The 72,089-nt window shown below is 50.1% G+C and overlaps 1 protein-coding gene across 1 annotated transcript; it reads left to right on the top strand.

The window, feature by feature from the left end:
- Positions 1–16,727: 16,727 nt before the first annotated feature.
- bdkrb2 (bradykinin receptor B2) lies at positions 16,728–71,036 on the top strand. Its single transcript, XM_072494239.1, has 2 exons — positions 16,728–17,102; positions 69,793–71,036. The coding sequence occupies exon 2, from the start codon at positions 69,800–69,802 to the stop codon at positions 70,862–70,864; it is 1,065 nt and encodes a 354-aa protein (XP_072350340.1). The 5' UTR covers positions 16,728–17,102; positions 69,793–69,799; the 3' UTR covers positions 70,865–71,036.
- The last annotated feature ends 1,053 nt before the right edge of the window (positions 71,037–72,089 follow it).

Below are 72,089 nucleotides of genomic sequence, written 5' to 3'. Positions count from 1 at the left end.
AAAAAGATACATGCCATTGATGATTTTCATCTTACACCCAGAATCACAGAGTCTTTACAGTGCAGAAGGAGGCTGTGGTAGTCTGTATTAGGGGTATTACGGTACCTAGGTTGAGGCTGTAAGATCATTGGTGTGGGAGGTACCTGAGACCGGAAGATCATTGGTGAAGCCTGCCTGCTGGTTCCGCCCAGTAAGGCGGAGTATAAGAGTCTGTGTTTCCCTAGCAGCTGCATTCTGTACCTGCGCTGCTGGGGAAACATCTAGTCCAATAAAGCCTTCAATTGTCATCCAATCTCGCTTCTGGAGTTATTGATCGAGCATCAATTTATTGGACTAGATTTTAAAGAATGGAGCTCCGAATCAAGCCGGAGTGTCTGCAACTCAGCCCCCACACGGCAAACTCAGCGGCATCCTTCAAACACTGGCTGGCGTGCTTCAAAGGGTACCTCAGGACGGCCACGACTGCACCCACGGAGGACCTGAAACTGCAAGTCCTCCACTCGAGGGTGAGCCCAGAGATCTACTCCCTCATCGAGGATGCAGACGATTTCGAGGCCGCGACGGCCCTGTTGAAAGGACACTACATTCGCCCAGTAAACCAGGTTTATGCCCGACATTTGCGAGCGACAAGGCGACAAATCCCGGGGGAATCATTGGATGAATTCTACCGCGCGCTCCTGGTACTGGGTAGGAACTGTGACTGCCCGCAAGTTTCAGCCAGCGACCACACAGAACTTTTAATCCGGGACGCATTCGTTGCAGGTATGCTGTCCTCCCAAATCCGTCAGCGGTTGCTGGAGAAAGAGACACTAGGCCTCAAGGAGGCACGGGCCCTTGCTAGCTCCCTGGATGTGGCCTCCCGGAACGCCCGCCCGAACATCCCTGACTGCGCAGCAGCCCCTTGGACAGCGTGGAACCCCCCCCCGCGGCCGACCCCGATGCATCCCCCATCCCCCCACAAGCTTGTGCCGCGTGGCTACCAGGCAGCCCCGGGGGGCCCCGCTGTTATTTTTACGGGCAGCACTGCCCGGCCCACTCCTCCACCTGCAAAGGTTGTGGCAAAAAGGGCCATTTCGTGGTGGAATGCCAGGCCCGGGCAGTCACCGCTGTCTCGGGTGGCGAACCAGGGCCGCCACCACAACTCTCTCCACGGGCCACGTGCGGGCTGCGAGTGCCGCCACCTTCATTTTCCCCAGCCATGTGCGGGCCCCGGGCACCACCATCTTGTTCCCCAGGGACCACGTGCGATGCGTGGGCGCCGCCATCTTGCCCACCCTCAGTCGTGTGCGACCTGTGGGCGCCGCAATCTTGGCTGGAGTCTCAGGACCCCGATTCGGATGACCACACACCGCCCGAAGAAAATCTTCAACTTTTACCACGACTCGCCTCGGTGACCCTGGATGTTCTCGACCGCGACGACAACATGCTCATCAACGGGCGCAAAACATCCTGCCTGATCGACCCCGGGAGCACAGAGAGCTTCATACACCCCAACACGGTAAGACGCTGTTCTCATAGATCATAGAATTTACAATGCAGAAGGAGGCCATTCGGCCCATCGAGTCTGCACCGGCTCTTGGAAAGAGCACCCCACCCAAGGTCAACACCCCCACCCTATCCCCATAACCCAGTAACCCCACCCAACACTAAGGGCAATTTTGGACACTAAGGGCAATTTATCATGGCCAATCCACCTAACCTGCACATCTTTGGACTGTGGGAGGAAACCGGGGCACCTGGAGGAAACCCACGCACACACAGGGAGGATGTGCCGACTCCGCACAGACAGTGACCCAAGCCGGAATTGAACCTGGGACCCTGGAGCTGTGAAGCAATTGTGCTAACCACTGTGCTACCGCGCTGCCCTTCTCTTCCGATACACCCAGTTAACCAAAGAATCTCCCTGGCCTCCGGCTCTCACTCTGTTGAGATCAAGGGGTTCTACGCAGCGAACCTCACAGTCCAGGGAAGAGAATTTAAAAATTTCTGACTCCACGTCCTCCCTCACCTCTGCGCTGCCACGCTCCTGGGATTGGACTTCCAATGCAACCTCCAGAGCTTAACCTTTAAATTTGGCGGCCCTATACCCACCCTCACTGTCTGCAGCCTCGCGGCCCTCAAGGTCGACCCGCCTTCCCTTTTTGCAAACCTCACCCCAGATTGCAAACCCGTCGCCACCAGGAGCAGACGGTACAGTGCCCAGGACCGGACCTTCATTAGGTCGGAAATCCAGCGGCTACTGAAGGAAGGTATTATCGAGACTAGCAACAGCCCCTGGAGCGCTCAAGTAGTGGTTGTAAAGACCAGGGAGAAGCACAGGATGGTCATCGATTATAGTCAGACCATCAACAGGTATACGCAGCTCGACGCATACCCTCTCCCCCGCATATCTGATTTGGTCAATCAGATTGCACAATACAAGGTATTTTCCACGGTGGACCTCAAATCCGCCTACCACCAGCTCCCCATCCGCCCGGGCGACCGCAAGTACACTGCATTCGAAGCAGATGGGCGGCTCTACCACTTCCTAAGGGTTCCCTTCAGTGTCACAAATGGAGTCTCGGTTCCAACAGGAGATGGACCGAATGGTTGACCGGTACGGTTTGCGGGCCACCTTTCCGTACCTCGACAATGTCACCATCTGCGGCCACGACCAGCAGGACCACGACACCAAACTCCGCAAATTCCTCCATACCGCAAAAACCCTTAACTTAACCTATAACAAGGACAAATGCGTGTTCAGCACCGACCGTCTAGCCATCCTCGGCTACGTAGTGCATGATGGAGTCATAGGCCCAGATCCCGAACGCAGCCGCCCCCTCATGGAGTTTCCCCTCCCCCACTGCTCCAAGGCCCTGAAGCGCTGCCTGGGATTTTTTTCATATTACGCCCAGTGGGTCCCCAATTATGCAGACAAGGCCCGCCTACTAATCCAATCCTCGGTTTTCCCCCTGTCGGCAGAGGCCCGCCAGGCCTTCAGTCGCATAAAGGCAGACATCGCAAAGGCCACAATGCACACAATCGATGAATCCCTTCCCTTCCAAGTCGAGAGCGACGCATCCAACGTAGCTCTGGCGGCCACCTTCACCAAGCGGGCAGGCCCGTGGCCTTCTTCTCACGCACCCTCCATGCTTCAGACATCCGTCATTCCTCCGTTGAAAAGGAGGCCCAGGCCATAGTAGAAGCTGTGCGGTACTGGAGGCATTACCTGGCCGGCAGGAGATTCACGCTCCTAACTGACCAACGGTCGGTAGCTTTCATGTTCGATAATGCACAGCGGGGCAAGATAAAGAACGATAAGATCATACGGTGGAGGATCGAGCTTTCCACCTACAACTATGAGATCTTGTATCGTCCCGGGAAGCTAAACAAGCCTCCTAATGCCCTATCCCGCAGCACATGTGCCAACGCACAAGTGGACCGACTCCGAGCCCTCCATGAGGACCTCTGCCACCCGGAGGTCACTCGATTCTTCCATTTTATCAAGACCCGCAACCTGCCCTACTCCCTCGAAGAGGTCAGGACCGCCACCAGGAACTGCCAAACCTGCGCGGAGCGCAAGCTGCAGTTCTACAGGACAGAGAAAGTGCACCTGATAAAGGCTTCCCGTCCCTTTGAACGCCTCAGTATGGACTTCAAAGGCCCCCTCCCCTCCACCGACCGCAACACGTACTTCCTGAACGTGATTGACGAGTACTCCCGGTTCCCATTCGCCATCCCCTGCCCCAACATGACCGCAACCACCGTCATCAAGGCCCTCCACCGTATCTTTACCCTGTTCAGTTTCCCCGCCTACATACATAGTGATAGGGGGTCCTCCTTCATGAGCAACGAACTGCGTCAATTCCTGTTCAGCAAGGGCATCGCCTCGAGCAGGACGACCAGTTATAACCCCCAGGGAAACGGACAGGTAGAGAGGGAGAACGGAACGGTCTGGACGACCATCCTACTGGCCCTATGGTCCAGGAATCTCCCAGTCTCCCGCTGGCAGGAAGTCCTTCCCGATGCTCTCCACCCCATCCGGTCACTGCTGTGTACCACGACAAACGAAACACCTCATGAATGTCTCCTTGTCTTCCCTAGGAAGTCCTCCTCCGGGACCTCGCTCCCAACCTGGCTGGCAGCTCCTGGACCCATTCTGCTCCGCAAACACGTGCGTGCGCACAAGTCGGACCCATTGGTAGAGTGTCCAACTCCTTCACGCTAACCCTCAGTGACGTACCCCGACGGCCGGCAGGATACGGTCTCCCTACGGGACCTGGCGCCCGTTGGATCCCCCCCCCCCACACACCCCCCACCAACCCCCCCCTCCCTCCCACCGGCGCATCCCATGGCTGCCCCCTTCCCAGGTGGATCGATTCATCCACTGGTCCCATCCAGGGGTGATGAAGCTACCGAAGAAGCCAAAGTCACGCTCCCGGAGTCACGGATGCCCGAGCTGGCGCCTGCATCACCGCCAAAACTGCGACGATCGCAGAGGACAACCAGGGCCCCCGATCGACTAATTGCTTCATTCTGATATGTACATGTAAAATGAATACTGTGAATAGTTGTGACATGTAATAAGGCAAAACACTGTACCACCGATGGGTACCACCTCTACCATAGTATGACGCGAGACCACCACCCCCGGACTCTTTTTCTTAACAGGGGGTGAATGTGGTAGCCTGTATTAGGGGTATTACGGTACCTAGGTTGAGGCTGTAAGACCATTGGTGTGGGAGGTACCTGAGACAGGAAGATCATTGGTGAAGCCTGCCTGCTGGTTCCGCCCAGTGAGGCGGAGTATAAGAGCCTGTGTCTCCCTAGCAGCTGCATTCTGTACCTGTGCTGCTGGGGGAAACATCGAGTCCAATAAAGCCTTCAATCATCATCCAATCTCGCTTATGGAGTCATTGATCGAGCATCAGAGGCCATTCAGCCCAGCGAGTCTGCACTGACTGAAAGAGCATTCTACTTAGTCCCACTCCGCTGCCTTATCCCTGTAACCTTGCACATTCTCTCTTTTCAGATAGCAATCCAATTCCAATTTCTTTACCTTGATTGAACCTGTCTCCTTCACCCTCACAGGAAGCTCATTGCAGACTCCAAAGTAAAAGAAAACAGTCACAGAAATAAGCGCCCTTCATTAACAATATCCAAAAGTTTCTGTGAACGTGCCCCTCTTTTCGTAAAACAGTCTGACAGTTGATGGCTCCTGTCGACCCATTTAATTTTTGTTATTTCCCCTCCGTCCAACATCTGCTTCAAACTTGCGAAGTCTATCCGTAACCTCTTTTCATTGACACTTTTTGCAGAGTTCACATTTTCCCACAGGGATTTATTGTCAATGTGACAGTCAATAGGTATATTACCCAAATCCCTTAATCCCAAAATTTCTGTCAATATCATACTTATACAAAAAGCCATATGGCCTGTTCTAATTCACCAGAAGTGTTGTGTTCCTCCACAGAAACCCTGTCTATATCAGTTAATTGGTCCTCATAGTTCTGTAACACATGCGTACCAGATGACTCTGGTTCCTCGTCATGTCTGTCTGCTCTGTCTAAATTTGAAAATTTGTAATCTGTACCCATTATCCTTGATGAATGGACCCTAACAGTTTGATTACCATATTGTAAAATAATTGTTTTGCCATCTATGCCATGATCTTCCCTGGGCCTTTCCATTCATTAGAATTGTCTCTCTTATAGTATACCATGCCTCCTTGCTGAAAAACGGCATCTGGTGGCCGTACGTTATGTCTTAAAGCTCTGCGATTTCTTTCAGAGACTTCTGCTTCCAAAAAGGTTTTTCTACTGCTATGTAATGCATTTAAATGTTCAGCAAAAGCAGAGCTAATTGTAGTCCCCTCCCAAGCTGGAGGCTGGTCATCTAAGACGGATGGAATTTTAGTATTTCTACCAAACACTAATTGATAAGGACTATAGCCCCCACCCATCTGCAATGAATTATTTGCATGTACTGCCCATGCTGAAGCTGAATTTAGCCTGCAATTTGGTCGATCTGCCAAAATTTTCCGAAGCATGTCATCGATGACAGCATGATTTCTTTCACAGACACCATTACTAAATGGGCTTCCTGCAGCCGCATTCATAACTCTGATATTCATGTTTTCACACATATCCCTAAACTCATCATTAGCAAATTCTCCCCCATTGTCCGTAAGGAATTTTGCCAGTGGACCCATTCCTGTCCCTATCCATTTTTCCACAATTTGATCCCGAATTACTCTCTTTTCTTTACTTCGTACAATCATTGAATGACTAAATCTGGTTGCTAAATCTACAAAATGCAAAATAAATATATTATTTGCTTTATCCCAGATCTTAAGGTCCATGGCCACAATGTCGTTAAAATCTCTGGCCAAAGGTAGGGTTACTATCGGTCGTGCTGGTGTCCTTCTGTACTTCCTACAAACTTCACAACGGTCACTAACCTGTTCTATCAGTTTAGTATAGTTGTCATCCCTTACCCCTGCATCCGTTAATAATTTTTTTCAGCCTCCAAGGAGACGGATGTGCAAATTGCCTATGCAGTTTTAATACCACAAGCTTTTTATCAGCTAAAGTCCCATTTTCAACTGCCATTAACACACCCTTAACCACTCTACTTGAAATATTATTTGTCAGTAATGGAATACAATAGTGTCCCGACTGTATAAATTGTAAGTCCACAGTCTTTCCAAAAACTGTTGCCTTATCCTGTTCCATATCCAGTTTCATGTGAGCTTTCTTCATCGACGGTCTGCTCAGAAGCAAAGGTATCTCACTTGGTACAACATCCGTGCTAATGAAATGATTCACTCCAGCAATATTGCAAGGGATCACCACTCTTTTCAGCGACTTCAGAGTATTATCATCCCCAAACCTGAAACTTGTGGAACTTTCAAATTCCTTAACCTTGTTACGATTTTCAGCTTTCAAAGAGTCCAGGTAACATTTTAACCAGTCAATTCCACACACAGTAGATGCGCAGCCAATGTCCAATACAGCACAGTTGAAGGATTCTGCAACCAACACCCTCATTACCGGCGTAAAATTGCTTGTGAATAGGACAATGCCTTCTTTCTGGTCACTATCTTTTTCCTCTTCTGACTCTTCCGTGTCATGTGTCGCTTCAAACACTCTATCATAATGAGTTGGACAGTTGAAAGCATAATGGTATTGAGAGTCACATCGAAAACATCGATTTATCATGCCCCGTGCATTTCTGGGGTTCATCTTCCTATTGTCGGTTCTCACTGGGTTTCTGTCTTCATAATTTCCTTGTCTCGGTCTCCGTCTATAGTCTTGAGCCCTGTTCGTAGCCATACGATTTCGCCATCCTGTTACTAGTGTATCTTTCATATTCTGCCTTATTGCAGGCTGACCTATTTGGGTCATCAGAGCCATCGGAATCGAATCTTTCCCCAGAAACATTTGTAAAGCTTTTGTCATCTGTTTGAATAAGGTATCCTTATCAGTAAACTGAACTCCTGTCAAAACCAGGAGTCAAAACCATGTTGCTCACTCTAGCACAGTCAAGTAATTTAAAGGCCAACACAGACTGTGGAAATTCCAGGTTGTGTTTCTGCAGCCTTTTATATAGTCTGCCAAATTCCGTTATATAGTCTTCCATGGAGATATCCTCCATTTTCCGGAACTTATCAAAATCCAACCATGCTTCATACACACTTAACAAGTCATCTTTCTTATAAATCTTATCCATATAACGTAATAAAGTCTCCAGACCTTCTTCTGAGTCTAACTCTTCCAATTCCAGCTCAGAAAGCACTTTGTTTCGGATTTTATTGCCATATGGTAGAGAAAGAGCCAATGCCATACCTTGTTTTCTCTTTCCCAAAGCAGTTACTTTAGTCCACATAACTACTGCACTTCTCCATTGGTCGTACGATTCCCTTTCAGAAAATAAGGGAGGATAGTCATATCCAGCCATCTTTATCCTGGGTTCAGCCATGTATCTTTTTTTTTTTCCTTCTCACTCACTCCTTGGTTTGATCTGGAAAAGTTGTATCTTTCAAACCTTCACATTTGCACAGCAACCATCCTCTGCTACCAATTGTTATACGTTTTAGTTGCTGTGATATGAAGAGTCTAAATTTCTTGTTCCTTTTCACCAAACACCATTTATTTCACTTCCACAGCCTCTGCACAAAACTCTGAACAACACACCACCTGACAGAGGCCACCTGAAGCCCCTTTACATATCAGTGTCAATTAATGGATACTTAACATAAATGAGACAACTAATTGCAATGTCTCTTAACCCATTACTTAACAGTGTTGGTGAAAATTACAGAGATAGGGAGAGATCTGACGGCAAGGATGAGAATTTTAAATTCAACCCATTATTCTACCTGGAGCCAATGTAGATCAGCGAGGACAGGCCGGATCAGGAAACGGGATTTGGGGCAGGATTTTCCCGCCATTCATGCTGGCGGAATCTTACGGTCCCACCGACAGTTTCACTGCAGCAAGGGATGCGTTCAATGGGAAACCCGGTTGACAATGACGGGTCCACTGGCGAGTCACCCTCTGCCGCTGCAGAACAAGGCGCGGAGGGCGAGCAAAATCTCATCCTTGGTGTGAGTTAGGATAGGCAGCAGAGATTTGGATGGCCTCAAGCTTGTGGAGAGTAAAATGTGGAAAACTAGTGAGGAGCACAGAATAGTCAAGCAGAGATGTAACAAAGGCACTGATGAGGGTTTCAGCAGCATGCGAGCTAAGGCAGGCATGTTATCGAGGTGGAAATAAGCACTTAGTGATGGCACAGATGTGTGGTCAAAAGTTCATCTTGGGTCCAGATACAACAGAATTGTGAATAGTTGGGTTCAGAATCAAACTGTTGTCAGGTTGATGGACGGAGCCGTGGCTGAGGAGACCTATGTCAATGACTTTGTTCTTTCCTGCATTTAGATGGAGGAAAATTCTAGTCATCCATTACAGGTTATTGGACAAGCAATCTGACAATGTCGAGACAGTGAAGGGGTCGAGAGAGGCGGTGGTGAGGTAAAACCGGGCGTCATCAATGGACATGACGCGGTGCTTTCAGGTGATGTTGCCAAGGGGCAGCATATGGATGAGATATTGGATGATGGATACAGGGTGATGGCCAAGTATAGATTCTTATTAGAGTTAACAGTGCATGAGAGGAAAGTAAACCTTTTCAGGTGATTAGGCCACAAGTGGAATTATCCTGTCAGTATCCAATTAGCCCCCACGAAACCTTATATGTTTTGAGAAGATCAACTGCCATCTTCTAAACTTCAATGAGTCTATGCTCAAACTGCTCATCTTCTCTGCCTGAGGTAAAGCAGGGACTTGCAGAGGAATCAGCTGACTGAACCTTCTCTGAACTTCCTCCAATGCAAATATATCCCTCCTTGACCACAGTGTCACCAATGGCCCCTATAATGTAGCAAGACTTGCCTCATTTTATACTCCCCCACCATGCTGACTCTGAAACACCTTGCACCGTTCCAACATTGTCACTGAGCCAAAATCCTGCAGCTCCCTACTTGGACGCACTGTGGGAGCATCTTCACCACATAGACTGCAGGGTCTCAGGAAAGTAGCCCACTACCGGCTCCCCAAGGGCAATTCTGGATTGCAGTCCAAAGATGAACCGGTCAGGTGGATTGGCCATTCTAAATTGCCCCTTAGTGTCCAGGGATGTGCAGGTCAGGTGGGGTTAAGGGGTTACAAGGATAGGACGGAGGAATGGGCCAAGGTAGTGTGCTTTTTCAGAGGATCGGTGCCGACTCGGTGGTCCGAATGGCCTCCTTCTGCACTGTAGGGATTCACTGGATGGGAAATAAATGCTGGCCTTGACAGTGATAATATTCTATGAATGAATAAATAAAAATAGATGCATCTCTGCTCTTTGCGAGTATTTCAGTTTTCGAAACTCGAAAACAACCCCCACGTCAGACACCAGGGGCGAAATTCTCCGCTATCGGCGGAAACTCCGCCGATCGGCGCAAAAAACGACGCAAATCCCACTTGCGTCACGTCATAAAAATGGGCCGATAGTCTGCGGCCCGAAATGGGCTAGCAGCGACGTAACGGGATCCGCGCTTGCGCAGTGGTTCACGCCGTGCAGCGTCATACGCGCTGCACGGCGTGACGGCTCATAAGGCCGCGCAGCTCCCCCCCACCCGACCGGAACAGCCGACCGCAACACCCGACTTGATGGCTGGCCGTCGCTCAGCCCCGAGGTTCGAGTCACGCGATGTGGAGGCGCTCCTGGATGCAGTGGAGCAGAGGAGGGACGCCCTGTATCCCGGGCACGGCCACAGAGTTGCCCCACGCCACAGCCGGCGTCTGTGGAGGGAGGTGGCAGAGGCCGTCACCGCTGTGGCCCTAACACCACGGACAGGCACCCAGTGCCACAAGAAGGTGAACGACCTCGTCAGAGCAGGCAGGGTGAGCGTCCCCCATATCCCCCATATCCCCTCTCCCCCAAATCCCCCCTCCCCCATATCCCCCCCTCCCCCATATCCCCCCTCCCCCATATCCCCCCCTCCCCCATATCCCCCCCTCCCCCATATCCCCCTCCCCCATATCCCCCATATCCCCCCTCCCCCATATCCCCCCTCCCCCATATCCCCCTCCCCCATATCCCCCCCTCCCCCATATCCCACATATCCCCCATATCCCCCCTCCCCCATATTCCCCCCTCCCCCATATCCCCCCTCCCCCATATCCCCCATCCCCCATATCCCCCCTCCCCCATATCCCTCCTCCCCCATATCCCCCATATTCCCCCTCCCCCATATCCCCCATATTCCCCCTCCCCCATATCCCCCATCCCCCCTCCCCCATATCCCCCTCCCCCATATCCCCCATATCCCCCATATCCCCCCTCCCCCATATCCCCCATATTCCCCCTCCCCCATATCCCCCCTCCCCCATATCCCCCATATCCCCCCTCCCCCATATTCCCCATATCCCCCCCTCCCCCATATCCCCCCTCCCCCATATCCCCCCTCCCCCATATCCCCCATATCCCCCCTCCCCCATATCCCCCCCTCCCCCATATCCCCCATATCCCCCCTCCCCCATATCCCCCATATCCCCCCTCCACCATATCCCCCATATTCCCCCCTCCCCCATATCCCCCATATCCCCCCTCCCCCATATCCCCCATATCCCCCCCTCCCCCATATCCCCCCCTCCCCCATATCCCCCATATCCCCAAGTGAATCCAGCCCTAACCTTAACCTCTGCAATGCACGCGCAACCGATGGCGTGCATTCATATACCTGCCTAACACTGTTGCCTTTTACCCCTGCCACCCCCCCCCCCCAGGAGAAGCGCGCACACAACAATAGGGAGCATGTGAGGACTGGGGGAGGGCCCGCTGATGAGAGGCCACTGACCGTACACGAGGAAAGGGCCCTGGAACTGGCTGGCGGACCTGAGGACCGGGAGGTTGCTGATGCAGAGGTCGGGGCCCCACGAGCAAGTGAGCCACCAACAGCCCGTCCCCATATCCCCCCTCCCCTATATCCCCCTCTCCCGTATCACCTGATCACTGCCTGATGTCTAACCATGCATGCTTCATTGTGTATCGCAGGACCAAACGTCAGGCACCCATCCCCGCAGATGCAGACCGCCCGCAGGATGCCCCTCGGAGACCACGGGAGACGGAGAGACCCGCACCCTCCAGCATGCGACGCCCGCAGGATGCCCCTCGGAGACCACGGGAGACGGAGAGACCTGGAGCAACAGGGAGACGACACCCCCGTCACGTGCGGGAGCGACCACCCAGCGATGAGGGGGGCAGCCACAGGCCCCCGTCACATCCGAGCCAGGACACCACTACCCAGGACACCACTATCCAGGGCACCCCTACCCGGGACACCACTACCCAGGACACCCCTACCCGGGACAGCACTACCCGGGACACCCCTACCCGGGACACCACTACCCGGGACACCACTACCCAGGACACCCCTACCCGGGAAGACGAAATACCGGACAGTGACTCAGAGTGGATGGGTGGAGACGAACCCCCACCCCAAAGTGCCATGGACTCAGAGTGGGACGAAGAGCACGACACAACGCCACTGCTGTCACCAACACCCTCCACCATCGCAGAAACACTCACCACGGTTGGGCACTTTAGTGATGAGGCGTCTGGTACACTCACTGGTGCGCACAACACAGCCGTCCCGGTACAGCAGGTGGAGGTAGGAGCAGCAGAGGGACCGGGCAGTCGGAGGGCAGCCCAGGCCAAGCGAACATCTGCCGCCCAGATGGATCCCGGGTTCCTGCAGTTACCACACCCACACATAGATCCGATGCAACCACCGACACGGAGACGAGCGAATAGGGTGACGGGTGGCTTGCGGCGGCTGCGGTCGCAGGTGGAGGAGTCCACCCGCGTCCAGGAGCTGGGAGTGGTCCCGGTCATGCGTGCCACCCAGGCTGACACCGCACGGGTGGCGTCCGCGGTGGAGGCAATGGGTGCGACGGTGTCAGACATGGGGAACGGTTTGCGAGGCCTGGGGCCTTCCGTGCAGGCGGCGTCTGTGGCCCAGGAAATGGCTGCCCTCTCACAGGAGGCCATGAGCCAGTGCCAGCGCCAGATGGCAGAGGCGCTCAACGCCATAGCCCAGTCTCAGCAGGCCATGGCCCAGTCTCAGCAGGCCATAGCCCAGTCTCTGCAGGCCATGGCCCAGTCTCTGCAGGCCATGGCCCAGTCTCAGCAGGCCATCGCTGAGGGCATCGGCGCCAGTGGCCATGTGCGAGCCGGCGTCGCACTGTCGCAGACAGGGTTCGACAACCCCCTGGGCTCCATGGCTGCAAACCTGCAGACCCCTGTCGATACCAGCACGGGCCTCCAGGACTGGCAGCGCCAGATGTCGGGGGCGCGTCGGATGGCCAGTCCGTTCGCATCCCCCACCCATGTAGAGGCCTGGGGGCCATCGGGCACCCCGAGGGAGGAGGAGGTGGTGTGGTCCGTCCCGGCTCCCTCTGTAGGGGAGGTCCCGGTACACCGCGACACCTCGGACTCCCCCCCTTCCGTCCCAGGTGCATCGGGTGGGCAACGGGCAGGACAGGCTGGCAGCTCGCCATCCCAGTCGCCCGGGCCGCAGCCTGGCCCATCTAGGCCAGGACGCCCCAGGAAACGGCCGCCAAAGGGATCCAGTGTCAGAGGGCAGGAATCACAGGAGTCCACCTCCAGTTCTGCTGTACCGTCTGGGGAACCACGTAGACGTAGTCAAAGGGCCCGTAAGGCCAAACAATTAGACACTGAGTAAGTTGGCACGGGTGCAGGGCACAGATGAGTTTTAGGCGCTAGGGCACGTGCATGAACTCCTTTGGTTATTAAAGTCATTGTTACACCTACCGAAGCTGCCTTTGTGCTCTGTCCAAAGTGTGCGGGGGTGTCATGTACGTTGAGCGCAAGTGTGTGTGTGAGGGGTGGTCTTACCTCAGCCCCAGGTGAGTCTGCCCCCTTCCCCCTGGGCCGCCATCAACATCCCCCGGGCAGAGGACGGGACCGTGCGCTGCAGTGTCACAGCCGCATGCAGGGATGGTCCGGGTGGATGGTGGTACTGTGGCCATGGGTCAGACATAGTCCAACGATGTAGAGCCAGGAGCTCATCGGAGGCGGGTTGTCATCATTCTCCATGGCCTGCGATAGACACGCGTCCACCCGCAACTGGGTGAGCCCGGCCCGTTGTGCCGCCGGTGGATCGGCAATTGGGAGTGGGGGGGTGGTGTGCATGCGGGTGGGGTGTGTGGGGTTGGGGAGGGGGGTGAGGGTGCTGGGTGGGTGGATGGGTGGGGGGTGTGGGTGGTCGGCTGTTGTCATGGTGTGCGGTCTGTGGCCATACTACCCGATTCCCACGCCCATCTAGTCAGTGAAGCGGGCGTCTATCAGTCTGTCCCGTGCCCGCTGGGCCAGCCGGTAACGGTGGACAGCCACCCGTCTGTGTCTACCCCGTCTGCCCTGACCATTGCCCCCATCCCCCTCATCTGGGGAGGACTGGGCCTCTTCCTGCTGCTCCTCCACTCCGCACTCCTCTGCCTGCGCACATCGCCCCTCTGCTGGGCTATGTTGTGCAGGACGCGGCACACCACAATGATGCGGCCGACCCTATCTGACCGATACTGGAGGGCGCCCCCAGAGAGGTCCAGGCACCTGAAACGCATCTTCAGCACGCCAAAGCACCTCTCGATCACTCCCCTTGTCGCTACATGGGCATCATTGTAGCGGTTCTCCGCCTCATTGCGTGGCCTCCGTATAGGCGTCATCAGCCACGATCGCAATGGGTAGCCCCTGTCGCCCAGCAACCAGCCCCTCAGCCGGGGATGGCGTCCCTCGTACATGCCGGGGATGGATTACCGCGACAACACGAATGAGTCGTGTACACTGCCTGGGTGACGGGCGCAGACGTGCAGGATCATCATGCGGTGGTCGCAGACCACCTGTACGTTCATCGAATAGGTCCCCTTCCTATTAGTGAACACGGCCCTGTTATCTACAGGTGGCCGCACGGCGACGTGCATCCCATCGATCGCGCCCTGGACCATGGGGAACCCGGCAACGGCAGAGAAGCCCACGGCCCGGGCATCTTGGCTGGCCCGGTCCACGGGGAAGCGGATGTAGCGGTGTGCCATGGCATAAAGGGCATCTGTCACTGCCCGGATGCACCGATGCACCGATGTCTGCGATATGCCGGACAGGTCCCCACTCGGTGCCTGGAATGACCCCGTTGCATAAAAGTTCAGGGCCACCGTAACCTTGACGGACACGGGGAGAGGGTGTCCCCCGCCAGTGCCACGCGGTGACAGGTGTGCCAGCAGGTGGCAGATGTGTGCCACGGTTTCCCGGCTCATCCGGAGTCTCCTCCTGCATTCCCGGTCCGTGAGGTCCTGGTATGACTGCCGGGGCCGGTACACACGGGGCGCCCTCGGGTGCCTCCGTTGCCGTGGGGCCGCGACGTCCTCCTCCCCCTCCTCGTCCTGTCGGTCAGGTGTCCCTGCAGCCTGGGCGGCTGCCGCCTGCCCCTCTGCGGCAGCCTGCGCCGCCTCTCTGGCACGCTCCTCCTCCTCCTCCTCCTCATCCAGGGCAACATAGACATGAGCGGCTGCCACCACGGCGGCCAACATCGCTGGATGGTCTGAAAACATGACGGCCTGGTGGGGGGGAGGGGAACGACGACATGTCATCATTGCCCATATCCCCTCCTCCCCCCAGCCAGGTGGCATGGACCGCATGGGTCCAACTGTTGGAGGCTGGCACCTGGCCAGGTGGACCAACTCATTTGCCCTCCCATCACCCACCCCGGCACGGACCCCCCCCCCCCCAACCTCCACCCCGGCACGGACCCCCCCCCCAACCTCCACCCCGGCACGGACCCCCTCCACAACCCCCAACCTCCACCCCGGCACGGACCCCCCCCCCCAACCTCCACCCCAGCACGGACCCCCCCCCCCAACCTCCACCCCGGCACGGACCCCCTCCCCAACCTCCACCCCGGCACGGACCCCCTCCCCAACCTCCACCCCGGCACGGACCCCCTCCCCAACCTCCACCCCGGCACGGACCCCCTCCCCAACCTCCACCCCGGCACGGACCCCCTCCCCAACCTCCACCCCGGCACGGACCCCCTCCCCAACCTCCACCCCGGCACAGACCCCCTCCCCAACCTCCACCCCGGCACGGACCCCCTCCCCAACCCCCAACCTCCACCCCAGCACGGACCCCCCCCCCAACCTCCACCCCAGCACGGACCCCCCTCCCAACCTCCACCCCGGCACGGACCCCCTCCCCAACCCCCAACCTCCACCCCGGCACGGACCCCCTCCCCAACCCCCAACCTCCACCCCAGCACGGACCCCCCCCCAACCTCCACCCCAGCACGGACCCCCCCCCAACCTCCACCCCGGCACGGACCCCCTCCACAACCCCCAACCTCCACCCCGGCACGGACCCCCTCCCCAACCTCCACCCCGGCACGGACCCCCTCCCCAACCTCCACCCCGGCACGGACCCCCTCCCCAACCTCCACCCCGGCACGGACCCCCTCCCCAACCCCCAACCTCCACCCCGGCACGGACCCCCTCCCCAACCCCCAACCTCCACCACGGCATGGACCCCCTCCCGGCACTCCCCCGGAGCCCAGCCTACTCTAACCACCCCCCCCCCCCCCCGCCGCACACACACACAAGCCGAGACACACCTCTCCTCACGCAATCAGTCTGCGGCCACGCCATTTCCTGCCCAGAGCCAACCCCCCAGGCCGTCACTCACCTCCTCGCTGGTCGGCGTGAGCCTGGAGCACCGGGTCACGCCGATGAAAAGGTTTGATTGACGTCGACGTGAACGGTCATCACGTCGACGGGACTTCGGCCCATCCGGAAGGGAGAATATCGGCAGGCCGAAAATCGGCTGCCTTGCGCAGACCCGTGACATTCTCCGCGGCAGCGGCGCCATTAACGCCCCGCCGACTTTTCTCCCTTCGGAGACTTCGGCGGGGGCGGGATTCACGGCGGCCAACGGCCATTCTCCGACCCGGCGGGGAGTCGGAGAATGACGCCCCAGGACTGCTTCCTTCGAGCAGATAAATGGAATGTGTTTGTAATTGGGATCAAACATTTGTTTAAGATCCCATTAACGCTCCCAAGGTGTTTGCTGATATATTTTAAACTGATGTCAATTCAGACAGCAAGAAATGAGCAATTTCCCATCCAGTCAAATATCTGAAATCGCAGAGAAGGACTCGCGAACCCCAGGCGTGCATTTATCTGAAAGCACCGCTTGTCAGTCAGAACAGAAATGTCAACTGCCAATTTGCTGAACAAACAGACTAATTGATGTTTATATAGCCAACTGTCCTCAAGGAGAAATGAGGGGGAACTGATAGATGTCAGGCATGGTAAATCCAAGTCAGAAAGTGAACGGAATGTTTCCGCTCTGAGGATAGGGAAGTGGCTGTGTGGGTGAGCCACTTCCTCTGTTAAATATTTACGGCATGAAGCAGCACTTTGCTTGTGTAATACTTAAAGCGAGGAGAATAAAGGCAGCCGGCTCTGTCCTGGGATAAGAACTCAATCAAGTTGAATTATTTGGTTCTGCAGCAGGTAGGTTATCGACGATCTATTTTCACATGTATATATTTCACGTTGCCTTGTGATAGAGTTTGCTGTGACCAATAACTGTGAGTGGCAGCACCAGGTAAAAGAGGTTTTTCCTGAGTTGAAGAACCCTTGGGAGTCCTGTCTAACCAGGTTGTCTCTGTCAGTGTCCCCAGTGCCGACTACAAGGTCGGGAGATACCCTGGAGCTGTAGGGCATGGAAATCCACCTGTCAGAATTCTCCCTACAAGTTGGGACAATTGGAATAAGGAGAAAGAGAGGCGGGGAACGGAAGGCAGACAGCCTCTGAGATATAAATCAGGACAGGTTAACAACTTTGAATTGTGACGTGGGAATCTTACGCGAAATATGAAGCAGGCTTCTCTCTCTGAGGGATCGACACAACTCACTGTGAGAGAGTAATCTGCTGTCTGTGTTAAAGTGTACTCTGACAGACCTCACTGTGTGAGAGTAATCTGCAGTCTGTGTTAAAGTGTACCCTGACAGACCTCACTGTGTGAGAGTAATCTGCAGTCTCTGTTAAAGTGTACCCTGACAGACCTCACTGTGTGAGAGTAATCTGCACTCTGTGTTAAAGTGTACCCTGACAGACCTCACTGTGTGAGAGTAATCTGCAGTCTGTGTTAAAGTGTACCCTGACAGACCTCACTGTGTGAGAGTAATCTGCAGTCTGTGTTAAAGTGTACCCTGACAGACCTCACTGTGTGAGAGTAATCTGCAGTCTGTGTTAAAGTGTACCCTGACACACCTCACTGTGTGAGAGTAATCTGCAGTCTGTGTTAATGTGTACCCTGACAGACCTCACTGTGTGAGAGTAATCTGCAGTCTGTGTTAAAGTGTACCATGACAGACCTCACTGTGTGAGAGTAATCTGCACTGTGTGTTAAAGTGTACCCTGACAGACCTCACTGTGTAAGAGTAATCTGCACTCTGTGTTAAAGTGTACCCTGACAGACCTCACTGTGTGAGAGTAATCTGCAGTCTGTGTAAAGTGTACCCTGACAGACCTCACTGTGTAAGAGTAATCTGCAGTCTGTGTAAAGTGTACCCTGACACACCTCACTGTGTGAGAGTAATCTGCAGTCTGCGTTAAAGTGTACCCTGACAGACCTCACTGTGTGGGAGTAATCTGCAGTCTGTGTAAAGTGTACCCTGACACACCTCACTGTGTGAGAGTAATCTGCAGTCTGTGTTAAAGTGTACCCTGACAGACCTCACTGTGTGAGAGTAATCTGCAGTCTGTGTTAAAGTGTACCCTGACAGACCTCACTGTGTGAGAGTAATCTGCAGTCTGTGTTAAAGTGTACACTGACAGACCTCACTGTGTGAGAGTAATCTGCAGTCTGTGTTAAAGTGTACCCTGACAGACCTCACTGTGTGAGAGTAATCTGCAGTCTGTGTTAAAGTGTACCCTGACAGACCTCACTGTGTGAGAGTAATCTGCAGTCTGTGTTAAAGTGTACACTGACAGACCGCACTGTGTGAGAGTAATCTGCAGTCTGTGTTAAAGTGTACCCTGACAGACCTCGCTGTGTGAGAGTAATCTGCAGTCTGTGTTAAAGTGTACCCTGACAGACCTCACTGTGTGAGAGTAATCTGCACTCTGTGTTAAAGTGTACCCTGACAGACCTCACTGTGTGAGAGTAATCTGCACTGTGTGTTAAAGTGTACCCTGACAGACCTCACTGTGTGAGAGTAAACTGCAGTCTGTGTTAAAGTGTACCCTGACAGACCTCACTGTGTGAGAGTAATCTGCAGTCTGTGTTAAAGTGTACCCTGACAGACCTCACTGTGTGAGAGTAATCTGCAGTCTGTGTTAAAGTGTACCCTGACAGACCTCACTGTGTGAGAGTAATCTGCAGTCTCTGTTAAAGTGTACCCTGACAGACCTCACTGTGTGAGAGTAATCTGCACTCTGTGTTAAAGTGTACCCTGACAGACCTCACTGTGTGAGAGTAATCTGCAGTCTGTGTTAAAGTGTACCCTGACAGACCTCACTGTGAGAGTAATCTGCAGTCTGTGTTAAAGTGTACCCTGACAGACCTCACTGTGTGAGAGTAATCTGCAGTCTGTGTTAAAGTGTACCCTGACAGACCTCACTGTGAGAGAGTAATCTGCACTCTGTATTAAAGTGTACCCTGACAGACCTCACTGTGTGAGAGTAATCTGCAGTCTGTGTTAATGTGTACCCTGACAGACCTCACTGTGTGAGAGTAATCTGCAGTCTGTGTTAAAGTGTACCATGACAGACCTCACTGTGTGAGAGTAATCTGCACTGTGTGTTAAAGTGTACCCTGACAGACCTCACTGTGTAAGAGTAATCTGCAGTCTGTGTAAAGTGTACCCTGACAGACCTCACTGTGTAAGAGTAATCTGCAGTCTGTGTAAAGTGTACCCTGACACACCTCACTGTGTGAGAGTAATCTGCAGTCTGCGTTAAAGTGTACCCTGACAGACCTCACTGTGTGGGAGTAATCTGCAGTCTGTGTAAAGTGTACCCTGACAGACCTCACTGTGTGAGAGTAATCTGCAGTCTGTGTTAAAGTGTACCCTGACAGACCTCACTGTGTGAGAGTAATCTGCAGTCTGTGTTAAAGTGTACCCTGACAGACCTCACTGTGTGAGAGTAATCTGCAGTGTGTGTTAAAGTGTACCCTGACAGACCTCGCTGTGTGAGAGTAATCTGCAGTCTGTGTTAAAGTGTACCCTGACAGACCTCACTGTGTGAGAGTAATCTGCACTGTGTGTTAAAGTGTACCCTGACAGACCTCACTGTGTGAGAGTAAACTGCAGTCTGTGTTAAAGTGTACCCTGACAGACCTCACTGTGTGAGAGTAATCTGCAGTCTGTGTTAAAGTGTACCCTGACAGACCTCACTGTGTGAGAGTAATCTGCAGTCTGTGTTAAAGTGTACCCTGACAGACCTCACTGTGTGAGAGTAATCTGCAGTCTGTGTTAAAGTGTACCCTGACAGACCTCACTGTGTGAGAGTAATCTGCAGTCTGTGTTAAAGTGTACACTGACAGACCTCACTGTGTGAGAGTAATCTGCACTCTGTGTTAAAGTGTACCCTGACAGACCTCACTGTGTGGGAGTAATCTGCAGTCTGTGTTAAAGTGTACCCTGACAGACCACACTGTGTGAGAGTAATCTGCAGTCTGTGTAAAGTGTACCCTGACAGACCTCACTGTGTGAGAGTAATCTGCAGTCTGTGTTAAAGTGTACCCTGACAGACCTCACTGTGTGAGAGTAATCTGCACTCTGTGTTAAAGTGTACCCTGACAGACCTCACTGTGAGAGAGTAATCTGCACTGTGTGTTAAAGTGTACCCTGACACACCTCACTGTGTAAGAGTAATCTGCAGTCTGTGTAAAGTGTACCCTGACACACCTCACTGTGTGAGAGTAATCTGCAGTCTGTGTTAAAGTGTACCCTGACAGACCTCACTGTGTGGGAGTAATCTGCAGTCTGTGTAAAGTGTACCCTGACACACCTCACTGTGTGAGAGTAATCTGCAGTCTGCGTTAAAGTGTACCCTGACAGACCTCACTGTGTGAGAGTAATCTGCAGTCTGTGTTAAAGTGTACCCTGACAGACCTCACTGTGTAAGAGTAATCTGCAGTCTGTGTAAAGTGTACCCTGACACACCTCACTGTGTGAGAGTAATCTGCAGTCTGTGTGTTAAAGTGTACCCTGACACACCTCACTGTGTGAGAGTAATCTGCAGTCTGTGTTAAAGTGTACCCTGACAGACCTCACTGTGTGAGAGTAATCTGCAGTCTGTGTTAAAGTGTACCCTGACAGACCTCGCTGTGTGAGAGTAATCTGCAGTCTGTGTTAAAGTGTACCCTGACAGACCTCACTGTGTGAGAGTAATCTGCACTCTGTGTTAAAGTGTACCCTGACAGACCTCACTGTGTGAGAGTAATCTGCACTCTGTGTTAAAGTGTACCCTGACAGACCTCACTGTGTGAGAGTAATCTGCAGTCTGTGTTAAAGTGTACCCTGACAGATCTCATTGTGTCAGAGTAATCTGCAGTCTGTGTTAAAGTGTACCCTGACAGACCTCGCTGTGTGAGAGTAATCTGCACTCTGTGTTAAAGTGTACCCTGACAGACCTCACTGTGAGAGAGTAATCTGCAGTCTGTGTTAAAGTGTACCCTGACAGACCTCACTGTGTGGGAGTAATCTGCAGTCTGTGTTAAAGTGTACACTGACAGACCTCACTGTGTGAGAGTAATCTGCAGTCTGTGTTAAAGTGTACCCTGACACACCTCACTGTGTGAGAGTAATCTGCAGTCTGTGTTAATGTGTACCATGACAGACCTCACTGTGTGAGAGTAATCTGCAGTCTGTGTTAAAGTGTACCCTGACACACCTCACTGTGTGAGAGTAATCTGCAGTCTGTGTTAAAGTGTACCCTGACAGACCTCACTGTGTGAGAGTAATCTGCACTGTGTGTGAAAGTGTACCCTGACACACCTCACTGTGTGAGAGTAATCTGCAGTCTGCGTTAAAGTGTACCCTGACAGACCTCACTGTGTGAGAGTAATCTGCAGTCTGTGTTAAAGTGTACCATGACAGACCTCACTGTGTGAGAGTAATCTGTAGTCTGTGTAAAGTGTACCCTGACAGACCTCACTGTGTGAGAGTAATCTGCAGTCTGTGTTAAAGTGTACCCTGACAGACCTCACTGCGTGGGAGTAATCTGCAGTCTGTGTTAAAGTGTACCCTGACAGACCTCACTGTGTGAGAGTAATCTGCACTCTGTGTTAAAGTGTACCCTGACAGACCTCACTGTGTGAGAGTAATCTGCACTGTGTGTTAAAGTGTACCCTGACAGACCTCACTGTGTGAGAGTAAACTGCAGTCTGTGTTAAAGTGTACCCTGACAGACCTCACTGTGTGAGAGTAATCTGCACTCTGTGTTAAAGTGTACCCTGACAGACCTCACTGTTTGAGAGTAATCTGCAGTCTGTGCTAAAGTGTACCCTGACAGACCTCACTGTGTGAGAGTAATCTGCAGTCTCTGTTAAAGTGTACCCTGACAGACCTCACTGTGTGAGAGTAATCTGCACTCTGTGTTAAAGTGTACCCTGACAGACCGCACTGTGTGAGAGTAATCTGCAGTCTGTGTTAAAGTGTACCCTGACAGACCTCACTGTGTGAGAGTAATCTGCACTCTGTGTTAAAGTGTACCCTGACAGACCGCACTGTGAGAGAGTAATCTGCAGTCTGTGTTAAAGTGTACCCTGACACACCTCACTGTGTGAGAGTAATCTGCAGTCTGTGTTAAAGTGTACCCTGACAGATCTCATTGTGTCAGAGTAATCTGCAGTCTGTGTTAAAGTGTACCCTGACAGACCTCATTGTGTCAGAGTAATCTGCACTCTGTGTTAAAGTGTACCCTGACAAATCTCGCTGTGTGGGAGTAATCTGCAGTCTGTGTAAAAGTGTACCCTGACACACCTCACTGTGTGAGAGTAATCTGCAGTCTGTGTTAAATTTTCCCCGGCAGACCTCACTGTGTGAGAGTAATCTGCACTGTGTGTTAAAGTGTACCCTGACAGACCTCACTGTGTGAGAGTAATCTGCACTGTGTGTTAAAGTGTACCCTGACAGATCTCGCTGTGTGAGAGTAATCTGCAGTCTGTGTAAAAGTGTACACTGACTGACCTCACTGTGTAAGAGTAATCTGCACTCTGTGTAAAGTGTACCCTGACAGACCTCACTGTGTGGGAGTAATCTGCAGTCTGTGTTAAAGTGTACCCTGACAGAACTCACTGTGTGAGAGTAATCTGCAGTCTGTGTTAAAGTGTACCCTGACAGACCTCACTGTGTGAGAGTAATCTGCAGTCTGTGTTAAAGTGTACCCTGACAGACCTCACTGTGTGAGAGTAATCTGCACTGTGTGTTAAAGTGTACCCTGACAGACCTCACTGTGTAAGAGTAATCTGCAGTCTGTGTTAATGTGTACCCTGACAGACCTCACTGCGTGAGAGTAATCTGCACTCTGTGTTAAAGTGTACCCTGACAGACCTCACTGTGTGGGAGTAATCTGCACTCTGTGTAAAGTGTACCCTGACAGACCTCACTGTGTGAGAGTAATCTGCACTCTGTGTTAAAGTGTACCCTGACAGACCTCATTGTGTGAGAGTAATCTGCACTGTGTGTTAAAGTGTGCCCTGACAGACCTCACTGTGTGAGAGTAATCTGCAGTCTGTGTTAAAGTGTACCCTGACAGACCTCACTGTGTGAGAGTAATCTGCAGTCTGTGTTAAAGTGTACCCAGACACACCTCACTGTGTGAGAGTAATCTGCAATCTGTGTTAATGTGTACCCTGACAGACCTCGCTGTGTGAGAGTAATCTGCAGTCTGTGTTAAAGTGTACCCTGACAGACCTCACTGTGTGAGAGTAATCTGCACTCTGTGTTAAAGTTTACCCTGACAGACCTCACTGTGTGAGAGTAATCTGCAGTCTGTGTTAAAGTGTACCCTGACAGACCTCACTGTGTGAGAGTAATCTGCACTGTGTGTTAAAGTGTACCCTGACAGACCTCACTGTGTGAGAGTAATCTGCAGTCTGTGTTAAAGTGTACCCTGGCAGAACTCACTGTGTGAGAGTAATCTGGAGTCTGTGTTAATGTGTACCCTGACAGACCTCACTGTGTGAGAGTAATCTGGATCCTGTGTTAAAGTGTACCCTGACACACCTCACTGTGTAAGAGTAATCTGCAGTCTGTGTTAAAGTGTACCCTGACAGACCTCACTGTGTGAGAGTAATCTGCGGTCTGTGTTAAAGTGTACCCTGACAGACCTCACTGTGTAAGAGTAATCTGCAGTCTGTGTTAAAGTGTACCCTGACAGACCTCACTGTGTGAGAGTAATCTGCAGTCTGTGTTAAAGTGTACCCTGACAGACCTCACTGTGTGAGAGTAATCTGGAGTCTGTGTTAAAGTGTACCCTGACAGACCTCACTGTGTGAGAGTAATCTGCACTGTGTGTTAAAGTGTACCCTGACAGACCTCACTGTGTGAGAGTAATCTGGAGTCTGTCTAAAGTGTACCCTGACACACCTCACTGTGTAAGAGTGATCTGCAGTCTGTGTTAAAGTGTACCCTGACAGACCTCACTGTGTGAGAGTAATCTGCACTCTGTGTTAAAGTGTACCCTGACAGACATCACTGTGTGAGAGTAATCTGCAGTCTGTGTTAAAGTGTACCCTGACAGACCTCACTGTGTGAGAGTAATCTGCACTCTGTGTTAAAGTGTACCCTGACAGACATCACTGTGTAAGAGTAATCTGCAGTCTGTGTTAAAGTGTACCCTGACAGACCTCACTGTGTGAGAGTAATCTGGAGTCTGTGTTAAAGTGTACCCTGACACACGTCACTGTGTAAGAGTAATCTGCAGTCTGTGTTAAAGTGTACCCTGACAGACCGCACTGTGTGAGAGTAATCTGCAGTCTGTGTTAAAGTGTACCCTGACACACCTCACTGTGAAAGAGTAATCTGCACTCTGTATTAAAGTGTACACTGACAGACCTCACTGTGTGAGAGTAATCTGCAGTCTGTGTTAAAGTGTACCCTGACAGACCTCACTGTGTGAGAGTAATCTGCAGTCTGTGTTAAAGTGTACCCTGACAGACCTCACTGTGTGAGAGTAATCTGCAGTCTGTGTTAAAGTGTACCATGACAGACCTCACTGTGTGAGAGTAATCTGCAGTCTGTGTAAAGTGTACCCTGACAGACCTCACTGAGTGAGAGTAATCTGCAGTCTGTGTTACAGTGTACCCTGACACACCTCACTGTGTGAGAGTAATCTGCAGTCTGCGTTAAAGTGTACCCTGACACACCTCACTGTGTGAGAGTAATCTGCACTCTGTGGTAAAGTGTACCCTGACAGACCTCACTGTGTGGGAGTAATCTGCAGTCTGTGTAAAGTGTACCCTGACAGACCTCACTGTGTGAGAGTAATCTGCAGTCTGTGTTAAAGTGTACCCTGACAGACCTCACTGTGTGAGAGTAATCTGCAGTCTGTGTTAAAGTGTACCCTGACAGACCTCGCTGTGTGAGAGTAATCTGCAGTCGGTGTTAAAGTGTACCCTGACACACCTCACTGTGAGAGTAAACTGCAGTCTGTGTTAAAGTGTCCCATGACAGACCTCACTGTGTGAGAGTAATCTGCACTCTGTGTTAAAGTGTACCCTGACAGACCTCACTGTGTGAGAGTAATCTGCACTGTGTGTTAAAGTGTACCCTGACAGACCTCGCTGTGTGGGAGTAATCTGCAGTCTGTGTTAAAGTGTACCCTGACACACCTCACTGTGTGAGAGTAATCTGCAGTCTGTGTTAAAGTGTACACTGACAGACCTCACTGTGTGAGAGTAATCTGCACTGTGTGTTAAAGTGTACCCTGACAGACCTCACTGTGTGAGAGTAATCTGCACTGTGTGTGAAAGTGTACAATGACATATCTCGCTGTGTGAGAGTAATCTGCAGTCTGTGTTAAAGTGTACCCTGACAGACCTCACTGTGTGAGAGTAATCTGCAGTCTGTGTTAAAGTGTACCCTGACAGACCTCACTGTGTGAGAGTAATCTGCAGTCTGTGTTAAAGTGTACCCTGACAGACCTCACTGTGTAAGAGTAAACTGCACTCTGTGTAAAGTGTACCCTGACAGACCTCACTGTTTGAGAGTAATCTGCACTCTGTGTTAAAGTGTACCCTGACAGACATCACTGTGTGAGAGTAATCTGCAGTCTGTGTTAAAGTGTACCCTGACAGACCTCACTGTGTGAGAGTAATCTGCACTCTGTGTTAAAGTGTACCCTGACAGACATCACTGTGTAAGAGTAATCTGCAGTCTGTGTTAAAGTGTACCCTGACAGACCTCACTGTGTGAGAGTAATCTGGAGTCTGTGTTAAAGTGTACCCTGACACACGTCACTGTGTAAGAGTAATCTGCAGTCTGTGTTAAAGTGTACCCTGACAGACCTCACTGTGTGAGAGTAATCTGGAGTCTGTGTTAAAGTGTACCCTGACACACCTCACTGTGAAAGAGTAATCTGCACTCTGTATTAAAGTGTACACTGACAGACCTCACTGTGTGAGAGTAATCTGCAGTCTGTGTTAAAGTGTACCCTGACAGACCTCACTGTGTGAGAGTAATCTGCAGTCTGTGTTAAAGTGTACCCTGACAGACCTCACTGTGTGAGAGTAATCTGCAGTCTGTGTTAAAGTGTACCATGACAGACCTCACTGTGTGAGAGTAATCTGCAGTCTGTGTAAAGTGTACCCTGACAGACCTCACTGAGTGAGAGTAATCTGCAGTCTGTGTTACAGTGTACCCTGACACACCTCACTGTGTGAGAGTAATCTGCAGTCTGCGTTAAAGTGTACCCTGACACACCTCACTGTGTGAGAGTAATCTGCACTCTGTGGTAAAGTGTACCCTGACAGACCTCACTGTGTGGGAGTAATCTGCAGTCTGTGTAAAGTGTACCCTGACAGACCTCACTGTGTGAGAGTAATCTGCAGTCTGTGTTAAAGTGTACCCTGACAGACCTCACTGTGTGAGAGTAATCTGCAGTCTGTGTTAAAGTGTACCCTGACAGACCTCGCTGTGTGAGAGTAATCTGCAGTCGGTGTTAAAGTGTACCCTGACACACCTCACTGTGTGAGAGTAATCTGCAGTCTGTGTTAAAGTGTACCCTGACAGACCTCACTGTGTGAGAGTAATCTGCAGTCTGTGTTAAAGTGTACCCTGACAGACCTCACTGTGTGAGAGTAATCTGCAGTCTGTGTTAAAGTGTACCCTGACAGACCTCACTGTGTAAGAGTAAACTGCACTCTGTGTAAAGTGTACCCTGACAGACCTCACTGTTTGAGAGTAATCTGCACTGTGTGTTAAAGTGTACCCTGACAGACCTCACTGTGTAAGAGTAATCTGCAGTCTGTGTTAATGTGTACCCTGACAGACCTCACTGTGTGAGAGTAATCTGCACTGTGTGTTAAAGTGTACCCTGACAGACCTCACTGTGTAAGAGTAATCTGCAGTCTGTGTTAATGTGTACCCTGACAGACCTCACTGCGTGAGAGTAATCTGCACTCTGTGTTAAAGTGTACCCTGACAGACCTCACTGTGTGGGAGTAATCTGCACTCTGTGTAAAGTGTACCCTGACAGACCTCACTGTGTGAGAGTAATCTGCACTGTGTGTTAAAGTGTACCCTGACAGACCTCACTGTGTGAGAGTAATCTGCAGTCTGTGTGAAAGTGTACCCTGACACACCTCACTGTGTAAGAGTAATCTGCAGTCTGTGTTAAAGTGTACCCTGACAGACCTCGCTGTGTGAGAGTAATCTGCACTCTGTGTTAAAGTGTACCCTGACAGACCTCACTGTGTGAGAGTAATCTGCACTGTGTGTTAAAGTGTACCCTGACAGACCTCGCTGTGTGGGAGTAATCTGCAGTCTGTGTTAAAGTGTACCCTGACACACCTCACTGTGTGAGAGTAATCTGCAGTCTGTGTTAAAGTGTACACTGACAGACCTCACTGTGTGAGAGTAATCTGCACTGTGTGTTAAAGTGTACCCTGACAGACCTCACTGTGTGAGAGTAATCTGCAGTCTGTGTTAAAGTGTACCCTGACAGACCTCACTGTGTGAGAGTAATCTGCACTGTGTGTGAAAGTGTACCCTGACATATCTCGCTGTGTGAGAGTAATCTGCAGTCTGTGTTAAAGTGTACACTGACTGACCTCACTGTGTAAGAGTAATCTGCACTCTGTGTAAAGTGTACCCTGACAGACTTCACTGTGTGAGAGTAATCTGCAGTCTGTGTTAAAGTGTACCCTGACAGACCTCACTGTGTGAGAGTAATCTGCAGTCTGTGTTAAAGTGTACCCTGACAGACCTCACTGTGTAAGAGTAATCTGCACTCTGTGTAAAGTGTACCCTGACAGACCTCACTGTGTGGGAGTAATCTGCAGTCTGTGTTAAAGTGTACCCTGACAGAACTCACTGTGTGAGAGTAATCTGCAGTCTGTGTTAAAGTGTACCCTGACAGACCTCACTGTGTGAGAGTAATCTGCAGTCTGTGTTAAAGTGTACCCTGACAGACCTCACTGTGTGAGAGTAATCTGCACTGTGTGTTAAAGTGTACCCTGACAGACCTCACTGTGTAAGAGTAATCTGCAGTCTGTGTTAATGTGTACCCTGACAGACCTCATTGCGTGAGAGTAATCTGCACTCTGTGTTAAAGTGTACCCTGACAGACCTCACTGTGTGGGAGTAATCTGCACTCTGTGTAAAGTGTACCCTGACAGACCTCACTGTGTGAGAGTAATCTGCACTCTGTGTTAAAGTGTACCCTGACAGACCTCATTGTGTGAGAGTAATCTGCACTGTGTGTTAAAGTGTACCCTGACAGACCTCACTGTGTGAGAGTAATCTGCAGTCTGTGTTAAAGTGTACCCTGACAGACCTCACTGTGTGAGAGTAATCTGCAGTCTGTGTTAAAGTGTACCCAGACACACCTCACTGTGTGAGAGTAATCTGCAATCTGTGTTAAAGTGTACCCTGACACACCTCACTGTGTGAGAGTAATCTGCAGTCTGTGTTAAAGTGTACCCTGACACACCTCACTGTGTAAGAGTAATCTGCAGTCTGTGTTAAAGTGTACCCTGACAGACCTCGCTGTGTGAGAGTAATCTGCAGTCTGTGTTAAAGTGTACCCTGACAGACCTCACTGTGTAAGAGTAATCTGCAGTCTGTGTTAAAGTGTACCCTGACAGACCTCGCTGTGTGAGAGTAATCTGCAGTCTGTGTTAAAGTGTACCCTGACAGACCTCACTGTGTGAGAGTAATCTGCACTCTGTGTTAAAGTTTACCCTGACAGACCTCACTGTGTGAGAGTAATCTGCAGTCTGTGTTAAAGTGTACCCTGACAGACCTCACTGTGTGAGAGTAATCTGCACTGTGTGTTAAAGTGTACCCTGACAGACCTCACTGTGTGAGAGTAATCTGCAGTCTGTGTTAAAGAGTACCCTGGCAGAACTCACTGTGTGAGAGTAATCTGGAGTCTGTGTTAATGTGTACCCTGACAGACCTCACTGTGTGAGAGTAATCTGGATCCTGTGTTAAAGTGTACCCTGACACACCTCACTGTGTAAGAGTAATCTGCAGTCTGTGTTAAAGTGTACCCTGACAGACCTCACTGTGTGAGAGTAATCTGCAGTCTGTGTTAAAGTGTACCCTGACAGACCTCACTGTGTGAGAGTAATCTGGAGTCTGTGTTAAAGTGTACCCTGACAGACCTCACTGTGTGAGAGTAATCTGGAGTCTGTCTAAAGTGTACCCTGACACACCTCACTGTGTAAGAGTGATCTGCAGTCTGTGTTAAAGTGTACCCTGACAGACCTCACTGTGTGAGAGTAATCTGCACTCTGTGTTAAAGTGTACCCTGACAGACCTCACTGTGTGAGAGTAATCTGCACTCTGTGTTAAAGTGTACCCTGACAGACATCACTGTGTAAGAGTAATCTGCAGTCTGTGTTAAAGTGTACCCTGACAGACCTCACTGTGTGAGAGTAATCTGGAGTCTGTGTTAAAGTGTACCCTGACACACGTCACTGTGTAAGAGTAATCTGCAGTCTGTGTTAAAGTGTACCCTGACAGACCTCACTGTGTGAGAGTAATCTGGAGTCTGTGTTAAAGTGTACCCTGACACACCTCACTGTGAAAGAGTAATCTGCACTCTGTATTAAAGTGTACACTGACAGACCTCACTGTGTGAGAGTAATCTGCAGTCTGTGTTAAAGTGTACCCTGACAGACCTCACTGTGTGACAGTAATCTGCAGTCTGTGTTAAAGTGTACCCTGACAGACCTCACTGTGTGAGAGTAATCTGCAGTCTGTGTTAAAGTGTACCATGACAGACCTCACTGTGTGAGAGTAATCTGCAGTCTGTGTAAAGTGTACCCTGACAGACCTCACTGAGTGAGAGTAATCTGCAGTCTGTGTTACAGTGTACCCTGACACACCTCACTGTGTGAGAGTAATCTGCAGTCTGCGTTAAAGTGTACCCTGACACACCTCACTGTGTGAGAGTAATCTGCACTCTGTGGTAAAGTGTACCCTGACAGACCTCACTGTGTGGGAGTAATCTGCAGTCTGTGTAAAGTGTACCCTGACAGACCTCACTGTGTGAGAGTAATCTGCAGTCTGTGTTAAAGTGTACCCTGACAGACCTCACTGTGTGAGAGTAATCTGCAGTCTGTGTTAAAGTGTACCCTGACAGACCTCGCTGTGTGAGAGTAATCTGCAGTCGGTGTTAAAGTGTACCCTGACACACCTCACTGTGTGAGAGTAAACTGCAGTCTGTGTTAAAGTGTCCCATGACAGACCTCACTGTGTGAGAGTAATCTGCACTCTGTGTTAAAGTGTACCCTGACAGACCTCACTGTGTGAGAGTAATCTGCACTGTGTGTTAAAGTGTACCCTGACAGACCTCGCTGTGTGGGAGTAATCTGCAGTCTGTGTTAAAGTGTACCCTGACACACCTCACTGTGTGAGAGTAATCTGCAGTCTGTGTGAAAGTGTACACTGACAGACCTCACTGTGTGAGAGTAATCTGCACTGTGTGTTAAAGTGTACCCTGACAGACCTCACTGTGTGAGAGTAATCTGCACTGTGTGTGAAAGTGTACCCTGACATATCTCGCTGTGTGAGAGTAATCTGCAGTCTGTGTTAATGTGTACCCTGACAGACCTCACTGTGTGAGAGTAATCTGCAGTCTGTGTTAAAGTGTACCCTGACAGACCTCACTGTGTCAGAGTAATCTGCAGTCTGTGTTAAAGTGTACCCTGACAGACCTCACTGTGTAAGAGTAAACTGCACTCTGTGTAAAGTGTACACTGACAGACCTCACTGTTTGAGAGTAATCTGGATCCTGTGTTAAAGTGTACCCTGACACACCTCACTGTGTAAGAGTAATCTGCAGTCTGTGTTAAAGTGTACCCTGACAGACCTCACTGTGTGAGAGTAATCTGCAGTCTGTGTTAAAGTGTACCCTGACAGACCTCACTGTGTAAGAGTAATCTGCAGTCTGTGTTAAAGTGTACCCTGACAGACCTCACTGTGTGAGAGTAATCTGCAGTCTGTGTTAAAGTGTACCCTGACAGACCTCACTGTGTGAGAGTAATCTGGAGTCTGTGTTAAAGTGTACCCTGACAGACCTCACTGTGTGAGAGTAATCTGGAGTCTGTCTAAAGTGTACCCTGACACACCTCACTGTGTAAGAGTGATCTGCAGTCTGTGTTAAAGTGTACCCTGACAGACCTCACTGTGTGAGAGTAATCTGCACTCTGTGTTAAAGTGTACCCTGACAGACATCACTGTGTGAGAGTAATCTGCAGTCTGTGTTAAAGTGTACCCTGACAGACCTCACTGTGTGAGAGTAATCTGCACTCTGTGTTAAAGTGTACCCTGACAGACATCACTGTGTAAGAGTAATCTGCAGTCTGTGTTAAAGTGTACCCTGACAGACCTCACTGTGTGAGAGTAATCTGGAGTCTGTGTTAAAGTGTACCCTGACACACGTCACTGTGTAAGAGTAATCTGCAGTCTGTGTTAAAGTGTACCCTGACAGACCTCACTGTGTGAGAGTAATCTGGAGTCTGTGTTAAAGTGTACCCTGACACACCTCACTGTGAAAGAGTAATCTGCACTCTGTATTAAAGTGTACACTGACAGACCTCACTGTGTGAGAGTAATCTGCAGTCTGTGTTAAAGTGTACCCTGACAGACCTCACTGTGTGACAGTAATCTGCAGTCTGTGTTAAAGTGTACCCTGACAGACCTCACTGTGTGAGAGTAATCTGCAGTCTGTGTTAAAGTGTACCATGACAGACCTCACTGTGTGAGAGTAATCTGCAGTCTGTGTAAAGTGTACCCTGACAGACCTCACTGAGTGAGAGTAATCTGCAGTCTGTGTTACAGTGTACCCGGACACACCTCACTGTGTGAGAGTAATCTGCAGTCTGCGTTAAAGTGTACCCTGACACACCTAACTGTGTGAGAGTAATCTGCACTCTGTGGTAAAGTGTACCCTGACAGACCTCACTGTGTGGGAGTAATCTGCAGTCTGTGTAAAGTGTACCCTGACAGACCTCACTGTGTGAGAGTAATCTGCAGTCTGTGTTAAAGTGTACCCTGACAGACCTCACTGTGTGAGAGTAATCTGCAGTCTGTGTTAAAGTGTACCCTGACAGACCTCGCTGTGTGAGAGTAATCTGCAGTCGGTGTTAAAGTGTACCCTGACACACCTCACTGTGTGAGAGTAAACTGCAGTCTGTGTTAAAGTGTCCCATGACAGACCTCACTGTGTGAGAGTAATCTGCACTCTGTGTTAAAGTGTACCCTGACAGACCTCACTGTGTGAGAGTAATCTGCACTGTGTGTTAAAGTGAAACCTGACAGACCTCGCTGTGTGGGAGTAATCTGCAGTCTGTGTTAAAGTGTACCCTGACACACCTCACTGTGTGAGAGTAATCTGCAGTCTGTGTTAAAGTGTACACTGACAGACCTCACTGTGTGAGAGTAATCTGCACTGTGTGTTAAAGTGTACCCTGACAGACCTCACTGTGTGAGAGTAATCTGCACTGTGTGTGAAAGTGTACCCTGACATATCTCGCTGTGTGAGAGTAATCTGCAGTCTGTGTTAAAGTGTACCCTGACAGACCTCACTGTGTGAGAGTAATCTGCAGTCTGTGTTAAAGTGTACCCTGACAGACCTCACTGTGTGAGAGTAATCTGCAGTCTGTGTTAAAGTGTACCCTGACAGACCTCACTGTGTAAGAGTAAACTGCACTCTGTGTAAAGTGTACCCTGACAGACCTCACTGTTTGAGAGTAATCTGCACTGTGTGTTAAAGTGTACCCTGACAGACCTCACTGTGTAAGAGTAATCTGCAGTCTGTGTTAATGTGTACCCTGACAGACCTCACTGTGTGAGAGTAATCTGCACTGTGTGTTAAAGTGTACCCTGACAGACCTCACTGTGTAAGAGTAATCTGCAGTCTGTGTTAATGTGTACCCTGACAGACCTCACTGCGTGAGAGTAATCTGCACTCTGTGTTAAAGTGTACCCTGACAGACCTCACTGTGTGGGAGTAATCTGCACTCTGTGTAAAGTGTACCCTGACAGACCTCACTGTGTGAGAGTAATCTGCACTCTGTGTTAAAGTGTACCCTGACAGACCTCATTGTGTGAGAGTAATCTGCACTGTGTGTTAAAGTGTACCCTGACAGACCTCACTGTGTGAGAGTAATCTGCAGTCTGTGTTAAAGTGTACCCTGACAGACCTCACTGTGTGAGAGTAATCTGCAGTCTGTGTTAAAGTGTACCCTGACACACCTCACTGTGTGAGAGTAATCTGCAGTCTGTGTTAAAGTGTACCCTGACACACCTCACTGTGTGAGAGTAATCTGCAGTCTGTGTTAAAGTGTACCCTGACACACCTCACTGTGTAAGAGTAATCTGCAGTCTGTGTTAAAGTGTACCCTGACAGACCTCGCTGTGTGAGAGTAATCTGCACTCTGTGTTAAAGTGTACCCTGACAGACCTCACTGTGTGAGAGTAATCTGCACTGTGTGTTAAAGTGTACCCTGACAGACCTCGCTGTGTGGGAGTAATCTGCAGTCTGTGTTAAAGTGTACCCTGACACACCTCACTGTGTGAGAGTAATCTGCAGTCTGTGTTAAAGTGTACACTGACAGACCTCACTGTGTGAGAGTAATCTGACTGTGTGTTAAAGTGTACCCTGACAGACCTCACTGTGTGAGAGAAATCTGCACTGTGTGTGAAAGTGTACCCTGACATATCTCGCTGTGTGAGAGTAATCTGCAGTCTGTGTTAAAGTGTACCCTGACACACCTCACTGTGTGAGAGTAATCTGCAGTCTGTGTTAAAGTGTACCCTGACAGACCTCACTGTGTGAGAGTAATCTGCAGTCTGTGTTAAAGTGTACCCTGACAGACCTCACTGTGTAAGAGTAAACTGCACTCTGTGTAAAGTGTACCCTGACAGACCTCACTGTTTGAGAGTAATCTGCACTGTGTGTTAAAGTGTACCCTGACAGACCTCACTGTGTAAGAGTAATCTGCAGTCTGTGTTAATGTGTACCCTGACAGACCTCACTGTGTGAGAGTAATCTGCACTGTGTGTTAAAGTGTACCCTGACAGACCTCACTGTGTAAGAGTAATCTGCAGTCTGTGTTAATGTGTACCCTGACAGACCTCACTGCGTGAGAGTAATCTGCACTCTGTGTTAAAGTGTACCCTGACAGACCTCACTGTGTGGGAGTAATCTGCACTCTGTGTAAAGTGTACCCTGACAGACCTCACTGTGTGAGAGTAATCTGCACTCTGTGTTAAAGTGTACCCTGACAGACCTCATTGTGTGAGAGTAATCTGCACTGTGTGTTAAAGTGTACCCTGACAGACCTCACTGTGTGAGAGTAATCTGCAGTCTGTGTTAAAGTGTACCCTGACAGACCTCACTGTGTGAGAGTAATCTGCAGTCTGTGTTAAAGTGTACCCTGACACACCTCACTGTGTGAGAGTAATCTGCAGTCTGTGTTAAAGTGTACCCTGACACACCTCACTGTGTGAGAGTAATCTGCAGTCTGTGTTAAAGTGTACCCTGACACACCTCACTGTGTAAGAGTAATCTGCAGTCTGTGTTAAAGTGTACCCTGACAGACCTCGCTGTGTGAGAGTAATCTGCAGTCTGTGTTAAAGTGTACCCTGACAGACCTCACTGTGTAAGAGTAATCTGCAGTCTGTGTTAAAGTGTACCCTGACAGACCTCGCTGTGTGAGAGTAATCTGCAGTCTGTGTTAAAGTGTACCCTGACAGACCTCGCTGTGTGAGAGTAATCTGCAGTCTGTGTTAAAGTGTACCCTGACACACCTCACTGTGTGAGAGTAAACTGCAGTCTGTGTTAAAGTGTACCATGACAGACCTCACTGTGTGAGAGTAATCTGCAGTCTGTGTTAAAGTGTACCCTGACAGACCTCACTGTGTGAGAGTAATCTGCAGTTTGTGTTAAAGTGTACCCTGACAGACCTCACTGTGTGAGAGTAATCTGCAGTCTGTGTTAAAGTGTACCCTGACAGACCTCGCTGTGTAAGAGTAATCTGCAGTCTGTGTTAAAGTGTACCCTGACAGACCTCACTGTGTGAGAGTAATCTGCAGTCTGTGTTAAAGTGTACCCTGACAGACCTCACTGTGTAAGAGTAATCTGCAGTCTGTGTTAAAGTGTACCCTGACAGACCTCACTGTGTGAGAGTAATCTGCAGTTTGTGTTAAAGTGTACCCTGACACACCTCACTGTGTAAGAGTAATCTGCAGTCTGTGTTAAAGTGTACCCTGACAGACCTCACTGTGTGAGAGTAATCTGCAGTCTGTGTTAAAGTGTACCCTGACAGACCTCATTGTGTAAGAGTAATCTGCAGTCTGTGTTAAAGTGTACCCTGACAGACCTCACTATGTAAGAGTAATCTGCAGTCTGTGTTAAAGTGTACCCTGACAGACCTCACTGTGTGAGAGTAATCTGGAGTCTGTGTTAAAGTGTACCCTGACAGACCTCACTGTGTGAGAGTAATCTGGAGTCTGTGTTAAAGTGTACCCTCACACACCTCACTGTGTAAAAGTAATCTGCAGTCTGTGTTAAAGTGTACCCTGACAGACCTCACTGTGTGAGAGTAATCTGCACTCTGTGTTAAAGTGTACCCTCACAGACATCACTGTGTGAGAGTAATCTGCAGTCTGTGTTCAAGTGTACCCTGACAGACCTCACTGTGTGAGAGTAATCTGCACTCTGTGTTAAAGTGTACCCTGACAGACATCACTGTGTAAGAGTAATCTGCAGTCTGTGTTAAAGTGTACCCTGACAGACCTCACTGTGTGAGAGTAATCTGGAGTCTGTGTTAAAGTGTACCCTGACACACGTCACTGTGTAAGAGTAATCTGCAGTCTGTGTTAAAGTGTACCCTGACAGACCTCACTGTGTGAGAGTAATCTGGAGTCTGTGTTAAAGTGTACCCTGACACACCTCACTGTGAAAGAGTAATCTGCACTCTGTATTAAAGTGTGCACTGACAGACCTCACTGTGTGAGAGTAATCTGCAGTCTGTGTTAAAGTGTACCCTGACAGACCTCACTGTGTGAGAGTGATCTGGAGTCTGTGTTAAAGTGTACCCTGACACACCTCACTGTGTAAGAGTAATCTGCAGTCTGTGTTAATGTGTACCCTGACAGACCTCACTGTGTGAGAGTAATCTGGAGTCTGTGTTAAAGTGTACCCTGACACACCTCACTGTGTAAGAGTAATCTGCAGTCTGTGTTAAAGTGTACACTGACAGACCTCACTGTGTGAGAGTAATCTGCAGTCTGTGTTAAAGTGTACCCTGACACACCTCACTGTGTAAGAGTAATCTGCAGTCTGTGTTAAAGTATACCCTGACAGACCTCACTGTGTAAGAGTAATCTGCAGTCTGTGTTAAAGTGTACCCTGACAGACCTCACTGTGTGAGAGTAATCTGCAGTCTGTGTTAAAGTGTAGCCTGACAGACCTCACTGTGTGAGAGTAATCTGGAGTCTGTGTTAAAGTGTACCCTGACAGACCTCACTGTGTGAGAGTAATCTGCAGTCTGTGTTAAAGTGTACCCTGACAGACCTCACTGTGTGAGAGTAATCTGCAGTCTGTGTTAAAGTGTACCCTGACAGACCTCACTGTGTGAGAGTAATCTGGAGTCTGTTTTAAAATGTAACCTGACAGACCTCACTGTGTGAGAGTAATCTGCACCCTGTGTTAAAGTGTACCCTGACAGACCTCACTGTGTGAGAGTAATCTGGAGTCTGTGTTAAAGTGTACCCTGACGCACCTCACTGTGTAAGAGTAATCTGCACTCTGTGTTAAAGTGTACCCTGACAGACCTCACTGTGTGAGAGTAATCTGCAGTCTGTGTTAAAGTGTACCCTGACAGACCTCACTGTGTGACAGTAATCTGCAGTCTGTGTTAAAGTGTACCCTGACAGACCTCACTGTGTGAGAGTAATCTGCAGTCTGTGTTAAAGTGTACCCTGACAGACCTCACTGTGTGAGAGTAATCTGCAGTCTGTGTTAAAGTGTACCCTGACAGACCTCACTGTGTGAGAGTAATCTGGAGTCTGTGTTAAAGTGTACCCTGACAGACCTCACTGGGAGTAATCTGCAGTCTGTGTTAAAGTGTACCCTGACACACCTCACTGTGTGAGAGTAATCTGCACTGTGTGTTAAAGTGTACCCTGACAGACCTCACTGTGTGAGAGTAATCTGGAGTCTGTGTTAAAGTGTACCCTGACAGACCTCACTGTGTGAGAGTAATCTGCAGTCTGTGTTAAAGTGTACCCTGACAGACCTCACTGTGTGAGAGTAATCTGCAGTCTGTGTTAAAGTGTACACTGACAGACCGCACTGTGTGAGAGTAATCTGCAGTCTGTGTTAAAGTGTACACTGACAGACCTCACTGTGTGAGAGTAATCTGCAGTCTGTGTTAAAGTGTACACTGACAGACCTCACCGTGTGAGATTAATCTGCAGTCTGTGTTAAAGTGTACCCTGACAGACCTCACTGTGTAAGAGTAATCTGCACTGTGTGTTAAAGTGTACCCTGACAGACCTCACTGTGAGAGTAATCTGCACTGTGTGTTAAAGTGTACCCTGACAGACCTCACTGTGTAAGAGTAATCTGCACTGTGTGTTAAAGTGTACCCTGACAGACCTCACTGTGAGAGTAATCTGCACTGTGTGTTAAAGTGTACCCTGACAGACCACACTGTGTGAGAGTAATCTGCAGTCTGTGTTAAAGTGTACCCTGACAGGCCTCACTGTGTGAGAGTAATCTGGAGTCTGTGTTAAAGTGTACCCTGACAGACCTCACTGTGTGAGAGTAATCTGCAGTCTGTGTTAAAGTGTACCCTGACAGACCTCACTGTGTGAGAGTAATCTGCAGTCTGTGTTAAAGTGTACCCTGACAGACCTCACTGTGTGGGAGTAATCTGCAGTCTGTGTTAAAGTGTACCCTGACAGACCTCACTGTGTGGGAGTAATCTGCAGTCTGTGTTAAAGTGTACCCTGACAGACCTCACTGTGTGAGAGTAAATTGGAGTCTGTGTTAAAGTGTACCCTGACAGACCTCACTGTGTGGGAGTAATCTGCAGTCTGTGTTAAAGTGTACCCTGACACACCTCACTGTGTGAGAGTAATCTGCAGTCTGTGTTAAAGTGTACCCTGACAGACCTCACTGTGTGGGAGTAATCTGCAGTCTGTGTTAAAGTGTACCCTGACAGACCTCACTGTGTGGGAGTAATCTGCACTCTGTGTTAAAGTGTACCCTGACACACCTCACTGTGTGAGAGTAATCTGCAGTCTGTGTTAAAGTGTACCCTGACAGACCTCACTGTGTGAGAGTAATCTGCAGTCTGTGTTAAAGTGTACCCTGACAGACCTCACTGTGTGGGAGTAATCTGCAGTCTGTGTTAAAGTGTACCCTGACAGACCTCACTGTGTGAGAGTAATCTGCAGTGTGTTAAAGTGTACCCTGACAGACCTCACTGTGTGAGAGTAATCTGCAGTCTGTGTTAAAGTGTACCCTGACAGACCTCACTGTGTGGGAGTAACCTGCAGTCTGTGTTAAAGTGTACCCTGACAGACCTCACTGTGTGAGAGTAATCTGCAGTCTGTGTTAAAGTGTACCCTGACAGACCTCACTGTGTGGGAGTAATCTGCAGTCTGTGTTAAAGTGTACCCTGACAGACCTCACTGTGTGGGAGTAATCTGCAGTCTGTGTAAAAGTGTACCCTGACAGACCTCACTGTGGGAGAGTAATCTGGAGTCTGTGTTAAAGTGTACCCTGACAGACCTCACTGTGTGAGAGTAATCTGCAGTCTGTGTTAAAGTGTACCCTGACGCACCTCAATGTGTGAGAGTAATCTGGAGTCTATGTTAAAGTGTACCCTGACAGACCTCACTGTGTGGGAGTAATCTGCAGTCTGTGTTAAAGTGTACCCTGACAGACCTCACTGTGTGAGAGTAATCTGGAGTCTGTGTTAAAGTGTACCCTGACGCACCTCACTGTGTAAGAGTAATCTGCACTGTATGTTAAAGTGTACCCTGACAGACCTCACTGTGTGGGAGTAATCTGCAGTCTGTGTAAAGTGTACCCTGACAGACCTCACTGTGTGGGAGTAATCTGCAGTCTGTGTTAAAGTGTACCCTGACAGACCTCACTGTGAGAGAGTAATCTGCAGTCTGTGTTAAAGTGTACCCTGACGCACCTCACTGTGTAAGAGTAATCTGCACTGTATGTTAAAGTGTACCCTGACAGACCTCACTGTGTGGGAGTAATCTGCAGTCTGTGTTAAAGTGTACCCTGACAGACCTCACTGTGTGAGAGTAATCTGCAGTCTGTGTTAAAGTGTACCCTGACAGACCTCACTGTGTAAGAGTAATCTGCACTGTGTGTTAAAGTGTACCCTGACAGACCTCACTGTGTGAGAGTAATCTGGAGTCTGTTTTAAAGTGTACCCTGACAGACCTCACTGTGTGAGAGTCATCTGCAGTCTGTGTTAAAGTGTACCCTGACAGACCTCACTGTGTGAGAGTAATCTGCACTGTGTGTTAAAGTGTACCCTGACAGACCTCACTGTGTGAGAGTAATCTGCAGTCTGTGTTAAAGTGTACCCTGACAGACCGCACTGTGTGAGAGTAATCTGCAGTCTGTGTTAAAGTGTACCCTGACAGACCTCACTGTGTGAGAGTAATCTGCACTGTGTGTTAAAGTGTACCCTGACAGACATCACTGTGTGAGAGTAATCTGCTGTCTGTGTTAAAGTGTACCCTGACAGACCTTACTGTGTGAGAGTAATCTGCACTGTGTGTTAAAGTGTACCCTGACAGACCTCACTGTGTCAGAGTAATCTGCACTGTGTGTTAAAGTGTACCCTGACAGACCTCGCTGTGTGAGAGTAATCTGGAGTCTGTGTTAAAGTGTACCCTGACAGACCTCGCTGTGTGAGAGTAATCTGCACTCTGTGTTAAAGTGTACCCTGACAGACCTCACTGTGTGAGAGTAATCTGCTGTCTGTGTTAAAGTGTACCCTGACAGACCTCACTGTGTGAGAGTAATCTGCAGTCTGTGTTAAAGTGTACCCTGACACACCTCACTGTGTGGGAGTAATCTGCACACTGTGTTAAAGTGTACCCTGACAGACCTCACTGTGTGAGAGTAATCTGCACTGTGTGTTAAAGTGTACCCTGACAGACCTCACTGTGTGAGAGTAATCTGCAGTCTGTGTTAAAGTGTACCCTGACAGACCTCACTGTGTGACAGTAATCTGCAGTCTGTGTTAAAGTGTACCCTGACAGACCTCACTGTGTGAGAGTAATCTGCACTGTGTGTTAAAGTGTACCCTGACAGACCTCACTGTGTGAGAGTAATCTGCAGTCTGTGTTAAAGTGTACCCTGACAGACCTCACTGTGTGACAGTAATCTGCAGTCTGTGTTAAAGTGTACCCTGACAGACCTCACTGTGTGAGAGTAATCTGCAGTCTGTGTTAAAGTGTACCCTGACAGACCTCACTGTGTGAGAGTAATCTGCAGTCTGTGTTAAAGTGTACCCTGACAGACCTCACTGTGTGAGAGTAATCTGGAGTCTGTGTTAAAGTGTACCCTGACAGACCTCACTGTGTGGGAGTAATCTGCAGTCTGTGTTAAAGTGTACCCTGACACACCTCACTGTGTGAGAGTAATCTGCACTGTGTGTTAAAGTGTACCCTGACAGACCTCACTGTGTGAGAGTAATCTGGAGTCTGTGTTAAAGTGTACCCTGACAGACCTCTGTGGCGCACAAAGACTCCGTGAGACGAATAGAGTGAAGTCGATGAGGCTTTATTAAGCGTGTCTGTTCCCCAGCAGCTCGATAGTAAATTGGCCTGCGGGGGAAGGCACCGGCTTCTTATACTTCGCCTTCAGGGCGGAGTATGAGGTCAACGGCCAACCAGGACCCGGGATCTGTCAGCCAATGACATTAGGGCTTCCAGTCCCACATGACCCCCAATACATACTACCACATTGTCAGCCAATGACATTAGGGCTTCCAGTCCCACATGACCCCCAATACATACTACCACAACCTCACTGTGTGAGAGTAATCTGCAGTCTGTGTTAAAGTGTACCCTGACAGACCTCACTGTGTGAGAGTAATCTGCAGTCTGTGTTAAAGTGTACACTGACAGACCTCACTGTGTGAGAGTAATCTGCAGTCTGTGTTAAAGTGTACCCTGACAGACCTCACTGTGTGGGAGTAACCTGCAGTCTGTGTTAAAGTGTACCCTGACAGACCTCACTGTGTGAGAGTAACACATACTACCACATTGTCAGCCAATGACATTAGGGCTTCCAGTCCCACATGACCCCCAATACATACTACCACATTCACCCCTTGTCAAAAATGAACCCGGCGGGGTGATGCTTCGTATGGTGGTAAGGGTTTACAGTACTGGTCCTGGGAGGAGAGAACAGTTACATGGTAGGACCGTATTGGACAGTATCGTCCTGTTACAACTATTTACAGAGGATATATGAAAACAAAATGTTCATTGGACAGTCCATCTTTGTTTTACATCGACGCCACGAGTCGGTCGGGCGGTCTGGTCGTCCGTGTCGATCGCCTCGGCCCCGGCGGTGGTGGTAGTGCTTGTACCAGCGTTGTCGCCTCCGGGAACCGCACGGTTTTAGCTGTCGGTGCAAAGGGGAGGGGGGCTGATCCTCCTGGGAAGGGGGCGGTCGCGGGGTGCGGCGGTGGCAGGAAGGGGGGCGGTTGGGTTGATGGTGCCGGGGGGGGGTGCGTGGTGCCGGCGGGCGCCAGATCCCGCAGGGAGACCGTGTCCTGTCGGCCGTCAGGGTACTCCACGTAGGCGTACTGGGGGTTTGCGTGGAGGAGGTGAACCCTTTCGACCAACGGGTCCGCCTTATGTGCCCGCACGTGCTTTCGGAGCAGGATGGGTCCTGGGGCCGCCAGCCAGGTCGGCAGCGACGTTCCAGAGGAGGACCTCCTAGGGAAGACAAGGAGACGCTCGTGAGGCGTTTGATTAGTGCTCGTACATAATAACGACCGGATGGAATGGAGAGCGTCTGGGAGGACCTCCTGCCACCGTGAAACTGGGAGATCCCTGGACCGTAGGGCCAGTAGGACGGCCTTCCAGACCGTGCCGTTCTCCCTTTCTACTTGCCCGTTCCCCCGGGGGTTGTAGCTGGTCGTCCTGCTTGAAGCTATACCCTTGCTGAGCAGGAACTGGCGCAGCTCGTCACTCATGAAAGAGGACCCCCTGTCGCTGTGGACGTATGCGGGGTAACCGAACAGTGTGAATATGCTGTTCAGGGCTTTAATGACTGTGGCCGCGGTCATGTCGGAGCAGGGAATGGCAAAAGGGAAGCGGGAGTATTCGTCCACTACATTAAGGAAATACGCGTTGCGGTCGGTGGAGGGGAGGGGCCCTTTGAAATCGAGACTGAGGCGTTCAAAGGGACGGGAAGCCTTAATCAGGTGCGCTCCATCTGGCCTGAAAAAATGCGGTTTGCATTCTGCGCAGATGTGGCAGTCTCTTGTGACTGTACGGACCTCCTCTAAGGAGTAGGGGAGATTGCGGGACTTGATGAAGTGGTAAAACCGAGTGACCCCCGGGTGGCAGAGGTCCTCGTGGAGGGCTTGGAGGCGGTCAATTTGTGCGTTGGCACATGTCCCGCGGGATAGGGCATCAGACGGCTCACTCAGCTTTCCGGGCCGGTACAAGATCTCATAGTTGAAGGTGGAGAGTTCGATCCTCCACCGCAAGATCTTGTCGTTCTTGATCTTGCCCCGCTGTGCATTATCGAACATGAAGGCAACCGACCGTTGGTCAGTGAGGAGAGTGAATCTCCTGCCGGCCAGGTAATGCCTCCAATGTCGCACAGCCTCCACTATGGCTTGGGCTTCCTTTTCCACTGAGGAGTGGCGGATTTCTGAGGCGTGGAGGGTTCGGGAGAAAAAGGCCACGGGTCTGCCCGCTTGGTTAAGGGTAGCCGCGAGAGCTACGTCAGAGGCGTCGCTCTCGACCTGGAAGGGGAGGGACTCGTCGATGGCGCGCATCGTGGCCTTTGCGATGTCCGCTTTGATGCGGCTGAAAGCCTGGCAAGCCTCTGTCGACAGCGGGAAAGCCGTGGTCTGTATTAGGGGGCGGGCCTTGTCTGCGTACTGGGGGACCCACTGGGCGTAGTATGAAAAGAACCCCAGGCAGCGTTTCAGGGCTTTTGGGCAGTGCGGGAGGGGAAATTCCATGAGTGCGCGCATACGTTCGGGGTCGGGGCCTATTATCCCATTGCGCACTATGTAGCCCAGAATGGCTAGCCGATCGGTGCTAAAAACGCACTTGTCCTCATTGTACGTGAGGTTCAAGGCTTTGGCAGTCTGGAGGAATTTTTGGAGGTTGGCGTCGTGGTCCTGCTGATCGTGGCCGCAGATGGTTACATTGTCGAGGTAAGGGAACGTGGCCCGTAACCCATGTTGATCAACCATTCGGTCCATTTCCCGTTGGAAGACCGAGACGCCGTTTGTGACGCCAAAAGGGACCCTTAGGAAGTGGTATAATCGCCCGTCTGCCTCGAAGGCTGTGTACTTGCGGTCACTTGGGCGGATGGGGAGCTGATGGTAGGCGGACTTGAGGTCCACGGTGGAGAAGACTTTATACTGGGCAATCCGATTGACCATGTCGGATATGCGGGGGAGAGGGTACGCGTCTAGTTGTGTGTACCTGTTGATGGTCTGGCTATAGTCAATGACCATCCTTTGTTTCTCCCCTGTCTTCACTACTACCACCTGCGCTCTCCAGGGACTATTGCTGGCCTGGATTATGCCCTCCTTTAGTAGCCGCTGGACTTCGGAGCGAATGAAGGTCCGGTCCTGGGCGCTGTACCGTCTGCTCCTAGTGGCGACGGGTTTGCAATCCGGGGTGAGGTTCGCAAACAAGGACGGGGGTTGCACCTTGAGGGTGGCGAGGCCGCAGATAGTGAGTGGGGGTATGGGGCCGCCGAATTTAAACGTAAGGCTCTGTAGGTTACATTGAAAATCTAAGCCCAGCAAGGTGGGGGCACAGAGTTGGGGAAGGACGTTAAGTTTGTAGTTTTTGAATTCCCTCCCCTGTACCGTTAGGGTAACTATGCAGAATCCCTGGATCTGTACGGAGTGGGATCCTGCGGCTAGGCAAATCTTTTGTGCGCTGGGGTAGGTAGTTAAGGAACAGCGTCTTACCGTGTCGGGATGTATAAAACTTTCCGTGCTCCCGGAGTCGACTAGGCATGGCGTCTCGTGGCCGTTAATTAGGACCGTTGTCGTCGTCGTCTGGAGAGTCCGGGGCCGAGCCTGATCGAGCGTAACCGAAGCGAGCCGTGGTTGTAGTAGTGGGGTGGGGTCCGTTGTTGCCGTCCAAGAGGACGTCGGGGATGGATAAAATGGCCGCCCCCATACCTCGCCCGTAGATGAGGGGTCACAAGATGGCGTCGGGGGTGGACAAAATGGCCGCCCCCATGCGTCGTACAGGTCGGGGGCGGTCCAAGATGGCGGGGACCCTCCTCCCCTCGTGGTGGTCGGGACCCAAAATGGCGGCGTCTGCGGGTCGCACATTGAGTGCTGGGGGGTCTGGGGGGCGCTAGGACCGCGCGGAGTTCCCGGGCCGCGGGCGCTAGGACCGCGCGGAGTTCCTTTGGTGCGAGCGACAGGGCCGCGGGCGCTAGGACCGCGCGGAGCTCCCTCGCTGGGGACCGGCAGGTCAGTGCCAGCGCTGGGACAGTGAGGAGGTCCCTCGCCGGGGACGAAGGTCGGGGTCCAGGTGAGTTGTATTGCCGGCGGGTCAGGCGTGGGGCGCGGGACGGGGGCGAGGGCCCAGGTCGGCGGCTCCGGCGGGTCAGGCGTGGGGCGCGGGATGGGGGCGAGGGCCCAGGTCGGCGGGTCAGGCGTGGGGCGCGGGACGGGGGCGAGGGCCCAGGTCGGCGGGTCAGGCGTGGGGCGCGGGACGGGGGCGAGGGCCCAGGTCAGCGGCTTCGGCGGGTCAGGCGTGGGGCGCGGGACGGGGGCGAGGGCCCAGGTCGGCGGGTCAGGCGTGGGGCGCGGGACGGGGGCGAGGGCCCAGGTCGGCGGGTCAGGCGTGGGGCGCGGGACGGGGGCGAGGGCCCAGGTCAGCGGCTTCGGCGGGTCAGGCGTGGGGCGCGGGACGGGGGCGAGGGCCCAGGTCAGCGGCTTCGGCGGGTCAGGCGTGGGGCGCGGGACGGGGGCGAGGGCCCAGGTCGGCGGGTCAGGCGTGGGGCGCGGGACGGGGGCGAGGGCCCAGGTCGGCGGGTCAGGCGTGGGGCGCGGGACGGGGGCGAGGGCCCAGGTCGGCGGGTCAGGCGTGGGGCGCGGGACGGGGGTGAGGGCCCAGGTCGGCGGCTCCGGTGGGTCAGTCGTGGGGCCGCGAGCGCTGGCACCGCGCGGAGCTCCCTCGCCGGGGACAGCGGTGGTCGGGGTCAAGGTAGGTGGCGCCGGCGGGTCAGGCGTGGGGCGCGGGACGGGGGTGAGGGTGGCGTTCGGGATACGGAAAACCCCTTCCTCTCCGTGGAGAGTGTTGGCTGGCACCCAAATCGGGAGCGCCGGCGGCGGGTCATACATGGGCTGCGGGGAGGGGGGTTGGGGAGCGTAGGTGGTGTGCAGGGCTCCCAGTTCTCCCGGGACCGCGGTGGTCGGGACCCAAAATGGCGGCACCTGGGGGTCGCACATGGCGTGCTGGGGGGGTTGGGAGGCATAGACTGCCTGTAGGGCTCCCTGTTCTCCCGGTAAGGCGGCGACCACGCGGGACCGGCACACCACCGCATAGTGGCCCTTTTTCCCGCAGCTTTTGCAGATGGCTGCGCGGGCCGGACAGCGTTGTCGGGGGTGCTTTGCCTAGCCGCAGAAATAACAGCGGGCGCCCCCGGTGCGACTCGGCGTTTGGACTGCGCAAGCCTGTGGGGTGTCCGGGGGGGCGGGTAGGGGGTTTGCCGCGGCGGGTACGTACGGGGCCCAATGGCCTGCCGCGCGGTCGGGGCCGTAGGCGCGGGTATTACGCGCGGCTACGTCCAGCGAGGCTGCCAGGGCCCGTGCCTCTGAGAGTCCTAGTGACTCTTTTTCTAGAAGTCTTTGGCGGATTTGGGAGGATTGTATACCTGCAACAAAAGCATCGCGCATTAACATGTCCGTGTGTTCGTTTGCGTTCACCGACGGGCAGCTGCAGGCTCGTCCCAAAATCAGCAGCGCGGCGGAGAACTCTTCCATCGATTCTCCGGGAGCTTGCCGTCTCGTCGCGAGCTGGTAGCGAGCGTAGATTTGGTTAACTGGGCGAACGTAGAGACTTCTCAGTGCTGCGAACGCCGTCTGGAAATCGCTGGTGTCTTCAATGAGGGTGAAAATCTCCGTGCTCACCCTCGAGTGCAGGACCTGCAGTTTTTGTTCATCTGAGACTCGGCCTGTGGTCGATGTGATGTAGGCCTCAAAGCAAGTCTGCCAGTGTTTGAAGGCTGCTGCTGCATTCACTGCGTGGGGGCTGATCCTCAGGCATTCTGGAATGATCCTGAGCTCCATAGTCCTTTTTAGGCACGCTTAATAAATTGTGGCGCACAAAGACTCCGTGAGACAAACAGAGTGAAGTCGATGAGGCTTTATTAAGCGTGTCTGTTCCCCAGCAGCTCGATAGTAAATTGGCCTGCGGGGGAAGGCACCGGCTTCTTATACTTCGCCTTCAGGGCGGAGTATGAGGTCAACGGCCAACCAGGACCCGGGATCTGTCAGCCAATGACATTAGGGCTTCCAGTCCCACATGACCCCCAATACATACTACCACATTGTCAGCCAATGACATTAGGGCTTCCAGTCCCACATGACCCCCAATACATACTACCACAACCTCACTGTGTGAGAGTAATCTGCAGTCTGTGTTAAAGTGTACCCTGACAGACCTCACTGTGTGAGAGTAATCTGCAGTCTGTGTTAAAGTGTACACTGACAGACCGCACTGTGTGAGAGTAATCTGCAGTCTGTGTTAAAGTGTACCCTGACAGACCTCAATGTGTGAGAGTAACCTGCAGTCTGTGTTAAAGTGTACCCTGACAGACATCACTGTGTGAGAGTAATCTGCTGTCTGTGTTAAAGTGTACCCTGACAGACCTCAGTGTGTGAGAGTAATCTGCACTGTGTGTTAAAGTGTACCCTGACAGACCTCACTGTGTGAGAGTAATCTGCACTGTGTGTTAAAGTGTACCCTGACAGACCTCACTGTGTGTGAGTAATCTGCACTGTGTGTTAATGTGTACCCTGACAGACCTCGCTGTGTGAGAGTAATCTGCAGTCTGTGTAAAGTGTACCCTGACAGACCTCACAGTGTAAGAGTAATCTGGAGTCTGTGTTAAAGTGTACCCTGACAGACCTCACTGTGTGGGAGTAATCTTCAGTCTGTGTAAAGTGTACCCTGACAGACCTCACTGTGTGAGAGTGATCTGCAGTCTGTGTTAAAGTGTACCCTGACAGACCTCACTGTGTGAGAGTAATCTGGAGTCTGTTTTAAAGTGTACCCTGACAGACCTCACTGTGTGAGAGTAATCTGCAGTCTCTGTTAAAGTGTACCCTGACAGACCTCACTGTGTGCGAGTAATCTGCAGACTGTGTTAAAGTGTACCCTGACAGACCTCACTGTGTGAGAGTAATCTGGAGTCTGTGTTAAAGTGTACCCTGACAGACCTCACTGTGTGAGAGTAATCTGCAGACTGTGTTAAAGTGTACCCTGACAGACCTCACTGTGTGAGAGTAATCTGCACTGTGTGTTAAAGTGTACCCTGACAGACCTCACTGTGTGAGAGTAATCTGCACTCTGTGTTAAAGTGTACCCTGACAGACCGCACTGTGTGAGAGTAATCTGCAGTCTGTGTTAAAGTGTACCCTGACAGACCTCACTGTGTGAGAGTAATCTGCAGTCTGTGTTAAAGTGTACCCTGACAGACTTCACTGTGTGAGAGTAATCTGCACTCTGTGTTAAAGTGTACCCTGACAGACCTCACTGTGTGAGAGTAATCTGCACTGTGTGTTAAAGTGTACCCTGACAGACCTCGCTGTGTGAGAGTAATCTGCAGTCTGTGTAAAGTGTACCCTGACAGACCTCACTGTGTGAGAGTAATCTGAAGTCTGTGTTAAAGTGTACCCTGACAGACCTCACTGTGTGCGAGTAATCTGCACTCTGTGTTAAAGTGTACCCTGACAGACCTCACTGTGTGAGAGTAATCTGCACTCTGTGTTAAAGTGTACACTGACAGACCTCACTGTGTGAGAGTAATCTGCAGTCTGTGTTAAAGTGTACCCTGACACACCTCACTGTGTGAGAGTAATCTGCTGTCTGTGTTAAAGTGTACCCTGACAGACCTCACTGTGTGAGAGTAATCTGCAGTCTGTGTTAAAGTGTACCCTGACACACCTCACTGTGTGAGAGTAATCTGCAGTCTGTGTTAAAGTGTACCCTGACACACCTCACTGTGTGAGAGTAATCTGCACTCTGTGTTAAAGTGTACCCTGACACACCTCACTGTGTGAGAGTAATCTGCACTGTGTGTTAAAGTGTACCCTGACAGACCTCACTGTGTATGAGTAATCTGCAGTCTGTGTTAAAGTGTACCCTGACAGACGTCGCTGTGGGAGAGTAATCTGCAGTCTGTGTTAAAGTGTACCCTGACACTCCTCGCTGTGCGAAAGTAATCTGCAGTCTGTGTAAAAGTGTACCCTGACAGACCTCACTGTGTGAGAGTAATCTGCAGTCTGTGTTAAAGTGCACCCTGACAGACCTCACTGTGTGGGAGTAATCTTCAGTCTGTGTAAAGTGTACCCTGACAGACCTCACTGTGTGGGAGTAATCTGCAGTCTGTGTTAAAGTGTACCCTGACAGGCCTCACTGTGAGAGAGTAATCTGCAGTCTGTGTTAAAGTGTACCCTGACAGACCTCACTGTGTGAGAGTAATCTGCAGTCTGTGTTAAAGTGTACCCTGACAGACCTCACTGTGTGAGAGTAATCTGCAGTCTGTGTTAAAGTGTACCCTGACAGACCTCACTGTGTGGGAGTAATCTTCAGACTGTGTAAAGTGTACCCTGACAGACCTCACTGTGTGAGAGTGATCTGCAGTCTGTGTTAAAGTGTACCCTGACAGACCTCACTGTGTAAGAGTAATCTGCACTGTGTGTTAAAGTGTACCCTGACAGACCTCACTGTGTGAGAGTAATCTGGAGTCTGTTTTAACGTGTACCCTGACAGACCTCACTGTGTGAGAGTAATCTGCAGTCTGTGTTAAAGTGTACCCTGACAGACCTCACTGTGTGAGAGTAATCTGCACTGTGTGTTAAAGTGTACCCTGACAGACCTCACTGTGTGAGAGTAATCTGCAGTCTGTGTTAAAGTGTACCCTGACAGACCGCACTGTGTGAGAGTAATCTGCAGTCTGTGTTAAAGTGTACCCTGACAGACCTCACTGTGTGTGAGTAATCTGCACTGTGTGTTAATGTGTACCCTGACAGACCTCGCTGTGTGAGAGTAATCTGCAGTCTGTGTAAAGTGTACCCTGACAGACCTCACAGTGTAAGAGTAATCTGGAGTCTGTGTTAAAGTGTACCCTGACAGACCTCACTGTGTGGGAGTAATCTTCAGTCTGTGTAAAGTGTACCCTGACAGACCTCACTGTGTGAGAGTGATCTGCAGTCTGTGTTAAAGTGTGCCCTGACAGACCTCACTGTGTAAAAGTAATCTGCACTGTGTGTTAAAGTGTACCCTGACACACCTCACTGTGTGAGAGTAATCTGGAGTCTGTTTTAAAGTGTACCCTGACAGACCTCACTGTGTGAGAGTAATCTGCAGTCTCTGTTAAAGTGTACCCTGACAGACCTCACTGTGTGGGAGTAATCTGCAGACTGTGTTAAAGTGTACCCTGGCAGACCTCACTGTGTGAGAGTAATCTGGAGTCTGTGTTAAAGTGTACCCTGACAGACCTCACTGTGTGAGAGTAATCTGCAGACTGTGTTAAAGTGTACCCTGACAGACCTCACTGTGTGAGAGTAATCTGCAGACTGTGTTAAAGTGTACCCTGACAGACCTCACTGTGTGAGAGTAATCTGCACTGTGTGTTAAAGTGTACCCTGACAGACCTCACTGTGTGAGAGTAATCTGCACTCTGTGTTAAAGTGTACCCTGACAGACCGCACTGTGTGAGAGTAATCTGCAGTCTGTGTTAAAGTGTACCCTGACAGACCTCACTGTGTGAGAGTAATCGGCAGTCTGTGTTAAAGTGTACCCTGACAGACCGCACTGTGTGAGAGTAATCTGCAGTCTGTGTTAAAGTGTACCCAGACAGACCTCACTGTGAGAGTCACCTGCAGTCTGTGTTAAAGTGTACCCTGACAGACATCACTGTGTGAGAGTAATCTGCTGTCTGTGTTAAAGTGTACCCTGACAGGCCTCACTGTGTGAGAGTAATCTGCAGTCTGTGTTAAAGTGTACCCTGACAGACCTCACTGTGTGAGAGTAATCTGCACTCTGTGTTAAAGTGTACACTGACAGACCTCACTGTGTGAGAGTAATCTGCACACTGTGTTAAAGAGTACCCTGACAGACCTCACGGTGTGAGAGTAATCTGCAGTCTGTGTTAAAGTGTACCCTGACAGACCTCACTGTGTGAGAGTAATCTGCACTCTGTGTTAAAGTGTACACTGACAGACCTCACTGTGTGAGAGTAATCTGCACACTGTGTTAAAGTGTACCCTGACAGACCTCACGGTGTGAGAGTAATTTGCAGTCTGTGTTAAAGTGTACCCTGACAGACCTCGCTGTGTGGGAGTAATCTGCAGTCTGTGTTAAAGTGTACCCTGACAGACCTCACTGTGTGAGAGTAATCTGCAGTCTGTGTTAAAGTGTACCCTGACAGACCTCACTGTGTGAGAGTAAACTGCAGTCTGTGTTAAAGTGTACCCTGACAGACCTCACTGTGTGAGAGTAATCTGCAGTCTGTGTTAAAGTGTACCCTGACAGACCTCACTGTGTAAGAGTAATCTGCAGTCTGTGTTAAAGTGTACCCTGACAGACCTCACTTTGTGGGAGTAATCTGCAGTCCGTGTTAAAGTGTACCCTGACAAACCTCACTGTGTGAGAGTAATCTGCACTCTGTGTTAAAGTGTACCCTGACAGACCTCACTGTGTGGGAGTAATCTGCACTCTGTGTAAAGTGTACCCTGACAGACCTCACTGTGTGAGAGTAATCTGCACTCTGTGTTAAAGTGTGCCCTGACAGACCTCACTGTGTGAGAGTAATCTGCACTCTGTGTTAAAGTGTACCCTGACACACCTCACTGTGTGAGAGTAATCTGCAGTCTGTGCTAAAGTGTACCCTGACACACCTCACTGTGTAAGAGTAATCTGCACTGTGTGTTAAAGTGTACCCTGACACAACTCACTGTGTAAGAGTAATCTGCACTCTGTGTTAAAGTGTACCCTGACAGACCTCACTGTGTGAGAGTAATCTGCACTGTGTGTTAAAGTGTACCCTGACAGACCTCGCTGTGTGAGAGTAATCTGCACTGTGTGTTAAAGTGTACCCTGACAGACCTCACTGTGTGAGAGTAATCTGCAGTCTGTGTTAAAGTGTACACTGACAGACCTCACTGTGTGAGAGTAATCTGCAGTCTGTGTTAAAGTGTACCCTGACAGACCTCACTGTGTGAGAGTAATCTGCAGTCTGTGTTAAAGTGTACCCTGACACACCTCACTGTGTGGGAGTAATCTGCAGTCTGTGTTAAAGTGTACCCTGACACACCTCACTGTGTGAGAGTAATCTGCAGTCTGTGTTAAAGTGTACACTGACAGACCTCACTGTGTGAGAGTAATCTGCAGTCTGTGTTAAAGTGTACCCTGACAGACCTCATTGTGTGAGAGTAATCTGCTGTCTGTGTTAAAGTGTACCCTGACAGACCTCACTGTGTGAGAGTAATCTGCAGTCTGTGTTAAAGTGTACCCTGACAGGCCTCACTGTGTGAGAGTAATCTGCAGTCTGTGTTAAAGTGTACCCTGACAGACCTCACTGTGTGAGAGTAATCTGCAGTCTGTGTTAAAGTGTACCCTGACAGGCCTCACTGTGTGAGAGTAATCTGCAGTCTGTGTTAAAGTGTACCCTGTCAGACCTCACTGTGTGAGAGTAATCTGCACTGTGTGTTAAAGTGTACCCTGACAGACCTCACTGTGTGAGAGTAATCTGCACTGTGTTAAAGTGTACCCTGACAGACCTCACTGTGTGAGAGTAAACTGCACTGTGTGTTAAAGTGTACCCTGACAGACCTCACTGTGTGAGAGTAATCTGCAGTCTGTGTTAAAGTGTACCCTGACAGACCTCACTGTGTGAGAGTAATCTGCACTGTGTGTTAAAGTGTACCCTGACAGACCTCACTGTGTGAGAGTAATCTGCAGTCTGTGTTCAAGTGTACCCTGACAGACCTCACTGTGTGAGAGTAATCTGCAGTCTGTGTTAAAGTGTACCCTGACAGACCTCGCTGTGTGAGAGTAATCTGCACTCTGTGTTAAAGTGTACCCTGACAGACCTCACTGTGTGAGAGTAATCTGCAGTCTGTGTTAAAGTGTACCCTGACAGACCTCACTGTGTGAGAGTAATCTGCACTCTGTGTTAAAGTTTACCCTGACAGACCTCACTGTGTGAGAGTAATCTGCAGTCTGTGTTAAAGTGTACCCTGACAGACCTCACTGTGTGAGAGTAATCTGCAGTCTGTGTTAAAGTGTACCCTGACAGACCTCACTGTGTGAGAGTAATCTGCACTGTGTTAAAGTGTACATTGACACGCCTCGCTGTATGAGAGTAATCCGCAGTCTGTGTTAAAGTGTACCCTGACAGACCTCACTGTGTGAGAGTAATCTGCAGTCTGTGTTAAAGTGTACACTGACAGACCTCGCTGTGTGAGTGTAATCTGCAGTCTGTGTTAAAGTGTACCCTGACACACCTCACTGTGTGAGAGTAATCTACAGTCTGTGTTAAAGTGTACCCTGACAGACCTCGCTGTGTGAGAGTAATCTGCAGTCTGTGTTAAAGTGTACCCTGACAGACCTCACTGTGTGAGAGTAATCTGCAGTCTGTGTTAAAGTGTACCCTGACAGACCTAGCTGTGTGAGAGTAATCTGCAGTCTGTGTTAAAGTGTACCCTGACAGACGTCACTGTGTGAGAGTAATCTGCAGTCTGTGTTAAAGTGTACCCTGACAGACCTCACTGTGTGAGGGTAATCTGCACTGTGTGTTAAAGTGTACCCTGACAGACCTCACTGTGTAAGAGTAATCTGCAGTCTGTGTTAAAGTGTACCCTGACAGACCTCGCTGTGTGAGAGTAATCTGCAGTCTGTGTTAAAGTGTACCCTGACAGACGTCACTGTGTGGGAGTAATCTGCACACTGTGTTAAAGTGTACCCTGACAGACCTCACTGTGTGGGAGTAATCTGCACACTGTGTTAAAGTGTACCCTGACAGACCTCACTGTGTGAGAGTAATCTGCACTGTGTGCTAAAGTGTACCCTGACAGACCTCACTGTGTAAGAGTAATCTGCAGTCTGTGTTAAAGTGTACCCTGACAGACCTCACTGTGTGAGAGTAATCTGCACTGTGTGTTAAAGTGTACCCTGACAGACCTCACTCTGTGAGAGTAATCTGCAGTCTGTGTTAAAGTGTATCCTGACAGACCTCACTGTGTGAGAGTAATCTGCAGTCTGTGTTAACGTGTACCCTGACAGACGTCACTGTGTGAGAGTAACCTGCACTCTGTGTTAAAGTGTACCCTGACAGACCTCGCTGTGTGAGAGTAATCTGCACTGTGTGTTAAAGTGTACCCTGACAGACCTCACTGTGTGAGAGTAATCTGCAGTCTGTGTTAAAGTGTATCCTGACAGACCTCACTGTGTGAGAGTAATCTGCAGTCTGTGTTAAAGTGTACCCTGACAGACCTCACTGTGAGAGAGTAATCTGCACTCGGTGTTAAAGTGTACCCTGACAGACCTCGCTGTGTGAGAGTAATCTGCACTGTGTTAAAGTGTACCCTGACAGACCTCACTGTGTGAGAGTAATCTGCAGTCTGTGTTAAAGTGTACCCTGACAGACGTCACTGTGTGAGAGTAATCTGCAGTCTGTGTTAAAGTGTACCCTGACAGACCTCACTGTGTGAGAGTAATCTGCAGTGTGTGTTAAAGTGTACCCTGACACACCTCACTGTGTAAGAGTAATCTGCACTCTGTGTTAAAGTGTACACTGACAGACATCACTGTGTGGGAGTAATCTGCAATCTCTGTTAAAGTGTACCTTGACACACCTCACTGTGTAAGAGTAATCTGCACTCTGTGTTAAAGTGTACCCTGACAGACCTCACTGTGTGAGAGTAATCTGCAGTCTGTGTTAAAGTGTACCCTGACAGACTTCACTGTGTGAGAGTAATCTGCAGTCTGTGTTAAAGTGTACCCTGACAGACCTCACTGTGTGAGAGTAATCTGCACTGTGTGTTAAAGTGTACCCTGACAGACTTCACTGTGTGAGAGTAATCTGCAGTCTGTGTTAAAGTGTACCCTGACAGACCTCACTGTGTGAGAGTAATCTGCAGTCTGTGTTAAAGTGTACCCTGACAGACCTCACTGTTTGAGAGTAATCTGCAGTCTGTGTTAAAGTGTACCCTGGCAGACCTCACTGTGTGAGAGTAATCTGCACTCTGTGTTAAAGTGTACCCTGACAGACCTCGCTGTGTGAGAGTAATCTGCACTGTGTTAAAGTGTACCCTGACAGACCTCACTGTGTGAGAGTAATCTGCAGTCTGTGTTAAAGTGTACCCTGACAGACGTCACTGTGTGAGAGTAATCTGCAGTCTGTGTTAAAGTGTACCCTGACAGACCTCACTGTGTGAGAGTAATCTGCAGTGTGTGTTAAAGTGTACCCTGACAGACGTCACTGTGTGAGAGTAATCTGCAGTCTGTGTTAAAGTGTACCCTGACACACCTCACTGTGTAAGAGTAATCTGCACTCTGTGTTAAAGTGTACACTGACAGACATCACTGTGTGGGAGTAATCTGCAATCTCTGTTAAAGTGTACCCTGACACACCTCACTGTGTAAGAGTAATCTGCACTCTGTGTTAAAGTGTACCCTGACAGACCTCACTGTGTGAGAGTAATCTGCAGTCTGTGTTAAAGTGTACCCTGACAGACTTCACTGTGTGAGAGTAATCTGCAGTCTGTGTTAAAGTGTACCCTGACAGACCTCACTGTGTGAGAGTAATCTGCACTGTGTGTTAAAGTGTACCCTGACAGACTTCACTGTGTGAGTGTAATCTGCAGTCTGTGTTAAAGTGTACCCTGACAGACCTCACTGTGTGAGAGTAATCTGCAGTCTGTGTTAAAGTGTACCCTGACAGACCTCACTGTTTGAGAGTAATCTGCAGTCTGTGTTAAAGTGTACCCTGGCAGACCTCACTGTGTGAGAGTAATCTGCACTCTGTGTTAAAGTGTACCCTGACAGACCTCACTGTGTGAGAGTAACCTGCAGTCTGTGTTAAAGTGTACCCTGACAGACCTCACTGTGTGAGAGTAACCTGCAGTCTGTGTTAAAGTGTACCCTGACAGACCTCACTGTGTGAGAGTAATCTGCAGTCTGTGTTAAAGTGTACCCTGACAGACCTCACTGTGTGAGAGTAATCTGCAGTCTGTGTTAAAGTGTACCCTGACAGACCTCACTGTGAGAGTAATCTGCACACTGTGTTAAAGTGTACCCTGACAGACCTCACTGTGTGAGAGTAATCTGCAGTCTGTGTAAAGTGTACCCTGACAGACCTCACTGTGTGAGAGTAATCTGCACTCTGTGTAAAGTGTACCCGAACAGACCTCACTGTGTGAGAGTAATCTGCACTCTGTGTTAAAGTGTACCCTGACAGACCTCACTGTGTGAGACTAATCTGCAGTCTGTGTTAAAGTGTACCCTGACAGACCTCACTGTGTGAGAGTAATCTGCACTGTGTGTTAAAGTGTACCCTGACAGACTTCACTGTGTGAGAGTAATCTGCAGTCTGTGTTAAAGTGTACCCTGACAGACCTCACTGTGTGAGAGTAATCTGCAGTCTGTGTTAAAGTGTACCCTGACAGACCTCACTGTTTGAGAGTAATCTGCAGTCTGTGTTAAAGTGTACCCTGGCAGACCTCACTGTGTGAGAGTAATCTGCACTCTGTGTTAAAGTGTACCCTGACAGACCTCACTGTGTGAGAGTAACCTGCAGTCTGTGTTAAAGTGTACCCTGACACACCTCACTGTGTAAGAGTAATCTGCACTCTGTGTTAAAGTGTACCCTGACAGACCTCACTGTGTGAGAGTAATCTGCAGTCTGTGTTAAAGTGTACCCTGACAGACTTCACTGTGTGAGAGTAATCTGCAGTCTGTGTTAAAGTGTACCCTGACAGACCTCACTGTGTGAGAGTAATCTGCACTGTGTGTTAAAGTGTACCCTGACAGACTTCACTGTGTGAGAGTAATCTGCAGTCTGTGTTAAAGTGTACCCTGACAGACCTCACTGTGTGAGAGTAATCTGCAGTCTGTGTTAAAGTGTACCCTGACAGACCTCACTGTTTGAGAGTAATCTGCAGTCTGTGTTAAAGTGTACCCTGGCAGACCTCACTGTGTGAGAGTAATCTGCACTCTGTGTTAAAGTGTACCCTGACAGACCTCACTGTGTGAGAGTAACCTGCAGTCTGTGTTAAAGTGTACCCTGACAGACCTCACTGTGTGAGAGTAACCTGCAGTCTGTGTTAAAGTGTACCCTGACAGACCTCACTGTGTGAGAGTAATCTGCAGTCTGTGTTAAAGTGTACCCTGACAGACCTCATTGTGTGAGAGTAATCTGCAGTCTGTGTTAAAGTGTACCCTGACAGACCTCACTGTGAGAGTAATCTGCACACTGTGTTAAAGTGTACCCTGACAGACCTCACTGTGTGAGAGTAATCTGCAGTCTGTGTAAAGTGTACCCTGACAGACCTCACTGTGTGAGAGTAATCTGCACTCTGTGTAAAGTGTACCCGAACAGACCTCACTGTGTGAGAGTAATCTGCACTCTGTGTTAAAGTGTACCCTGACAGACCTCACTGTGTGAGACTAATCTGCAGTCTGTGTTAAAGTGTACCCTGACAGACCTCACTGTGTAAGAGTAATCTGCAGTCTGTGTTAAAGTGTACCCTGACAGACCTCACTGTGTGAGAGTAATCTGCACACTGTGTTAAAGTGTACACTGACAGACCTCACTGTGTGAGAGTAATCTGCACTCTGTGTTAAAGTGTACCCTGACATACCTCAGTGAGTACTAACTGATAGGTTGGGACATTTTATTTTTCTTTCAGATTCTCCACCCCAACCTGCGCCTTTATTCCAAAATCTTATCAACCTTGAAGCATAATTATTTTGGTTGTTTTTCTTTCTTAAATGTGTTTTTGATGCTTGACTTAAATGATCCATTACAACTGCAGGATGTAACAGAGACAGATAGAATTGCATTTCCACAGCATCTTTCACAACCTCATGATGGCCTGAAGCATTTGCTAGCCCAGTACGTTTGCAGTGTGGGAACAACAGAGAATTTCCAACATACAACAATGTGCGAATGCCCAGATAATCTGCTTTAGCGATGTCGTTTGAATGTTAAATATTGGCTGGGCCACTGATGATCGAGAGGGTCTCTGATCTTAGAGTCAGCAGCTGCTTACAGCAAAGAAATATAGACTCGTCGAGTTTTCCAGCACAGACAGAGGCTCTTCGGCCCACCATGCCTGCCGACCATCAAGCATCTATCTACAGCTCCAGGGTCCCAGGTTCGATCCTGGCTTGGGTCACTGTCTGTGCGGAGTCTGCACATCCTCCTCGTGTGTGCGTGGGTTTCCTCCGGGTGATCCGGTTTCCTCCCACAGTCCAAAGATGAGCAGGTTAGGTGTATTGGCCATGATAAATTGCCCTTGGTGTCCAAAATTGCCCTTAGTGTTGGGTGGGGTTACTAGGATATGGGGATAGGGTGGTGGTGTTGACCTTGGGTAGGGTGCTCTTTCCAAAGAGCCGGTGCAGACTCGATGGGCCGAATGGCCTCCTTCTGCATTGTAAATTCTATGAAACTCTATTCTAATCCCATTATCCAGCACTTGGTCTGTAGACTTCTATGCTATGGTGTTTTAAATGCTTCTTAAATGTTGTGAGTGTTCCCACCTCTACCAGCCTTTCAGGCAGCGGGATTCCAGATTCCCACCACCCTCTGGCTGAAAAGGGTTTTCCTCATATCCTGTCTAAATCTCCTGCCCATGACCTTAAATCTATGCCCCCTGGTTATTGTCCCCTCAATGAAAGGGAAAAGTTTCCTCTTATCTACCCTATCGATAGCCTTCATAATTTTGTACACCTCAGTCAGGTCCCCCCTCAGCCTTTGTTAAGTAACGGGTTAAGAGTTAAGTAATGCATTAAGAGACATTGCAATTAGTTGTCTCATTTATGTTAAGTATCCATTAATTGACACTGATATGTAAAGGGGCTTCAGGTGGCCTCTGTCAGGTGGTGTGTTGTTCAGAGTTTTGTGCAGAGGCTGTGGAAGTGAAATAAATGGTGTTTGGTGAAAAGGAACAAGAAATTTAGACTCTTCATATCACAGCAACTAAAACGTACAACAATGGTAGCAGAGGATGGTTGCTGTGCAAATGTGAAGGTTTGAAAGATACAACTTTTCCTGATCAAACCAAGGAGTGAGTGAGAAGGAAAAAAAAGAGATACATGGCTGAACGCAGGATAAAGGTGGCTGGATATGACTATCCTCCCTTATTTTCTGAAAGGGAATCGTACGACCAATGGAGAAGTGCAGTAGTTATGTGGACTAAGGTAACTGCTTTGGGAAAGAGAAAACAAGGTATGGCATTGGCTCTTTCTCTACCATATGGCAGTAAAATCCGAAACAAAGTTCTTTCTGAGCTGGAATTGGAAGAGTTAGACTCAGAAGAAGGTCTGGAGACTTTATTACATTATATGGGTAGGATTTACAAGAAACATGACTTATTAAGTGCGTATGAAGCATGGTCGGAATTTGATCAGTTCCGGAAAAGAGGAATTCTCTGTGGAAGACTATATAATGGAATTTGGCAGACTATATAAAAGGCTGCAGAAACACAACCTGGAATTTCCACAGTCTGTGTTGGCCTTTAAATTACTTGACTGTGCTAGAGTGAGCAACATGGATAGGCTCCTGGTTTTGACAGGAGTTCAGTTTACTGCTAAGGATACCTTATTCGATCAGCTGACAAAAGCTTTAAAGAAGTTTCTGGGGAAACATTCGATTCCGCTGGCTCTGATGACCCAAATAGGTCAGTCTGCTATCAAGCAGAATATGGAAGATATACTACGAACAGGATGGCGAAATTGTACGTATACGATCAGGGCCCAAGACTATAGAAGGAGATTGAGACAAGGAAATTATGAAGATAGAAACCCAGTTAGAACTTACAGTCGGAAGATGAACCCAGAAATGCACGAGGCATGATAAATCGATGTTTTCGATGTGACTCTCAATACCATTGGCGCCCAAGCCGGAATCGAACCCGGTCCCTGCCGCTGTGAAGCAACAGTGCTAACCACTGTGCTCCCCTGCTGTAATCACTGTTGTAATGTAGGAAACACAGCCGCCAGATTGCATACAGCAAATTGGGAATAGTTTCTCTCTAACTACTCTCTGCAGACTCCACGTGATTTTGAACAATTGGATCAAATCTCCTCTCGAGGAGAAAAACGCGAGCTTCTCCAACCAGCCCATGTAACTTTAGACCCTTATCCCTGGAACCACTCTGATAAATCTTTCCTGCAGTCTCTCAAAAAACTTCACAACCTTCTTAAAGTGTGCTGGCCAGAACTAGATGCAACTCTCCAGCTGAGACTGAAACGGTTTTATAGAGGTCCATAATAACGTCCTCACTTTTGTACTCTATGCCTTTATTGACAAAGCACAGGATTCCTGGTATCTTTTTAACCACTTTCTCAACCTGTCCTGCTCCCTTCAATAGTTTTTGTACATATACCCCAGGCTGCGTTGTTCCTGTAACCCTGTTCGAAGTGTACTCTTTGTTTTATATTATCGCTTCTTGTTCTTCTTACCAAGATGGATCATTTCACACTCCTCTGTATTAAATGTAATATTACTATCTGTCTATCCATTCCACCAGCTTGTCCATGTCTTGACATTTATCACTACCCACCTCTGTGTGAAAGTGAAAGTTGCCATAGCCCTAGATGACCGTAGGCTGCTTTTCCCTTTGAGTGAGAGAGATGACTGGTGGTGATTTAACCTAAAGGTCACCACACGTCAGGCGGGGGTGGGGGGGGTGGGGGGGGGTGGTGAAGTTGAGAAGGCCGAGCTTTTATGCATAACCTCAGCCAGTCCCTGGTTCGGGAGATGTTGATTGATTGTGTGGTCGGGACTGTGTAAAGATGTGTAAATTATCTAGCAAGGAGGTTATGCTGAATTTACACAAGATACTAGTGAGACCTCAGCTGGAGTATTGTGCACAGTTCTGGAAGCCACACTATAGGAAGGATGTGAACACATTGGAGAGCGAGAAGAGGTTTACAAGAATGGTTCTGAAATGAGAAATTTTGGTTTTGAAGTTAGATTGGAGAGGTTGGGACTGTTCTCCTTGGGAGGGAAGAAAGTTTAGAGGATATTTGATAGAGATATTGATATGGGGGTGGGTGTACTGAATAGACAGGGAGAAACTGTTCCCTCTTGTAAAAGGATCAAGAACAAGGGGGCACAGATTTAAAGTAATTTGCAAAAGAAGCAAATGTGATGTGAGAAAAGATAAATTCACCCAGCGAGTGGGGGAAATGGCACTAAGTCATGATGCTCATTTGAAGAGCTGGTACAGACCTGATGGGCCGAATGGCCTCCTTCTGTGCGATAACAATTCTGTCATCTAAAGATGTTCTCCGATGTGCCAGCATGTTCTCCATTGCGGTGTAAAGGTGTTTCCTTTGTGCAAAGTTGTTCCATGTTTTGGTCTAAGGAAGTTCTGTATTGTCATTGCTGTTGTAGCCAACAGCACCATCATTATTCTTCAGTAATGATATGGGGTCTTTTACCTGAGGGCAGGATGGGCTCTGATGTAAGGCTCGTCAAAAAGACGACCCTTCTGAAAGGGTGATATTCTTTCAGTATTGCGTTGAAGATTATGGGCGGGATTCTCCGACCCCCGCGGGGTGGGAGAATCGCCGGGGGACAGCGTGAATCCCGCCCCCGCCGTCCTCCCAATTCTCCCGCCCCCTCCAAAAACCGGCCCGGCGTGAGTCGCACCGCCCGCCTCGGAGAATGACGGGGTCCGGCACGACTCAATGGGCGCCGGGGCTGCCCGAATTCTCCGGCCCGCGATGGGCCGAAGTCCCGCCGGCGTAAATCAGAGTAGGTCCCTTACCGGCGGGACCTGGCGGCGTGGGCGGGGTCCGGGGCTCCTGGGGGGTCATGGGGGGATCTTGCCCTGGGAGGTGCCCCCACGGTGGCCTGGCCCGCGGTCGGGGCCCACCGATCCGCGGGTGGGCCTGTGCCGTGGGGGCACTCTATTCCTTGCACATCGGCCGTTGTGGTCCTCCGCCATGGCCGATGTGGAAGTGAATCCCTGTGCGAATGCGTGGGGATGACGCCAGCACGTGCTGGCGCTCCTCGCATGTGCCGACTCGCGCCGGCCGGCGGAGGCCCTTTGGCGCTTGTTGGCATGGCGCCAGGCCCCTTTCCCGCCGGTTTGTTTTGGAACAAAGTAAAGCATCTCACCCTAGCGACCGCCATTGAGACCTGTGTCATACACGAAAACGCCACGAGTCGGTATTCCCACATTCAAGCGGCTGAAACGGCGCGGCAAGGTCCCCACGATGCGGAACGGGTCCAAGCAATTGAGCAACTCCAGGGCCTCAGCCTGGATGAGGGCGGCCATTTCGCGCACTTTTTGCGGACTCCCGCGCTTGTGTGCACCAAACGAGGAGACCGCCTTATGCCGAGCAGCTCAGCCTGCCAATTCACATCGCTTCAGCCAGCCTCGCAGGAATGTCCGGGCAATTCAACCCACGGTCACCGAGTCCGATGCGGACCTCCCACACAGCAGTGACACCGAGGACCCGAAGGCGCCTTTTCAAGTCGGTATCGTGACAAAAAACAGGCTGTCCCCGAAGCAAAGACACCAGCCGCTGTCGGTATACAGCATCGATCCAGACGATGAGTGGTGTGCCACCCTCACGGTCAACCGGTCCCAAATACGATTCCGCCTGGACACTGGTGCCTCCGCCAATCTCGCGGTCTGACCTCCAAAGCCTTCGTGTCAAACCAGCCATCCTGCCATCAGCCTGCCAGCTATTAGATTATAATGGCAATGCCATTGATGCCAGTGGCTCCTGCCAACTTGAAGTGACGCACAGGTCACGCAAAGCCATCCTTCCTTTTGAAATCGTGGGCTCCTCGAAGGACTCCCTGTTTGGCGCGCATGCATGCAAGCTGTTGAACCTAGTTCAGAGAGTTCACTCTCTCTCTCCTGATGACACGTCTGCCTTTCAGGACACCGACTTCAGGGCGCAACTCGATGCCATCATCGACCAGCACCACGGCGACTTCGAAGGCATGGGCGCTCCCATATACCTACACGATCTTATTGAAACAGAACGCCATGCCTGTGGTACACGCACCTCACAGGGCCCCAGCACCCCTTAAGGACCGCCTCAAGCAGCAGCTGCAGGACCTCCAGAACCAAGGAGTGATTTCCAAAGTCACGGAACCGACCGACTGGGTCAGTTCCATGGTATGTGTAAAAAAGCCTTCCGGCGAATTGAGAATTTGCATTGATCCCAAGGATCTAAATCGCAATATCATGAGGGAGCATTATCCAATTCCCAAGCGCGAAGAGATCACATGCGAGATGGCTCGGGCCAAGCTCTTCACCAAACTCAACGCCTCAAAAGGATTCTGGCAAATCCAGCTCAACAAATCCAGCAGGAAACTGTGTCCATTTAACACCCCCTTTGGCAGATATTGTTACCACAGGATGACGTTTGGGATCATATCTGCTTCAGAAGTGTTCGATAGGATTATGGAACAAATGATGGAAGGCATTGAAGGTGTTCGCGTCTATGTCGACGACATAATCATTTGGTCCACCACCCCGCATGTGCATGTCAGTCGCCTCCAGCGCATCGTCAAACGTATACGTGAGTAGGGCCTCCGCCTCAACAGGGCCAAATGCTCTTTTGGTCAGACGGAACTCAAGTTCCTCGGGGACCACATCTCCCAGTTGGGTGTGCGGCCGGATGCGGACAAGGTGGTTGCCATCACAGCCATGAAAACACCAGAGGACAAGAAGGCGGTCCTCCGATTTCTGGGCATGGTCAACTTTTTAGGGAAGTTCATCCCTAACCTCGCCTCTCATACCACGGCTCTCAGGAACCTGGTCAGGAAGACGACAGACTTCCAATGGCTCCCTGCCCACGAGCGCGAATGGAGAGAACTCAAAACCAAACTCACCACGGCCCCGGTCTTAGCTTTCTTTGATCCAGCAAAAGAGACCAAAATTTCAACTGATGCCAGCCAATCCGGCAGTGGGGCAATGGTCCTGCAACACGATGAGGCCAAATCATGGGCCCCCATTGCATATGCGTCACGCGCCATGACCCCCACAGAGCAGCGCTACGCGCAGATAGAAAAGGAGTGCCTGGGCCTTCTGACCGGTGTGGTTAAGTTTCACGATTATGTCTATGGACTTCCTCAATTCACCGTCGAGACCGGCCATCGCCCGCTGGTCAATATAATACAGAAAGACTTGAACGACATGACGCCTCGCCTCCAGCGTATTCTTCTCAAGCTCCGGCGATACGACTTCCAGCTGGTGTACACCCCAGGCAAAGACCTCATCATTGCTGACGCTCTCTCCAGGGCAGTCAACACTCCGTGTGACCCAGCGGGATTCGTCTGCCAGGTTGACGCCCATGTGGCCTTCGTGGCCTCCAATCTACCTGCCACGGATGAACGCCTCGTCCAAATTTGCCGCGAGACGGCGGCTGACCCTTTGCTACAGCGTGTCATGCGCCACCTAACAGACGGGTGGCTCAAGGGCCAATGCCCTCAGTTCTATAATGTCAGAGATGATCTGGCGGTAGTAGATGGTGTTCTTCTAAAACTGGACCGCATTGTCATCCCGCCTAGCATGCGCCAGCTCGTGGAACAGCTACACGAGGGCCATCTTGGTGTGGAAAAGTGCCGCCGACAGGCCCGAGAGGCAGTGTACTGGCCCGGCATCAATGACGGCATCGCCAACACAGTGCTCAACTGCCCCACTTGTCAGCGCTTCCAGCCGGCCCAACCACGTGAGACCCTGCAGCCCCATGAGTTGGTCACGTCACCTTGGACCAAGGTGGGCATCGACCTGTTCCATGCACTGGGTAGAGACTATGTCCTGATCGTGGACTACTTTTCAAATTACCTGGAGGTGATACGGTTGCACGATATCACATCGTCTGCAATAAGGACACCTTTGCTCGACACGGCATCCCACTCACTGTGATGTCGGACAATGGCCCCTGCTTCGCAAGCCAGGAATGGTCCAACTTTGCCAGGAGGTACAACTTTGTGCATGTGACATCCAGTACCCTGTACCCCCAATCCAACAGCAAAGCGGAGAAGGGAGAACATATCGTCAAACGGCTCCTCTGCAAGGCTGCCGATGCTGGGTCCGATTTCCACCTCGCCCTGCTGGCCTATCGCTCCTCCCCACTGTCCACTGGCCTGTCACCAGCCCAATTGCTCATGGGTCGTACCCCGAGGACGACGGTGCCGTCCATTCATGTCCCAGACCTCGACCACGTTCCGGTCCTTCGCCGGATGCAGCTGTCTCGTGCACAGCACAAGGCGGCTCATGACTCCCGTGCAGCTGATCTCCCTGCTCTGGCTCCAGATGACAACGTCCGCATCCATCTTCCGGATGGTGGCTGGTCTGCAACTGCTGTGGTCCTTCGGCAGGTGGCCCCCCGCTCGTTCCTGGTTCGTCTACCGGATGGCTCCATTCCTGCGCCGCAATCGGCGCGCCCTTCGTCTCGTTCTGTGCTCGCTACGTGATCCTCCACCAGTGCCACGCCCTCCTGTTGTCCCTGACCTGGACTATGCAAAGATCCTGGTCACTCTGCATCCTCCTCACTCTGACGCGGTCCAGCCCGCTCCTCAGCCAGCGGCTCCCGACCCACCCTTGAGGCGGTCAACCAGAATTCGTCGCCCACCTCAGAGACTTAATTTGTGAACATTGTGGACGTATAGACTTTCTGAATTGTTCTTATCTTCCGTTTGATTGTTTACATGGTTTGTATATAGTGTTCACCTCGTTATTCTTGTTGCATACTGTTTTTCTGCACCAGGCAGCTTCCCATGTAAATAGCTTAGTTCTCATGTACATAGTCCTGTAATATGTCTTTCGCACCCCACACGTAGTTAGGGACATTCTCACCATACACTATTTTTTGCCACACATGTACATTCTTTTATAAAAGGGGGGATGTCATAAGATACACCAGTATATCATGGTGCAGCCACACACACACTGATGGACACACAGTGGGACCAATCAACACACACAACACCGCAGCCAATCACCAGTTAGAGCACACGCACTATAAAGACAGGGGGCATCAGAGTTCCCGCTCATTCGAGCTGCAGCTTCCTAGTGGGACAGAGCTCACAGCCTGCAGCACAGACATTCACCATGTGCGGAGTGCATCGACTGGTTAGGACAAGGCAAAGGTCTTTCACAATAAAATAGTGTTGCACTATGTCAAGGGTTGGTGACCTGTATGTGTTCCATGGATCCAGAGCGCCCAACACAACAATAACTGGGCACTTAAAAAATAATGGTAGTACTGCGCAGAGTTAACAAGGATTTATGAAAGGAGAATCATGTTTAAGAAACGTGTTGGAGTTTTTGAGGATGTTATGAGCAGGATAGATGAAGGAGAACCAGTGGATGTGTGTGTATTTAGATTTTCAGAAGGTTTTCAATAAGGCCCCACACAAAAGGATAATAAACAAAAGTAGGGCACATGGTATTGGGGTAATATCTTGGCATGGATTGAGGATTGGCTAATGGACAGAAAACAGAGAGTAGGGATACGAACAGAGGGACGTGTGAAATAAAAGCAGCTGTACGCCATTCGGCCCATCAAGCCTGCCATTCAATAAGATCATGACCGATCTGTTTGTTGAGTTCCACATTCCCCATCTCCCCCAATAACCTTTGATTTCCTTGCCTAACGAGGATTTATCTACCACTTCCTTAAAAATAGCCATTGCCTTCTGAGGCGGAGCACGCACCTGTGAGAGAAAGACATCTCGTTGTAAAAGGGTGACCCTCTAATTCTGAAACAGCGCCCCTAGTTCTGGACTGATCCACAAGAGGAAACGTCCTTTCCACATCCACATTGTTAAGACCATTCAGGACCTTGTAAACTTCAATCAAGTCACCTCTCCCCCTTCTGATTTCCAGTGGAAACAAGCCCAATGCCTGGGACTGTCTCCAATATTGGTAAAGGTCAATGTCGGACAGGAAAAATGCGAGACTTTGAAAATTAAACTTGAAGTGACGTATCGCTAGCAGACAGCCTGTGATACGCCCACCCCGCCATCAGTCAGACCCTCGAAGATCTGGGCACCTTTTAAAAAAAAATTTAGAGTACCCAATTCATTTTTTCCAATTAAGGGCAATTTTAGCATGATCAATCCTCCTACCCTGCACATTTTTGGGTTGTGGGGGCGAAACCCACGCAGACACGAGGAGAATGTGCAATCTCCACACGGACAGTGACCCAGAGCCGGGATCGAACCTGGGACCTCGGCGCCGTGAGGCCGAAGTGCGAACCAACTGCGCCACCGTGCTGCCCCGGGCACCATTTCTAAAGGCTACCCCAGTCCCCAACAAGCAAACCAGTTCACCCAGGTGTACCCCTACGGCACCTCCACCACCCCCACTGATACTACCCTGGCATCAAGCTGGCACTACCTGGGCACGATCCTCCCCCGCACCGCCCTCACCTCCGAGTGCTCCTGGGAGTACTGCTCGCCAAATACACGCCTTCTGAATCTAGTGGTGCCTCACACCGTTCTGTCATCACGCTGTTGTGGAAGGATTTTTTGCTGTGGGATTAATTGCAATGCACGGGCCTGGCAATTGTCTGTTAATTTATAATGAGGTTCCTGATGTTGAATGTGCGGAGACGCAGCCCCTCACTGACGGGGGGAGGGGCCAATCACATCATGCTTTCATGTCTCGTGAAACGTGATTTTGGCCTTCTCATAATATTTTCCGCTCCCGTCGCCAAACCTGCCCAATGCGACTGGGAGTGGAAAATCCAGGCCAGTCTGTGTCTCTTTCCTCGCAAGACAACTTGCTCATTCCAGGTAGCAACCTCCTCTGAACCACTTCCAATGCATTTACACCAATATGATCTGGATTGTTCTCAGATCGGCAGGCTGTGATAATGCGGTACTGTAAGAATCAGTGATTGTACCATAGTTAGTCACAATCCATATGAAGGATTTGGATGTGTGTAAAGTTGCACTGTCACAGACTTCATTGGCAACATAAAAGGATTTATTAATAAGAAAAATTGTACAGCATCCACATTGTTGCACCTAGGTCCCTGTGTTTCTCTGTCTTAGAGAAGATTTCACCCCCCGACGTGATCACCCACTCTGAGTCCCAACTGGACCCCAAGCCAAGTGACCCTTACTCTGCTGTGTTGGCCTTAAAGGGACAATCACCACAATGTGAATGATGCAAAACTTGGTGAGAATGTGAGTTGTCAGGAGGATGCAAAGAGGCCGACAAGCTGAGTGAGTGGGCAAGAACATGCCAGGTGGAATATAATGTAGAAAAATCCACTTTGTTGGGAAAAGCAGAAAGGCTGAGTATTTCTTTAATGGGGAGCGACTGGAAAATGTTAATATCCTAAATATTCTGGGTGTTCTTGTTCATGAGTCACTGAACGCTAACATGCAGATACAACAAGAAAGACTAGTGTATGTTAGCTTCTATTACAAGAGAATTTGAGTACAGGAGTAGGGAGACTTGCGGTTATACAGAGCCTTGTGTGCAGTTTTGGTTTCCTTCTCTAAGGAGTGAAACACTGGCCAGAGAGGAAATGCAATAAAGGTTCACCAGACTAAACCCTGGGATGGCAATAATGTCCTCTGAAAATAGATTGAGGCAACTGGGCCCGTATTCTCTGGAGTTGGAAGATTGCCACCTGGAGGTGTACAAAATACTTACGGGACTCGACAGGATAGATGTAGTACAGGCGTTTCCCCTGATTGCGGGGTGGGGGGGGGATGTAGGGCCAGGGGACACAGTCTCAGGGTAAACGGCAGGGTAGTTATGACGAAAATGAGGTGGATTGTGGTGAATTTGGAACTCTCTACCCCAGAGGGCTGTGGAGGCTCAGTCACTGAGCCCGTTCAAAGCAAGGTCGATACATTTCTGGGCACCAATGCCACTAAAGAATTCAGGAATAGTGCAGAAAGATGGCATTGAGGTAGACAATCCGCCATGATCTAGTTGAATGGTGGAGCAGGCTCAAGGGGCCGAATAGCCTATCCCTATTCCTGTTTTCTATGTTTGAATACTTTCCATTTGGTTGGATGTTGTTGCAGCTCCAACAATATTCAAGACATTCAGCAGAATCGAGAACAAAGCATCCCACTTGATTGACACCCTCCAACCAGCTCAAACATTGAAGCCCAGCATCACCAGTGCAGGGTCCTGAACGTGTACTGTATGCAAATTCTAGTGCAGAAACTCACCAAGGCTCCTTTAGCTACACATTCCAAGCCAGTGCCCTCTGACACCGAGAAGGACAAGGCCGTCAGATGCATGGGAACACCACCAGCTGCAAATTGCCCTCCAGGTCACTTCCTGGCTTCACTGTCACTGGGTCAAACTGGGTCAAACACCTGGAACTTCCTCTCTAACAATACTCGGGAGTACCTACACCACCTGGACTGCGACCGTTCAAGAAGATGGCCTTGCGCTATATTCCTCAGGGTAATTGGAGATGCATAATAAAGGTTGGCCTTGCCAGAAACACCCACCTCCCATGAATGAATATTAAATTTAAAATGTAGTATTCTCTCATTGCTACACCGCAGCCTAGAATTTGTGCTCAAGTTTCTGCAATGGGACTTGAAAATGCTGCTTACCTAGCTCAGAGACAAGATTGCTGGTACCAAATCATAGCTGACAGCTACTTTCCAAAGCGGTTTATATTTTCTTGATACATATTAACATCCCTATAAAGCTGTATACCTATGCATCTTTATTCTTGTGTGTCTGAGCTCTTATGTGCCAATGCTTCTGTATGGTAGTCACAATTATACTAACCGATATGCTATCTCTTTTCTCACTGACAGTGTCTCAATGATTGTCAACGCGACACTGAACCAGTCCCTGACAGCATCTTCAAACCTTAGTGCTGTCGACAGCTCCAGTGGTTCCAACTCTTGCCCTGAAGGTAACTTCTGGGAATGGCTCTACACCTTTCAACCAATTTATATAATGGTGGTGTGCATCACCGGTCTTGTCGGAAACAGCTTTGTCCTGATTGTCCTGTGTTTACACAAAAGCCATTGCACAGTGCCGGATATCTACCTGGGCAGCCTCGCTGGTGCTGACCTGCTCCTCTTGGCTTGCCTCCCCTTCTGGGCCGTCAACATTGCTCGCCGCTACCATTGGCCTTTTGGAGGATTCCTCTGCCGTTACGTCAACTCTGTTATTTACATGAACCTTTACAGTAGCGTCTACTTACTCGTGATGGTCAGCATTGACCGCTACCTAGCTCTGGTGAAAGCCCTGGGTCATGGCAGAATACGAACAGTCTCATGTGCTAAGATCAACTGTTTCTTCATCTGGATGTTTGGCCTGTTGATGAGCTGCCCTGCCATTATATTCCGTGAAGTGACCTACATCCAACATTTGAATATCTCCGCCTGCCTACTCAACCATCCCAACATAGCCTGGAAGCTGCAGATGGACATTACACTGATAGTCATCGTCTTCCTGGTGCCTGTCGCCATCATCAGCTTTTGCACCTTCCAAATCCTGAATGTTCTAAGAAACAACGAAATGCAACGCTTCAAGCAAGTGCGCAGGGAAAGCAAGGCCACCTATTTGGTCCTCGTTGTCCTATTGGTTTTCATCATTTGTTGGATGCCATTTCAATTTCTCCGGATCCTTGGCATCTTCTATGAAATCAAGTTGTTGTCGGGCTGCACCTGGCAGAATGTGATTAATAATGGCAATCAGATTGCGATATTTCTTGCATGTACCAATAGCTGCATCAACCCCATACTCTATGTCCTCGTGGGAAAGCAATTCAGGAATAAAGCAAAGGAGCTTTATATCCAATCCATAGCCAGGAGGATGTCATCATGGAATTTCACTGACTCTGTCACAACCCAGACCACATCAGCAAAGAGTAACTAGTTCCATAGGGATAAGGTATAAAGCCACTGCTATCCTACCACGTGTTACATGTCATCTAGTGTGGTGGCATTGACTGTTGTGACATTTATTCTTTCTGGAAATGACAGGAAGGCTATTGCATGTAAATTTTGTAAATTTAAAAGAAAGGGAATAAAATGTAGCTGACACACCAGTATGGTTCCCAGGTCTGTCAATAATCTTCTCCAGATAGCTGGTCCCGTCCTGTCCATCAGGAGAGATGCAATGATATCTATCAGTGCCCCTGGCTGGGGGGAAAATTGTTTACCAAACAGCTGCTTGTCACCATCCCATCACTCCTGATGCAATGTGCCCTCTGCGAGATGAGGACAACATTCAAGCATATGAAATAAGAGCAGGAGTAATCTATTCAGCCCCCGGGGCTGCTCCACCATTCAACAAGACCATGACTGATCTGACTGTGTTATCAACTCCACACTCTGCTTATTCCCCATGACCTTAGTGAGTCAAGAATTCTGCCACAGTCTTAAAATATTAAATCACCCTGCCTCTATCGCTTTCCAGGGTAGAGAGGATGACACCAACGCATTTATATCTTTTCTCAAATAAGACGTTGAGAACTATGCACAGTCCTCTAGATGTGGTCTCACCAACACCCCGTACAACTGTAGCAAAACATCCCTATTTTTACATTCCATTCCCCTTGCAATAAACAACCCATTCCATTTTTCTTCCTAATCACTCGCTGTATCTGCAAATTAACATTTCCTGATTCCTGCACCAGGCCACCCAGACCCCTCTGTACCTCCGACATCTGCAATCTCTTTCCGTTTAAATAGTTTGCTGCTTTTCTATTCTTCCTGCCAAAATAGAAAAGTTTGCAATGTACTCAGACTTGCCTATGTCCTTTTGCGGGCTCCTTATGTTCTCTTCACAATTTCCTGACTTTCCTCCCTATGTGTCAGCAAATTTAACAACCAAACCTTCGGTCCCTTCATCCAAGTTATTGATATAAATTGTGAATAGTTGAGGCCCCAACACTGTTCCCTGTGGCAGTCCACTCATCACGTCCTGCCAACCCAAACAGATGCATTCATCTCTAATCCCTTTTTCCTGTCAGATAACCAGTTCTCTATCCATGCTAATACTTTATCCCCGATTTTGCGTAGTAGATTTAGATGTGACACCTTGTCAAATGCCTCCAGAAAATCTGAGTCCCGTACATCTATAGGTTCCCTTTATTCAT

The sequence above is a fragment of the Scyliorhinus torazame genome, chromosome 2 (genome assembly GCF_047496885.1).
Source record: "Scyliorhinus torazame isolate Kashiwa2021f chromosome 2, sScyTor2.1, whole genome shotgun sequence".
NCBI lineage: Eukaryota > Metazoa > Chordata > Chondrichthyes > Carcharhiniformes > Scyliorhinidae > Scyliorhinus > Scyliorhinus torazame.
Note: the sequence above shows the minus strand (reverse complement) of the source record. Positions and strands in the feature narration are given on the sequence as shown.

Coding starts and splice junctions, on each gene's coding strand:
- bdkrb2 (XM_072494239.1), top strand. CDS start 69,800: ATGATTGTCAACGCGACACTGAACCAGTCCCTGACAGCATCTTCAAAC.